This window comes from Gracilinanus agilis, chromosome 2, assembly GCF_016433145.1.
Source record: "Gracilinanus agilis isolate LMUSP501 chromosome 2, AgileGrace, whole genome shotgun sequence".
NCBI classification, from domain to species: Eukaryota; Metazoa; Chordata; class Mammalia; order Didelphimorphia; family Didelphidae; genus Gracilinanus; species Gracilinanus agilis.
Genome location: NC_058131.1, coordinates 406,079,821 through 406,151,909, shown reverse-complemented (window position 1 = coordinate 406,151,909; position 72,089 = coordinate 406,079,821). Strand labels below are relative to the sequence as shown.

At 37.0% G+C, this 72,089-nt stretch overlaps 2 protein-coding genes across 2 annotated transcripts; both read left to right on the top strand.

The window, feature by feature from the left end:
• The first annotated feature begins 24,009 nt into the window (after window positions 1-24,009).
• On the top strand, window positions 24,010-34,127 carry LOC123235664 (thyroxine-binding globulin-like). Its single transcript, XM_044661865.1, has 5 exons — window positions 24,010-24,088; window positions 25,052-25,702; window positions 29,231-29,504; window positions 31,797-31,944; window positions 33,859-34,127. The coding sequence occupies exons 1-5, from the start codon at window positions 24,010-24,012 to the stop codon at window positions 34,060-34,062; spliced, it is 1,356 nt and encodes a 451-aa protein (XP_044517800.1). The 3' UTR covers window positions 34,063-34,127.
• Window positions 34,128-47,713: 13,586 nt separating this feature from the next.
• Window positions 47,714-56,704, top strand: LOC123235663 (alpha-1-antiproteinase 2-like). Its single transcript, XM_044661863.1, has 3 exons — window positions 47,714-47,761; window positions 52,403-53,026; window positions 56,406-56,704. Exons 2-3 carry the CDS (start codon window positions 52,405-52,407, stop codon window positions 56,702-56,704), a joined length of 921 nt encoding a protein of 306 aa, XP_044517798.1. The 5' UTR covers window positions 47,714-47,761; window positions 52,403-52,404.
• The last annotated feature ends 15,385 nt before the right edge of the window (window positions 56,705-72,089 follow it).

The window sequence follows — 72,089 nt, the reverse complement described above, 5'->3', positions numbered from 1 at the left end:
ACCAATCTCTGATTTTACAGGTAAGGAAACTGAGACCTTGTAAAGATATAAGTAAGGGTTGATCCCTCTCAAATATTTACTGTCCAATGTAAAAGAAGTATTGGAGTAGCTGTGAGAGTATAATGCTTTGTCGTGGTCCAGCCGTTCTGAGAAGTAATTTGAAACAATACCATTGAAGTTACAAAACTGTACATTCCTTTTGATCTAGTGATACTGATACTACTAGGCCTATGACCCAAAGAAATTATATATATATATATATATATATATAAAATTATAGTAACTCGTCATAATATAAAATTTGAAACTAAGGAAGTGTCTGTCCATGGTTGAAGAAATTGTGGCACATGAGTGTAATAGAACACTATCACACATTAAAAACGTTTTGAAAGAGATAGATTCATTGAAACATGAGAGGCTTTGTATGGACTGAGTGAAACAAATAGTACCAGGAATAGTTTACCAGTCAGTGATGGGCAAACTATGGCCTGCCAGCCAGATGCAGCCCCCTGAAATGTTCTCTCTGGCCACTCAACATTATTCCTAATCTGATGAATACAATGAGTAGGATACAATACAACGAAATTCAAAAGAGTTGCCTTAGAAACAGACTGACATGAGTATTTCCTTTCCTTTGGCCCCCTCTTTAAAAAGTTTGCCCATCACTGGTTTACACAATTCCAGAGAATTAAAAACTCTGATCAGTCCTATTTCCAGAAGACTGATAATGCATCATGCTTCTATCTCTAGGCATAAAGAAGATGAACCAGAGATGAAGATTGAGAGGTACATTTTCTGACACCACAAAAATGTGCATTTTTAGTGTGATTATACTTTTTTTGTTACAAAAGAAGACTTTTATTCATTTGGGGATAGGTGAGTTAGAGGGTTGGTAGAGCAGTGATAGTGATGCTAAAAGAAAAAAAGGAAGAAAATCGGTCTGGAAATTATTTAAAATAAACAGAACAGATCAAAATGAAGTTAAAAAGGGAGCATAGACTTTCAGGACAGTGTTGCATCTGCCATGTTAATGCAGAACGAAACCCCCAAAACTGTGCATAGTGGTGACTCATGGCTTCATAGGCATTTCTGTTTCTGTTTTCACTGTATAGTGTGAGGGGGTGAAGGGAGGAAGGTAGGAGGATTGGAGGAATGAGAGAAAGGAGAGGGGAAGGTAGAGGAAGGGAAAAGAAGGTAGTGATCCCCAGCCCCAGCAGGGGAAAACTGACCAGAGCCCTTCAGGGCCTCAAATAAAAGATCTGAGAGCAACTTTAGGGTTAGAATAGCTAGGTTTTATTTAAATTAGAAAGGGAAAGGTCTAGGAAAAACTAGGAGGTGGATAGAAAGGGGAAAAGGGGCAGAAAGAGTGCTCAGGATCCCAGAGCCTCCAGGCTGGAAAGCAGACCCTCCAGGGTAGAGAGAGAGAGAGAGAGAGAGAGAGAGAGAGAGAGAGAGAGAGAAAAAGTGCCAAACTTTCTCTTTTATACTTTCTCCAACACCTCCCACAAAGGAAGTGGGAGGTGTCAGGGGAAGTGGTAGCAGGAATCCCTGGGAGACATAGTCTTCCAGGACTTAGAATAATTATAAATTGCACGACAGGAAAGTGTTCATGCTTGTTAATGTTTATCAAGCTAATAATAATAAAAAAGAGAAAAATATTAAAGCAAGAGACTCTGAGAACACATTCATCTGATAATTAAGAGGTAGATGCTATTGTTATTTTATAGATCAGGAACCTGAGATACAGAGAAGCTAATTGACTTGCCCTGGATCACATAGCTAGTTAGTATTGGAGGCAGAGTTCAAACTCACATCTCTTTAAGGACCACCAACGCTCAAGTTGCAGTGCTATAAACTAAGCCATGCAAGAGCCCAGGGCTACCACTGCACCACACAATGAGGTATCATAAGAGCACATTAATGGAGAAACACTTTAATGCTTTAAGGAATCATGATTTCCTTGGTTTCATGGTAACCCAAGCACAGATTACAAACCTACAACAGGAGAAGAGACAGCATAGTATAGTATGGCAGCTCTCAAAATGTAGCTCCGGGGCCCCTAGGGGTTCCTGAAATCCTTTCAAGGTGTCCACAAAGTCAACAGTATTTTTATAATGATACTAATATGCTTCCATTTCTAATATGCCTAATATTGGCACATGTAACTTGGGTAAATAAAAGCTCTTTGGGACCCTCAATCATTTGGAAGAATATACGTTTTTAATCCTGAGACTAAAATATTTGAGAGCAGATAGAGAACCTTATTTAAATTAGAAATACAATTAATAATAAGAATAATAACATTTATATACTGCTTTATGGTTTGCAAAGCATTTGGGGTGTATTATCTCATCTGATCCTCACAATCATCTGTAGGAGTTAGATGTTATTATTATCTCCATTTTACAAATGATGCTATTGAAGCACAAAGAGACAATGATTTTCCCATAGTCATGAAGTTAATTGATGCTTGAAACTGGATTTGAACTCAGGTCTTTTTGACTCTGAGACAAATGCTCTATCCATGGTGCTACCCAGCTGTCAGTTGGACCTGGGATTAAGACCTAGCTTTGATGTGTGCTAGCAACATGACCCTGGACAAGTCACTTAACTGCTGAGTGTCCTAGTCATATCTCTAACAGAAAAGGTGCCAGTGTGCATTTTCAGAGGGAGTTTCCTCACCTGAGAGTTCCCTAAACCAGTGAAATTACAAATCCAATCTGTTTCCCTACAACTGTCCATAAATGGTCTTTGAACATCGCTTTGGCTTTAAAAAAAAAGTCTCTTTAATCCATTTCTCCATTGCCAACTTAATGATAAATAACGGAAATTAGCGAGCTTGCTCTTTAGAACCAGAAAAACAGACTATCTCCATGTGTATTTGCAAAGCTTTCATAATTTGATAGAGCCATTGAGAACCCAGGTTCACTTCTATGGCTGACTTTAGAGCAATAACAACAATTCTAGTGCTATCTTATTTATGTCTGCTGTGTGTTTTTGACTCATCTTGGTTCTGCTGCCTTGGATCATGGGATGATATCTAGAGCCAGAGGGAGCTTCAGAGGCCATTTAATCCAAAGTTCTCATTGTAAACTGAGTCCCACAGAGCTTATGTGATTTGTCTAAGGTAATACTGGTGGAAAATGGAAGGGCTGAGACTTAAAACCAGATTCTCTAGATTGAAATCCAATAGTCTTTCCCCTCCACTATACTTTGTTCTTCAGTTTTCCTTATTTGCAAAATAAGGAAGCTAGAATAGAGCATTTCTAAGGTCCCCAATTAGCTCTAAATTATAGAATTCTATTCTAAAATTGTATTTGATCTACTCTACAAAAGGACTTAATAAACATTTATTGAATCTAAACGAAGTTACCCAAATCAAATTGAATTGGTCTGGAAAATTCTCATGCAATGTAACTGATTATTTGATTTTCTGGTAAATGCCTCTGTGGGGCATGAGATCAATGATACAGTCTCTGTTTGTTGATTACTGTGATGTCTGTCTGGATGTATGTCCAAAGGTCAGAGGGAAGAAATACTTTGCTGATATACTTAGTCCTATCTAGAATTCCACAAAATTCATCTAAGGTTTCTTTTCAGAATCTATTCCAGACAATCTTTTCACAAAACTGCGTTTAATAACTTATTTACTTTCAGCAATACAATGATCCAAAATAATTTCAGAGGACTCATGGTGAAAAATGCCATCCAACTTCAGATAAAGAACAGATGGTGTTTGAATGCAGATGGAAGCATATTATTCTTCGCTTTATTTTCATTATACATTTTTATGTTTTTGTTTTATATGTCTTTTTCCACAACATAACAATTAACAAAAATATATTTTGCATGATCACACATGTGCAACCTAGATCAAATTGCTTACTCATTCAAGGAGAGAGGAAGGGAAGGAGGGAGGGAGAGAAAGAATTGAAAACTCAAAGTGTTGAAACAAACATGAAAATTTGTTATTCCATGTCATTTGAAAAAAAATTACACTAAAGTTTCAAAAAAGCTGCATTCAGTACCTTTAAGAAGTTGAAGGGAATGGAGATATTTTGCCTAGAGAAAAATAAGATTTATAAGGTAATAAGAAAGCTGACTTTGGATAGCTGCAGGACTGTCATGTAGAGGAGAGATCACAATTGTTCTGTGAGACACCAGGAAAACCAAGTGAAAGTGAGAAAATTAGACTTGATGTCAGGAAAAACTAAGGAACAATTTGAGCTATACAGGTGTAGAATGGGTTGGGCTGAGTGGCAGGTTCCTTCTCCTTTCAGATCTTCAAGCAAAGGCTAGATTGAAAATTTCTTTCCTTTATGAGATGGACCAAATGGCCACTGAGGTCTTTTCTAACTCCTTCTGAGATCCTGTGAATCCAAAAGTTATTCACCCATCAACAATCAACAACAAACAACCAAGAAAAGCCAATGACTACAAAATATTTTATTGATAATCAAATTGTTTTGAATCTTCCTCAACAAAAGGTTTAGTTTTTAAAAATCTATTACATTTGCACACAAATTGATTACAATAATTATTCATTAAGCACTAACTTATGTCACTAGCAGATATCAGGACCACAATGAAAATATTTTGCTAAAAGAATTGTCTATTTTGACATAATATTATTAGGTTCTTTGACATATGAGAAAATATTTTGTAAATCATAATCCTCACAACAGCTCTGTGAAACAGATACAACAGGAATCATGTGCTCTCATCTTGTCAATGAGTATACTGAGACAAATATAAGATAAATAACTTGCCCAAGATCATATGCAGATGAGACAGAGCCAAGTTAAATCTTCTAGATTACAGGTATGATACCAGATCCAAAGCTTTCCTTAACATCATTAGATGTTCAAAAGATAGATTAAGGAGAGCACATTTTGATCATTCAGCTGTCTTAATATTTTTTCAGTATTTAAAGGGATCTGTTGTTTGATCAGAACCAATATTTCCTCCACTAATTATCCTCTATTCTAATTGATTTTTTTCATTTTTAAATAAATAGTTATTCTCAGTAAAAGGATTGCATTCCAACTTGTTTTTAATACTGATAGAGTTCAAAAATCAAGAATTCTGAAGGCTTAATTTTATGCAGCAGTTCAAATGTGATTTTCAAATTGCTCCTGCAGTCAGTCAGTGTTGGCTATAATTTAGATCCTTCAATTTTTGACAAGCTCTATGAATTATCTCTCTTCTGGTGCTTTGAGTCATCTTCTTCAATGGGGTGTCTAGAAGAGACATCTCCATATAGAGTTGCTCTATCCCCTGGAAATTTCCCAGGAATGCCTCCTGGAAATGCCCTTTTGTGGTGGCGAATAATACAGGTGGACATAAAGTCAAGATAAAATCTATCAGGAAAATAAAAAGTTTACATTGAGAGAGAATATCTTCTTTGATCTTGAATAAGATAAATGGAATTGTTGAAGTTTACCTTGGGAAAGGTTTTACAAATTCTGTGGTCATGGTACCAATTAACTTTAATGACTCTCATAGTCCAGCCAATGATGATACATTGAGCAATGATCACTGGTCTCAGTGTTCTCTATACCATCAGTAAGTCAACTGCTGCTGCTGTTGTTATTGCTTATAGTTTGGGCAAAAAGGTTGGTGTCAAAAGAAATGTGCTGATCATTGATGTTGGAGATATCATTTTCATTGTCTTCAGTCACATCATTTTTGAAATCAAGTTTGCAGCTGAGGACACCCATTTGGGTGGAGAGGACTTTGACAAGTACATGGACAACCACTTCATTGGTGAATTCAAGGGCAAGCATATTAAAAATATCAGTAAGAATAATAAAGCTGTCATCTTTTGCACTGCATAGGAACACCACAAAAGGCAATTCTTCATAACAGAAACAACAAATCTGGGAACTATCAAATGCTTGACATCAAAACTATTGGTGGAGTTCCTTGCAACTTGATTATCTTGCAGCATTACTAATCAAATGTTTGCTCTGATGAAGGTGATGTAGCTTGGCATGACCCTTTTCCTTTATCATTAACAATTATCTCCACTTTCTCATATGGGGAAGACTCCTACTCAGAAATAATTTGTGCCAAGATCAGAGCCAACTGTGAGACTCTGACATGATTGCATCAGAATCATGCTGCCTAATTAGGTGTCCCAAGAACTGTGGATATACTGAGTGAGAGCCACTGGATATTCTTCATGACTTGCTGTGACTCCCCCAAATCACCAGCAGGTAGTCAGTCTTTTTTAGTGATGAGTTTTTCCAACTCTGTCAAAGGTAGTCTTCATACAAGAGGAATATCATCCATCCTCTGGCAAGTATTTGATGATTTTCCATCTTGGGAGACCTTGCTAGAGCTTGTGCCATGCTGCCATTGCCCTAAAGAGCCCAGTTATCTCTGCATCATAATTAAGCATCAGCAAAATTTTTAGGGAAAAAATTAATAATTAACAGAGGTTAAACTTAATGATAATGTCAAAGCCTACTCCAAACCAAATACAAAATGCCATTTCTAATACTAAAAGATCACTGAATTTGTAATCAAAAGAACTAGATTATAGTCTTGAGACTGCTGCTTACCAAAAGTGACCCTTGAACAAATTCCTTTCTCTCTCTGGACTTCTGTGTCTTCATCCAACAAAAAATGAGGAGGTAGGTAACAATAAATGAGTTCTAACATCCTGAGTCAGTATCAGAATGAATCATTCCTAGTTATTTATCATGTTTCACTGGGCCTTGTTTTGAAAGTTTCTTGGTAATAGTAATGAGAGTTTCTTTTGCAAGCAGATGATGTGTCTCTGAATTTCTCCTTTTCTTATCTCATAATCCTGTGTTTCACATGACCCAGGGCACTCTAAGATTCTGTGTTCATATAGACTAGATCTAACGCTAGAGCTTTGCCCCAAAAGGGCAGTTTCTCTTTGTTCTTTGTCCCAGTCTCAGAGTTTTATTACTGAGAAATCCCCTGATTAAAGTTGTGTGGTTATTGCCTCAGTTTCTTCCAAAGTGAGTAAAGAATCCTCAATTTCCATTTCTATGATCAATGCATAATATGAGGATTGGTTATGGAACAGCCCTTGATTCATTTGCCATTTTAAAAAACAGAAGGCAAAGAACTCATAGGAGTACAGGAACAAATACAGAAATATTAAATTCTCAAATAGGCCATTCAAACACTAAACTAAAATTTTTTTGTGGGATTGATGGATAAGTAATATGTCAGGCTTATTTTGTTTAAGAAATTCAAAACAATTGCAGGGTTTCCACGGTCCAGATCTCTTTACTCCACAATCCCCTGGCCTCATTTCAGTACTTCAGCTCCAGAAAGCTTCTTGATTAGTGATCCTATCTTCTTCAAATAGCAGGATGTTGAGAAAATATCCTTCTTTGAGGCCAGTGACCACATAATTGAATTCAACAACTGAATCTCTTGAGAACTCTCAAACTCACTAAATATGCCCCAAAGCTAACCTACTCTCTGTATCTCTGGTCTCTATACATTTTCAAAAAGAGGAAACAGAAAGGCAGAAGAAGGATGCCAGGAACTCCTGGTCCAGGAACTCTTTTCACCATCTTCTCAAGCTTCCAATGTGCTTCTTTTTTTTTTTTTAATTACATTTTTTTCCAGATTACATGTAGCTACAATTTTTGATAATAATTTTATGATATCTTGGGATCCATGTTATTTCTCTCACTTAATCCCCTCCCACCTTCCCGAGAGAGCAGATAATATGACATAGGTTATACATGTGTATTATGTAATACATATCTCCATGTTTGTCATGTTGTAAAAGAAGACACATATTGCTTATATAAGAAAAAAACCATGATGTAATTAAAGTGAAAAATTGTATGATTCAACTTAATTCAGACTCCATTAGTCCCTGTCAGGTTTTGCTCAATGAATTATTCGTGGATCATTGAATCAGGATAAGAAAAATGATTTGAGGGATTACAGGAGGGCTGAACTGCCAGACTGACAGACAAGACATGCAGACATCCTCTTGCTGGGTGGTGACAAAATTTATTGATTTGGGGTGCACAATTTATAGGGGAAATGATGTAGGCTGAGGGATTAGGTAAGCCTTTTGCAGGAACAATGGTTAGTAAGGATTTACAAGATGGAAACAATGGATGTAGACTGGCTTAGTGGCTCTAAGTAGTGTTTTCTATAGGATAATAAATCACAGGTGGTTCAACATGTCAGCATATCAATGTATGACACAATTTTGCATAGAATATTGTATGTTCTTCTCTCAGAACTCCTGAATCAGTAATTTTCTTGTCAGGACATCTAATATTTGTGAAGGGGTTGAATTAAGTTCTCATGTTGCGGGGGAGGGAAGCTACATGTTTGGCTCTAGCTAGCTGATAGCTCTGATTTATTGGGGCTACTCTCACTACTAGGGGCTACATCTGCTCCTTTTTCATTTAAATTAAACAAATGAAGACAAGGTAATTGAGTGTATGATTTATATGGGTTGTATAAGGCTAGAAAGTTAAATTCTAATTCTATTTGCTTGGAAATGGAGCTTTTGAAATTTCATTTTTTACTAGGGACTTTTTTCAGAGTGTGTCTCAGAATATGCTGTGTGTGCTGACTAGTGTTTTGTCATAGGCAGACATTTCTCCATGGCTTTAGCGTAGGTGCTAAAATGACTTTTGCTCAGGAGTCTTTCTTGGCCTCAAATTAGGTGGTCTAATCCTAGGGTTACTAAGACTTCCTCCCCGACAAGGCATTTCCTCTGAGCTTTTTTTTTTTAAACCCTTGTACTTCGGTGTATTGTCTCATAGGTGGAAGAGTGGTAAGGGCTGGGCAATGGGGGTCAAGTGACCTGCCCAGGGTCACACAGCTGGGAAGTGGCTGAGGCCGGGTTTGAACCTAGGACCTCCTGTCTCTAGGCCTGGCTCTCACTCCACTGAGCTACCCAGCTGCCCCCTCCTCTGAGCTTTTTGCATAGCCTTAGTTGGATTGTTAGGCTTGCTATGGTTTTCGTTGAGACTCAAGGTCCTTTTGCCTTTATGACGAGCATCACCTATTACAGCTTAAGGGAGCTACTCTTATTAGACCTGACTCTGTTAGCATCCAATTCTTGTTTCATAAGCCAAGCAAATATTGAGTTCTTCTTTACTTATAAGTCAAATTTGTTTAATTTCGGAGTGTCTATGCTATTATTCTGTTAAAGAATATATTCTGTTATACTAGGGTTTGGTAGGTATCTTTTCATCTTAATCAAATCTGCAATGTGTTTGGTATAAGATGTTTATGCTGAGTCTTCTAAGTGTGGATCTATTATGCTGTGCTATCTTCTGATGGAATGAGGGTGAGGAATTAGATTGTGCTAATAGAAGGGGAAATGCACTTTGAAAACTTATATTTGATACAGAAATAATTATACCTAATATCAGAATACAAGGATGTACATCATTATAAGTTACATTTTTCAAGATAGCTGAACCACAATAAGAGTAATAATTGGGCTTGGGTTAATAGTTAAGATTGATCACTCTTAGGGAGGCTTGCCACCTCCAGGGATTGTTCTGCCATATGAGCTGTTCTGGCTTGTCTCCAAATTATGGGCTTTGAAGATTCACAGATCTTCAGAATGGTCATATGGGTTTTTGCATATTTGACTGTTCCTGAGAGATTCTCTGCTTTGTTGTTATTTTTTGTTTGTGTTTATAAATAGGTTACTCCAATTATTGTTCAGTTATTATACAAATGAATTAACTTGCAAGAGATTCATTGTAACTCCAACCGAAACAAAAACTTGAGGTGGGGAACAACCTCTTAAGTAAGTAGTGGAATATATTTGATTGCTGTACACATTCAAATTTCTGGGGCTTCAATTATTATTTCACTTTGCTTTGATTATAACAATTTGCTTTGAAAGGAAAAAGCAAGGAAAGGATTAAACATGGTTTGACCAGGTAAGAGTCAGGGTTATTAATCAGTCATGTCTTTCCTTTTGAATAATGGATACAGTTCAATGATCTATCAGACAACAATACCTGAATTCAAAACTCAAAATTAATATTAGTTGCAATTCCTAAAGCTTTTACCTAAACAGCAAATCTCAACAATTCATCTTGGAGCTGAAAAGTTTCCAAAATTTACATATACATATACATATACAAAAATAAAAAGTTTTGATTTTATAAGTCATGATAACCAATTTTTCTTTCTAATAATTTTCCAATTTTTTCTAAGTTTCAGTACTCACTAACAATGCTTAAACTATCTGGCAGTTCTTCCCAATTTCATACGGAAAAAGAATTAAGGTAAAAGTTATTGGAATTGCAACTAATTAATTTAATTAATTTAGATGTAGTCTCTAGTAATGAGAGTAGGCCCCAATAAAATTAGAGTCATTAACTAGCTAGAGCTAGACATATAGCTTCCCCACTACCACAGCATGAGAACTTAATCCAACCCCCTCACAAATATTAGATGTCCTGACAAGAAAATTACTGATGCAGGAATTCTGAAAGAACATACAATATTCTATGCAAAACTGTGTCATACATTGATATGCTGACATGTTGAACCACCTGTGATTTATTATCCTATAGAAAACACTACTTAGAGCCACTAAGCCAGTCTACATCCATTGTTTCCACCTTGTAAATCCTTACTAAACATTGTTCCTGCAAAAGGCATACCTAATCCCTCAGCCTACATCATTTTCCCTATAAATTGTGCACCTCAAATCAATAAACTTTGTCACCACCCAGCAAGAGGATGTCTGCATGTCTGGTCTTTCAATCTGGTGGGAAGAAAGAAAGGGAGGGAAAGAGTGGAAAATAGAAAGGAGGGAAGGTTAATTTTTATCTAATGTTGTGATCATATCTTTATTCTTTTTGTCCTCTGAGGAAATGAATATACCATTGAGTGACAAGTTACATCATTTTGGAAGAAGTTCTTCCTGATTCATTCCCTAGAAGAGAAGGCTCAGGAGAAGACAGATGGCTATTTCTAGTCTTGGAAGGGATATCATGTGGAATACAGATTTGATGTGCTCTGTTTGGATCCAGAAGACAGACCAAGGGGCAAAGGGTGAGTTACAAAAAGACAAATCTTGAGGGAAGTTTGAGATCAATGTGACACATAGTAGGAACTTAGAGACTTTCCTAGTTAAACTCTTGTTTTTCAGATGAGAAAACAGGCCCAAAGTGATGTATGTTCCCAGGGGGACACAACTAGATAGGGGAAGAACTGGAAAAAGAATATTTTTATCACACTCATATTCTTTGAAGGTCTTTCAGAAAAGCCCAGATGATCATTTGGTAATGTCTTAGAACGCATTAGTTTTTTGAGGGTACAGATTGCCTAGATTACTGTCAAAATTCCTTCCAACTGTAAAAAGATAGAGGGTTTGGGGAATGGATTAAACTGGGCCAATATGATTAGGTTAACTGTGGGATAACAGACTCAGTCCAGGTAAAGCCTGTCCTGAGTTAACAAATATAGACCAGTATATATCAAGGATGGATGTTGGATTTATTAAGAAGGTAAGGTGAAAAGGGAAGTTTGAATAATCCTAATCTAATGCCAACTACCTAAAAACCACAAATCTAAATATCTCTTCATAGAGATTTCTTCAGAGTGATTTTTCTACTTTACTCCTCTCCTCACTATCTAAAATCCCAATTACTGTTCTTGTCTAAACTAACACAAAACTCCCCTTTGCTGATTTTAAGGAAAGGGTCTGTGTAAGCCTGATAGGGCCCAAATAAGGTCCAAGATCCAAAAGGATGATTCAGGATCACCAGGAATTCAGCAGATATCAATCAGACAGCAGGGAAAGCAGGATAACAGAGCAGCAGGTAGGTTGGGAAGATAATGTAGAAAACAACCAAGGGAAAATAGCTAGTTACTGCAGGTCAAAACCAGAGAAAAGACATAGCTAAAGCCCAACTGTCTCTTAGTACCAACTTAGCTTTCCCCTGCAGAACTCCAGAATCTTTTATTCTGCTGCCCATGCCTCTGCCCTCTGCAAACTTACACACTTTCCACCTTAACTTAACTTTTCCTTATAACACGATCCAAAAATAATGTGATTCTATAAGAAAAATAAGGGAAGGAACCATTTTGGCCATCCAAAGTTCAGTATGAATTGTTAGATTTCTCTTTCATTTGGGACTTGAGTTTCATTTTTGGGGGGAAAATATAAGAGTTGAGTGGTGGATACTACCTTGGGAATTCAGAGAGCTGAGTTCCAGTCCAGACTCTTCCTTATGTGAGCTTGGGCTTTAGTGTCTTCACTATCAAGTGATCCATTTTATCTAAATAACTCCTAAATTCCAGTCAGTCTCTATCATTCAGTGATTTTAAGCTTCATTTGAACTCTAAAGTGATATGTGTAGCAGATAGAGTGGTGGATTGGAGTTAGGAAGACAAGTTCAAATCTTGCCTTGGAAACTTAATTGTGTGGCCCTGGCAAGTTACTCAACATCTCATTATTAGTTTTCTTCTCTGCAAGTTGAATATAACCATAACACCTGGGGAGGAGAAGGCTCAGGAGGAGATAGATGGCTGCCTCCCAAGGCTGTTGTGAGGATCAAATGAGATAACAATTGTGAAGAGCTTTACAAAACTAAAAATGCTATAAAAATGTTAGCTATCATCATTCTTGTAATTATCATGAACAGAAGTTGCAGCTAAGGGGACTAGCCAAAGTTCCATCACTTATCATTTCAGTGCTCTTTGCTTTGATATATTTGAATCATCTCTTAAAAGGGAGATCTGTGTTGCTCATGTTAATGTATAACCAGGACAACTCTTGTTTCACAATATATCTCCTGGTATAAGTGAGGAAAGAACACATTTTCCTGGGGACTTGAGGAGGCTGCTTGGAGAGGTGCTGTAAGTACCTATTTTTCTTCAGATGTGTTGTAGTCCTTAGATAGGGTTCCATGGAATTCTTCTCCTGTCCTTTCGCTCTAAGATTTCATAGCATTTCAGCCCCACCAGTTCACCAAAGGCTTGTCTCTGGCAGGAAACCAAGTTTGTTCAGTGACCAGTTGGTCTCTGCCAGTCTTGGAGGTATGTCTTACTCTAGGATGGCAGTTTCTGAACATTACCTTGGTGGCACTGGGGAACTACCTTTATAAAAGAAGGACCCCAAACTTCAAAAAGGAGGGAAAGAGAGAGGAGTACTATGAGAGAGACCCTTGTCTCCTGGGGCATACAGCCTTTCATTTACATCATCATTGGCAGTGGATGTTGCCAAAGAAAACACAACTGTCTGACTGATGGATGATCCCTCTGTATGTCAGGTGCCCAGTGCCCAAATGTGTAACTATGCAAAGGGGTCATTTTTGGAGAAAAAAAAAAGAAATGCAAATGTTTTTCTTGGTACCTCCATCCCACTCATAGGGTTAGAGCCTAAGAAAGAATGTCAGAGCCATAAAGGACCTTGGGACATAGAATATTAGCACTGGAAAAAAAACCTAGAATGGTAGAATTCAGAAAATACACTGTTAAAAACAAGAAGGGAATTTAAAATACCAATGTTTGTCTAGAAATAGTCTTAAAACTAGAAGGACTTGAAGCATAAAATTTAATGATATAGATTTAGACAAATACTTCTTAAGTATGTAATATGTTCAAAGCAATGTGCTGAGGATAGAAGGGGCAGGGGGAAGAGTCTGCTCTCAGAGTGATAAAGTCATAAGGGACTAAACATACTAAGCATAGGCTATTAGACTCTAAAACAGACTGTGACTGCTGGAAATGATTTTCTATGTCAACCAAAACCCAGAAAGGGAAATTGCTTGCCCCTATTCAATGACAGGGCTAAGTATGGAGCCTGGACATAGATTTTTGTCAATGGAACAGCCTTCTCTTCAGTCAGGATAAGAAGTGGTCCAAAGTTGCATCAGGAGATATTCAAGTTAAGCATTAGGAAAGCATTTTACAATGCAAGGACCAGTGAGACTTTGGAGAACATTCTCAATACATGTTGTATAATTTCCTTCAATGGAGATGCCTGAGGAATAAGAGGTGATGATGGCTTTATGGGAGGATTTATTCATTCAATACTGAGCCATTACTCAATCAATGCATAGCCCCTGCCTCTGTGTGGAGAGGGAGGACATAAACTTAGATAAAATCTTTCAAGCACTGTAGTTTAAAATCTTCAGAGAGAGAACAGACAGATAGCAGTTACTAAGCAGCTCTGTACAACACATGTTCAAGTGCTAAATTGAATACAATTGCAGAAATAATAAGTCCTTTTACCTGAGAGGGGAAAGATCATATTATCCCAAAAATGTTCATGGAAGAAGTGGGATTTGGGATCAGACACTACTTGTCTGGTTTGTAGAGTGACAAATTCCTTAAGAAATATTCCAGTTCCCATTAAGCAGGGATAAAAAAACAGATAATTGATTGGCAGAAAATCCCTTCATCTAACCCTATGGATACATAGTTATTGCATATGTTGTTGTATGGAGTAAGCCAGAACCAGTGCTTAACCTCTGAGAATCTTAGTCTAAGGCTGTCTAAAGACAAACCTGCCCACAGAGAGGGAGAAGAAAAGTGTGAGGAAAGATTCCCCACAGCTGAATCAATAGGTAAAGAGGACACAAACCCAAAATACATTAAAAATATGCAACAATAATTAGATGGCTATACTTGGTGAGATACTGATGAAAACCATGATAGATGCATTAAAAAAAATCATAGGATTACAAATTTTATATTTGGAAGCAACTATCACTATTATGATGCTAATGATAATAATTGACATTGATATTGTGTCTTAAGGTTTCTACAGCTTTTTCTCACAACAATCATATAAGATAGTTTTTGTATTATATTACTGATAAGGAAAAAATGATTAGTCTCTTGGACTTAGTGACTTCTTAGTCCACCCCATCGTTTTCCAGATAAGGAAACTGAGGCTAAAGTATACACAACTGCTTAGTAGAAGAACTGGAAATAAAATACCTCATGTCACACTTAACCTTTTTTATGTTTTGGATCCCTTTAATAGATGGGGTAAATCTCTGGATCCCTTCTCAGCATTTTATTTTTAAATGAATGCATAAAAGAAAAAACAAGATTACAAAAAAATCAATTATACTGAAATGTAAAGTCACATATCAAGTCAATGTCGCACTGAATTTTCAATATAGCTTCCTTTTAAAATGATACTTTATTGATGTATTTTGTTTGATTGTATTGTATTAATACACTTATCAACAACAACAACAAAAAACAACAGAATAAAACCTCTTAATGAAATACATTCCATGAAAAACAATTTATTGATTGCTTATAAAAAGGAGATTTGAAACACAGAGGAAAAGCAACTGCTTGAACACATGGGCTGATAGGGATATTATTGGGGATGAAGGCACTAAACGATACCTCTAGTCCAACTATCAATAATAGGGAATTAGGTCTTAATCAATGATACATGTAAAACCCAGTGGAATTGTGCATCGGCTAAGGGGGTTAGGGGGTTTGGGGGAGAGGGAAAGAACATGAAACATGTAACTACGGGAAAATATTCAAAATAAAAATGAAAATATAAAAAAAAGAAAGGAGATTTGTCCTCAACCTTTAGTACTACAGGAATATAATGCTGTCATATTTGTCCGAGCTGTTGCCTCTTCATTTTTATTGCATTTACTGTGAAATTTTCCCCTTTCATTCTTCTTTTTTCTCTGTATTAATTTGTTTACATTTCTCTTAGTTCATATTTGTCATTCTTTATGCACCAACTTATGCCATAATTTGTTGATTCATCCCACATTAATGGCCTCATATTTTGATTCCAAAATCTTGTTATAATAAATAATCCATGTATGAACATTCTTACATGTCTGATTTTGTTGTAATCCTCCTTGGGATGTAGTTCCAATAGTGGAATCTCAGACTCAAACAATTTAGCAACTTTTCTTGTACAACTCCAAATGTTGTTTTTTTTTTAAGTGGCTGAACTAATTCACAGCTTCACCAACAATGAATTAGTATCTCTTTCTTCCCAAAACTTTTCAAAAATTAGTTTTGCCAGTTCTTACTATCTTTGCTAACACAATGGATTAGAGGTGATGCCTCTGGATTGTTTTAATGCATTTCTCAAATTATTAGTAATTTTGAATGATTTTCAAGTGGTTTATTTCTTCTTTTGAAAATTATTCATTCATATCCTTTGATTACTTGTTTATTGTATTATGTAAGTGTTAGGAATTATAATTACTAAAGAATGTTATTAATCTCATCAACGTGTCATTTCCCTACAAACTTGAGTTATCTGACTTTTATGCTTAGCACAAAGATTTTTTTCCTAGTCCTTATCATTTCTTATTCTGTCTCTTATGAGACAACAGGGTGGCATAGAGGATAGGACACTGGGCTTGAAGTCAAAAAAAACTGATTTCAAATCTTACCTTAGACATTTAATATATGTATGACTCTGGGCAAGTGATCAAGAACTCTAAATTCAATCCCTTCCTATATGTCACTCTTTGCAGACCAATTCTTTGTTCTCACAATGACCTACAATCTTTCCAACCCTCATTATTTGCTAGGCTTTGTCCCTGCTTTGATTTATTTATTCTCCTTCTTTCCCTATCTCATCCCTGTAGTGAGTCTATTGAATTCTACATTCTACTCTTAATTCCCTTTATACTTTCTTCTATCACTGCATGCACTTAACCAACACCACCAATGCTGGACTTTTCCACCATCTACCTCCTACTTTCCAACTCATACCCTACTGAACAGAGATGAAAGAAGTCTCACAACTATATTGATTGTATCCATGATGGCATAGAATATAACTATCTTAAGTGGACTTTCACTATTAAAAGGAAATTCTTTACCTCCTCTATGAGTCATTTTCTATCCAACTCTCTAAAATGACTGAACCAAATCTGTTTTCTTCTCAAATCTCCAAAAGTAATCTTTACCCTCACTCCTTCACTTGAAGCCCTAGTCTCATAATTTTTTTTTTAAAAAAGAAAAATATATACCAAGAAGTCTCTTTCCCCTCCTCCTGAAGTCTTTGACTTCATGTGTCAACATGGAATCTAGAAGCCCCCAAACTTGTAGCTGAACATTAGCCTCTTTTTGCTTCCAGAAGCCTCTCCCATTGTATCGCAGCCCCCCTTTCGAAGTTCAAACTCAGGACCTTCAGCTTATAAGACAGATATACTGCCTACTGAACTAAGAAGGAACTCAGCACCTGATGGGATTAGTCCTTCCCACTTAAACTACTTTAAGGTCTATTGTCAGTCTGAGACTAGTGAAGCTGGACTTTCCCTCAGGGAGGAACTCTCCTGTGACAAGGTCAAAACTGGGGCTTTCACCTGTAAGCTAAGTAAACTGGGGGTCATTAAATCTTTCCAGGCAACAAGTTTGGGGACTTCTAGATTCCATGTTGACACTTCATATTTTACCATCTCTAGTCTAATCTCAGATAAGGAAGTGGCTTTATCTTCAACTAGGCTAACCACTTTATGTGCCTAATTGATCTCAACCTCTCCAGTTTTCTCCTGCAGAATAACCCCATCCTTATCCCCATTCCTTTTCTAATTTTCAGTCTCTCTTAATAAACTTCTCTTCTCAGTGGCTTATGGATATATCTAAATCTTTTACATTAAAAAAAAAAAAACCCTTACTAGATCCTACCATCCCAGCTCACTATCATTCTTTGTCTCTCCTTTTCTCAGGCAAAATCCTCATAAAAGCCTTTCTTATACTTTTGTAAAAGTATAAAAATACCTGGTGTCTCTACTCATTTTGTTCTCTTCTAAATCCCTTGAAACCTGAATCCCTACCTCATCATTCAACTGAAACTGCTCTCTCCATTTTGCCTCTAATCTCTCCAACTTTGTCTTCTCAAGCCTCATCCTCCTTGACTGCTATTACATTTGATACTGCTGACTGTGTATTCCTAAAGATTCTCCTGGATGAGTTTCTATAGCACTGTTCTCTCTACTTTCTCCTACTTTTCCACTGACTTAGTCTCTATAATTGACTACTACTCCATGGCACTCATCTCTTTTCTATCTACACTCACTTGGAACCACACTCGCTTCCATAAATCAAGTTATGATTTCTATGCAGATAATTTCCAGATATATTTTCCCAGCCTTAATCTCTTTCCTGAGCTCCACTTTCTCATCATGTTGGACAATTTGAGATGGATATCATAGACCTCTAAAGCTCAATATACCCAAAACGAAGCTCATTCTCCCCCCCAACACATTCCTCTTCTAAATGTTCCTATTTTTATCAAGAGTATCATCATCTTTCCAGTCACCAGGTTTACACCTTCATTGTAATATTTAACTCCTCTTTCTCCCTCACCCTACACAGTTAATCAGATGCCAAATCAATTCATTGATTTCTCTATATCTCTTTCATAATTTCTTTCATTCACATAGTTCATACCCTAGTTCAGGCCCTCAGGCCCTCTTCCCTGAATTACTTCAAAAACCTCTTATTTGGTCTTTCTCCTTCAAGCTTCTTCTTTCCCTAACTGATTCTCTGCTCATTAACCCAAATGATCTTTCTAAGATATATGTTTTATTATGTCACCATCACCATGACTACCACTTTTATTCAATGAGTGGCTCCATATTGCCTCTAGGATAAAAAATAGTTAAATAAGCTGGCTTGGCATTTAAATCTCTTCACAATCTGGCTTCTTAGCACCTTTCTAATTCTTAGGCATTTTATTCTCCTCCTTTCTCTGTGATGCAGATACACTGGTCTACTAGTACCCACCCTACTACATTTCCTGTCACTTTTCCTTTGCACTAGCTACCTTGTATACCCAAAATAGGTTTCTTCCTTTCCTCTACCTCTTGGAAATCTCTAGTTTCCTTCAAGTCTCATGAAGCCTTTCCTCATCTCCTGGATAATGGAGATAATGGAGAGAGCTCCATTACCACCAATCAAAACCCCCTCCCAAAACAACCTTGCATTTACTTTGTATGTATTCTCTGTGTGTGTGAATTTGTGGATATGTGGTTATGTAATACATATGGGCATGTTCCACAACATCACCTCCCATTAGAAAGCAAATTCCCTGGGACCAGAACTTTTCTTTGTATCCTCTGCACATAGCATAGTGTCTGACACAGTAGTCTCTAGATAAACCTAATCCAACCCAATAAACAATTATTACGTTCCTACAATGTGCCAGGAACTGTGCTAAGTACTAAGGATACAATTAATAAAAAATAAAGGCAGACCCTGCCTTTAAGAAGCTTACAATCTAATGTGGGGAGACAACACACAAAAGGAGTCAGGAAAGGGCAGGAGAGACCAGGAGAATACCCAACTCAGGAACATCTTGTTCCATGGAATTGAAACCAAGCAGAGCAGCAGATTTCAATGTGAAGTGAACCAAAAAGTTGAGTTTATACCTCTATAAAAGAAGGCACTGGGAGGATTTTAGCACTCCACCCTCCAGCCTTCCAACCAGACAGAAGAGAATAGAAACCTATAGGTACAACCCATTGCAGAGTGTATCTTATTTGGGAGAGAGGGAATAGAGAGAAGGAAGTAACTTGTAACTTATTACAATTATTTTTTTAAGGTTTATGTTATTCATATACTTTCCACTCATCCAGGACTCAGGAAGAATTTGCACTGACAGTAATGGCAGAACAATTACTCCATTTGATGTGTAAAAACAAAATTATATTTGAGTCAGCATTGGCCAAATTTTGACATAGAAATTTTCTGCCACAATCAATCTGCATAGATGGCATGTGTTCATAACCTATTTGCTTCATTTAAGCATGAAGTATTAAATATGAAGTCAAACCATTTGGAGTAGAAGTTACAATCCTCAAAATGTTATATTTCTCTACAGCATTCATTTTGGCAATAAATTGATTTCACAAAAAATACAATTTTTTTAAAAATTGAAATACTCAAATGGCTATGGATAGTTGTTTCAAATGTTCAATAATTAAATTTGAATTTATTTTAAATTTTATATTTTCTCTAATTTAAGTTAAATAATATTTCTTCATGATAACTACATAACTAGTTTGAAGAGAACATTTGTTGAAGCAATAAAAACTAATATAAACAAATATGAGATAGTTTAAGTAAAAGATACACAGATACCTAAAGTTTAAAAAATATAAAAACGCAAGTCCTAAAAATATTATTTATTACTTTATTAAGAGTCACAAGGGCTGTTATTGATGGAAAGATAGCACCACTGGTTTTTACTTTGTTCACACATGCATTAGCTTCAATGATCAGGAAGCCTAATTCACTGAAAAACCCTCTTTTTTTTTTTTTTTTTTTTTTTTTAATTAAAACCCTTATCTTCTGTCTTGGAGTCAACACTGTGTTTGGCCTCCAAGGCAGAAGAGTGGTAAGGGTAGGCAATGGGGGTCCAGTGACTTGCCCAGCATCACACAGCTGAGAAGTGTCTGAGGCCAGATTTGGACCTGGGACCTCCCATCTCTAGGCCTAGCTCTCAATCCACTGAGCTACCCAGCTACCCCCAAAAAGTCCTCTTTTAAAAGTCTGTGTAAAATATATTGGTGAGAAAAGATTTTTCCAGAGAAAAATAGATGCTTTAATTGATAAATGTTTTCAAATGTCATGTCTATGACATGAAGTAGATAATTTTCATCCTATGAAATTAATTCAGAAGTGTTAATTATAAAAATATTCATTCAGTAAAATAAACATTGGTATTATTCACAATTATTGGTATAACCAAGATGATAACTGGCAAATTATACATAAGACTTTTATTAATTCTTCTAGAAAACAATGCAGTACAAAGGAAAATTGTCCTTAAGAATTAGTTTTGAGACATTTTAATCTATTGATTTTAAAAACTAAAAATTTCCTATTTTGCCTTGTCAGTGGATATAGCAAGATATTTAGTCAAAGCTGCACATCTGATTACATATTTCTGTTATGTTGTCCAAAGTAATGTTAAGGAAGATGTGTTTCTCAGTAAACCCTTGAAAAATAATGTCACATCAAGAGAAATTAACAATATAATTGATATAGTCCAGCAATGAAAATGACATAATATGGTGGAGTTGTATTGGACTCTTCACAGATCTTAACTGATGTCAGAAATAACACAGGTAAAAGAACATGATTACTCATGCAATTTGGACATCTTATATGTTTCATGGATAATCATTTATATTAAAAAATGAGTGAGAATCTTCATAGATTTTTCAAATTTTCACAAGAGTAAACAACTTTATTTTTTAATATTTTAAAACAGTACACTAAAGAGAAGGTTCTTAGGAAACTGCAACATAGCAACAGGGCTTAGAGGGAGACTATGTTGTTACAAAACATGCTGTCTTTCATGTACTTTAGAGGGTGTTTGAGATAAAAGAAATGTCCATTTTAAAGTAATAATAATAAAGATGAAGCAATTCACTTCATTATAAAAAGTTTCCTCTTGAAACTTTGAAGGATAATTTCTTAGGAACAAAAGCAAATACCAAGTCATCACAAGGAAATCCAAAGAACCTAAAAAGCACCATACTCAGCAAATACTTGATTTGCATACAAAGCAGAGTGAGATGTTGGCCAAAGATAACTCTAGTTGAGTATTCCAATTCATTTGTAAGACCTTACTGCACAGGAAGACAATATTGCTTTGTAAAACTAAAAAGAAGCATTGGGGGTTAAAACCAATTTAAAGAAAGTTAGGCAAGAGGACCAGTTGAGCAACATTATTTGAGGATATTTCAGAGGGAAAATGAAGGGATGACAATTAAAAAAATACAAAATGATGAAATTTTTATGCTATCAAAAACAATAGAATCTCCTCCCTTGGGCTTCTTAGCAGAGTCCTATATGTGGATACAGAGGATGGTATGAAAGAGAAGAAAAATTGAAAAAGTAAATGGATTAGATCAAGTGTTCACCAAGGTTATTCTTCATGGAGGTGACAAAATTGCACTGAGCATCTGATTAACTAGGAACCTAATTAAGGGGAAGATAACAAAAGTGTAGAAAAAATATCAATATTAATACCAAAACAGGCAACAGGGTTAACCCACATTTACTATGTATGCCTACTTTCTCAGCTATATAAATTATCTTTTAAATTGTCTACCTCTACACTGAAAGCATCCTTCATGAGGATATCAGGAGGGAATGGAAAAGTTTTCCAAGAGATATCCCATGGAAGACATTTTACCATTACACTTTACCATTACACAACTGACTAAAACATGTGAAGAATACAAGATCCCATTGTATTTATAATTTACTGATTACTAAAAAGCATTTGGTTCAAGAGACACAATGTGTCTTTTAAAGGTTTTCTTCCAACAAAGAATGCCCATCAGTATTCTCAAATCAATTTAGATTCCATGAAGGATGTAGCAACAAAGATAACCTTTTTCAGCAACCCTCTAATGACAAGCACCACATGAGCTATAAAAAAGGGAAAATAATACTAACTAATAGAGGAGTGGAATTGAGGAATTCTTTGTGTGTGCAAAGGTTGTCCAGTTATTCCTGTTTGCAGATGACATCATCAAGTACCAAAACATCACATAACCTCCTGAAAGAAATCAGTAATCACTTAAAAGAGTTTGCCCTGACTATCCACACAAGAAAAACCAACTGGATACAGAATGTCTATTACCCAAATTACAGCATGCAAATAGATGGGCAACCTAAAGAACTTATTTATCAGTTAATATATTTATCAAGGGCAGACAATACAGATGGGCAATGAGGTGGGTTTGCAGTTAAACAGGAAGAGTCAATGTTTATTGACAAACTATATAAAGAAGGTTCTCTGTTATTAAACAAAGCAATATAAACTTTACTAAAATTTGAAGCATTTTATTTGTACGAATCCAGGTTTTCTGCTATATAAATCACAAAGACAAAATATCAATCTTAATTAATGGTGAAAAGAATTAAGTAACAATATCACTGACACAATGTTTTCTCAAAATTTGTGCAAACTCAAGTCTACCTATCACATTAATAATATCATTATGAGTATTAGTTTTATAAGTTACAAATGCAAAGATTGTTAAGGATCTTAACATTACTTATATGCTTATCAATTAATTGTATGTTTGAATAATTTCTGTTAAAATTGTAATACATTTCATTATTCTTTAATAAAATACAAGCTAAGAAAACTATTTATGTAGATGGTCTCAAATTGTAAGGAGCACAATAAATCTTTGGAGAAAAGAGGGCTGAAACATCACTATGTCTTGTTTGGAAACTACTGATTTAGGGTGAGAGGACAAGCTTTCTAGAAAACCCGAAGGAGTGAAGGAAGAATAATTCTTTAATGGCTTCTCTGAGCTCGATGACTGACCCAGAAAACATAATGTAACAAAGCTTCTCCAATCTGGCACTAGAAACAGCTTGCTGAATCCATGAGGACTTGAGTTCCTGGCTTTCCTTCTTCTCAGTTCTCTGGAATCTGGTAAATGTGATGGCCCTAATTTCTCAATTTGTCACCAAATGATTCTTGTCAGTTCTCAATTCATAAGACCTAAGGAATACCTTTCCTTGCAAAGTCTCAGGAACGTAGCAGGCCTACTTAATTCCTGCATAGTGTCATTTCAAATGTCTGCCATTTCTTTTCTATCACTGAGACTGATGATGAAGTCCTTTGTGCCCAAGCAAACATTTCAGTCATGGGATTCAGGCCTGAGAATTCTAATTAGGTATCAAGGAAAATACATTCTAATGGGTCCCTCTTACATGAAGAAAGCAATGAATTGAAAATGGATCAACGTAGATTCTAGACCTCACTCATCCACTACTTAGTGTTGTGACATTGGGCATGTCTTTAGGCCTCAGTTTCCATAGCTGTAAAATGTAGGTAGTACAACGAATCACCTCTTGAGTCCTTTTACCACTGTTGCATTCTGTATTCTAAGATCCCTACTAGCTCTGGCATTCTATTTAGTTCTGTTCCTGCATGAATGTCTTCCTGAGATCTCCCATTTTATTCTGAGAGTAAATCTGAGCTCTCTGGTGCTAAAAGAAACATGAGCTCTGGCAGATACAATAAAGATGGAATGGTTTCTAGGAGAAGTCCAGCAACAGAATGTGTGTCTGCAGAGACACTCATTACCAGAGGGCTGGCCACCAGGTAAGGGTAATTTGGGATGACAACACCTAAAAGAAGACCATCTAGCGAGGCACAGAGGGATTTTGATTTGTATCTATGGGAGGAAGACTCAATAAACCTAGAATTATTGACAAATGAATCAGAACTTACATTAAGTTAACAGGTGAAATGAGGTGTTTTTTTTTTCAAAATATCCCTCCTGATTTCTTTCATCTACAGACTTCTTTCTCCTTTCAAAATCTTCTGCTCTCATTCCCTTCCGATACCCAGCATTTCCTCCTTGTTTTATCCTGGCTGGAAGGAAGAAAATTACAGTCATGTTGGGGATCTCTAGACTCAGTTCTAGGATTGACTCTGCCATGTTTATGATCTTCAGCAAATTTCTCAATGTAGATCTCAGTTTCTTCCTCAAGAAAATAAGGGGCTTTAACTAGATGATCTGTAAGTTTCCTCTTGCTCTAAAATTCTATGAAATGTGACCCTGTCATTCATATGGTTGTCAGAGACTGAGATATTTTTATTTAGGGAAACCAATGCTTTACCCAAGTGAATGCATTAGCAATAGTGGAATTTCAGTAACTAACCACTGGACAGCTTTCCTTCTTCCTTTCTGTCTTTCTTTTTTAGAGGGAAGAGGGAGGACCATATAACCAGATCAGACTATGTATAGGTGACCTCCCAGCTGCACATAAGAACAACATCACTTCTCCTTTTTGTCATCTGAATCTTTATTCTTCACTATAGACTGTGAATCTATTAAGAGGAAACCACAAGGCCAGATAATAAAGTCCTGCCCTTCCATTACATTGTCAGCTCCTTATGGAATAAGAACTGTATTTTTTCTCGTCTTTTTTTCCCCCAGCACAAGAGCAAAACTTTGGACATAATGACCACTTACTAAGGGCTTATTGGGTTGCACTGAATCAATGATTTACTTCTAATGACAATCAGATAATCTCTCTTCTATTCTTTCATCCCCTGCAGATACATTTTCTTCCAAAATGCCATCCTTCTTCTACATATTTTTCTTGGCTGTTGGGCTTTATACTACTGTTCATTGTTTTCCTGATCCTCAGCATGAAGGTAAAGGTAATGAGATCAACCATTCTCCCCCAAGAAACTCAACCTTCTATAAGATATCTACCAATAATGCTGACTTTGCATTCAACTTATATAGAAAGCTGGCTTCAGAGAACCCTAGGAGGAACATTTTCTTCTCTCCAGTGAGTATTTCCTCAGCTTTGGCAATGATGTCCCTTGGGGCCCGATCAGACACAAAGACTCAGATCCTAGAGTCCTTGGGTTTCAATCTCACAGAGATGCAAGAGAAGGACATCCACCAAGGTTTCCATCACCTTATCCACACCTTGAATCTCCCTAATAAGGAACTTGAATTAAAGACAGGAAATGCTCTCTTCATTCGAAAGCAGGGGAAAATTCTTTCCCATTTCACAACTGATGTCCAGAAGCTATATGAATCAGAGACTTTCTCTATTGACTTCTCAAATGTTTCAGCAGTTGAACAGAAGATCAATAGCTATGTGAAGAAGAAGACCAAAGGGAAAATTGTAGATCTGATTAAAGATCTTCTACCAAATACTTACATGATTCTAGTGAACTATATTTTCTTTAAAGGTAAGGACTTTACATTGATACTTGTGGATTTCAAGTTTCATTTCCTGCTTTTTTAAAAGTGATATCATAGTACAGTGGAAAGAGTACTGATCTTGGCTGTGTGAAATTAGAAAGTTACAAGCCCTCTATGCCTCAGTTTCTCAGCTGTAAAATGTAGGAGTTGAACTAGGTTTTTTAAAATGTCCACTCCTTAAGTATTGTGGTGGTGATTTATTGTTGGAAAGGAAGTGTAGCATAGTAGAGAGCCAATAGACAACTGGCCTTAGAATCAGAAACTGTTCTGTGCAAGCACCACCTCTGACACGTATGTATTATGTGGTTTAAAACAAATCAGTTCCTGGAGCCCAGTGTTTCACATATGCTTCAGGCCTGAAAATGGATACTAGTCCTGAAAAATTGGCTGAGAAGGATTAATCAGGAATATCTGAAATAGATTAGAGAGTATTTTAGAATAGAGAGTATCACAAAAATCTAAGGAGGTAAGAGTATCTAAAGAAGGGGGTTGTCAATGGTCAGATTCTGCAAACAGGTCCAAAAAGATGAGGACTGGGAAGAAGCAATTGGATTATCAGTACAAAGAACAAGAGTGTCCTTGAAAGCGAGATTTCTTTTTTTAGCCCTCATCTTTTATCTTGGAATCAATACTAAGTATCAGTGCCAAACCAGAAGAAGGGTAAAGTTTAGGTCATCGGGGTTCTAGACAAGTGACTTGCCCAGGGTTACATAACTTGGAAGTGTCAGATTGAACCCAGGACCTCCCATCTTCAAGTATTCACTGAGCCACATCATTACCTCAAAAGAATAATTTCAATCAAAAAGTGATGAAAGAAAACAGATCAAAAGAATTTAATAAAGACTGGGAAATGAAAGATTGCAGTCAATGTGTAGAAACAGCTATTTCTAAGCATTTGTGTTATGAAAGGAAAGAGATATAGGAAACGAGTTGGAGAGGTTATAGGATTAAGTGAAGGGTTTCAGCTTATTTTTTAAGGATGGAGGAAATCAAGTTATGTTTGTAGGTGACTGGAAAAAGACCAATAAATAAGGAAAGGCTGAAGATTATAGAAATAGAGAGGGGTATGATAGTCAAGCCGCTAAAGGAAACAAGAAGGAAAAGAACCAAAGATATGGGGAGTGGAGGTAAGACTGGCAAAGGGAAGGTTAATCTAATTTACCGAGATGAGAGCAAAGAAAGAGAGAATAGAAAAAGAGGTAAATGTCATAATGGAGGGCTTCAATTTTTTCAATGAAGTATAAAGCAAAATCCATGTTGAGGGGAGAAGATGGTGGTGGAACAGGTGTTCTGAGGAGAGGAGAGGAACAATTGCTGTTAATAATGCTAATAAGGGACAAATAAATGACTTTATATAAACCAATGAAAGTCTAGCTAATATTTGATAACATATTGTATAGCTATGAGGATGATAGATGAGAGTAGGGAGAGAGTTGGGGCAGAAAGACCAACTGAGAGGCAGTAGTCTAGGTGAAGTAAAGTGAGGACTTGAATTAATGTAGAGTGGTGGACAGGTGAGTAGAGAGAGAGATAAAAGACATGGTATAGAGTTAGAAGTTATGAAATTTGGCAACTGATTAGTTATGCTGCATAAGGAAGAGTAAAAGGTAGTACTCAGGTTTTGAATCCAAGTAACCAGAAGTATATTGGAGCCTTTAACATAAATGGAAAAGTTCTGAAGAGGAGTGAGATTAAGGGAAAATATGTTGAGTTCAATTTTGGGCATGTTGAGTCTAGCACATCTATGGGACATCCAGTATGAAATACCCAATAGGCAGTTGGACATGTTTGATTAGAGTTCATGAGTGTTGTTCATGAGAACAAGCCACAAAATCTGAGATCATTTTAAAAAGAAATTCATTAGGTCATTTGGTAGAGGAGACTGAGTCAGAAAGGAACTGCAGCTCCTTCTCATCCAGGCTTTGGAAAGTTTATGTTATATAGGATTTAGACAAGGGTACCAGTAGTTTAGAAATTTTGAAGAGAAGGCAATGTGAAAGCAAAGTAGATTAAATTGGATATGCAAAAATGTAAACACTCCATAAAATTTTAGGGATCATAGGGAAACTCAAAAGAAGACATGGATATGGAAACCCAAAACAAGAATGCTTTGGATGGATCCAAGACTTCAAATTCCTTTTTCCCATTTCCAGCATTCCTAGGGAGTTACTGGGGATAGGTGACATTTTCAGTACAGACATTCACATAAGGTTGGCCTTAAAAACAGTATAATAATTTTTCTGAACAATATAATAAGTCATTCACACAAACACACACACAGGAAAAAAACTAAGACTTGAGATAACAGTTTCTTCACTAGCTTCCTTATATTAATTTGCTACATACATATGTATCAAATATAGTCTCATATTTATGTGTATATACATTCTCTACATAACTATTTATATATTAGCTTCCCTCAATACAAGCTTCTTGGGATATCAATAATTTTCTTTTTAGTACTTGTAGTCCCAACATCTAGAACAGTGCCTGATGCAAAGTTAGATACTTAATAAATGCTTGCTGATTGATTGGATATATAGATTCAGGAGTCATCTGCAAAGAGGAGGTAAACTAATCCCTGACAATTGATAAGGTTACCAAGCCAGAGAGTATGTTTATAGAGGGAGGACCGCCCAAAACATAGCCTTGGAGCACATTCACTGTAAGAGGGCATGTTATGTATGGATAAAGATCTTGCAAAAGAAACCAAGAAGAGCAATCAGAGGAGAAGGAAGAAAATCAAGATGTCATAAAAATCCAGAGAACACCCAGGAGGAGGGATTCAATACTGTCAGTAATATAGAGAGATCAAGAAAGCTGAAGACCAAGAAAAGACTCTCAGATTAAGTAGTTAAAAAGACTATTGGTAAATTTGTAGGGAGTAGTTTAATTTGAGGTCAGAAATCAGATTGCAAAAGGTTGAAGACTGAGAAAGAGAAGTGATGACAAAGATGCAGACAGATTTTTTCAGGAGTTTGGCTGCTGTGATGATAAGTATGGATGTAGAATGATAGAAAAGTGAAGTGCAGAGATATGTATTGAACTTCATGAGAAAAAAAGGAAAATGACCTGACCGATGGTAAATAATTGCTACTAGTACTTTGACTTGGTGATAAGTATGAACAAGTTGAATTTCACAGGATATATTGCTAAATAATGGTAGTGGGGGACACGGAATGTTCTAATTTCTCCTCTAAGACCAGGACTATAAGATTATCATTAAATTCTCTTCCAGTTTTAATGTCCTATAGTTCAATTAATCTGACTTCTTTCATTTTCTAGCTATGGATCAGTTTTCTAGTATAATAATATATGTCCTATCCCCTCAGAGTCCTTGTAAATAAAGTACTTTGAAATCTTTAAAAGTTATATGAGTAGTTATAATATATGAGTAGTTATAATTTGATTATCTAACATCTCTTCTCGGCTCTAATTTTCCCTGATTGGGTTATTACTGAGCTATAACTCTCCTTCCCCAGAAATATAATGATCTCTTTTCTTGGTTCTTTAAGCCAAATGGGAGAAACCTTTTGATCCTCTGGAAACCAAAGAAAATGGTGATTTTTATGCCAGCCAGTCAGATGTGGTGAAAGTTTCCTACATGCATCAAAATGAAGAACACTTTTACTTCGTGGACAGGATGCTGAACTGTACCGTACTTCAGATGGACTACAGTCAAAATGCACTGGCTATTTTTGTCCTTCCTGATGAAGGTCAGATGAAGCGACTTGAGGACAGTCTAATGTCAACAACTCTGAGGAGATGGAACCACTTGCTCCAGAAAGGGTAACCTCCTAAGGATAAAGCAGTTCCCATTAGGGTTTAGACTCTGATACTAGATGAGACACACTCTGGGAAGTGAAAACTAAGTGCCTGAGGGCTCATGCTTTCTACTCTGGTCAGACCAGTCTAGAATCACACTGGTTGATTTAACCACATAAATCAACCCCAGCTTTCATTCCTAAGACAGTGCTTAGCATATCCAGGGAGACCTGGGTTCCAATTCTGCCCTTGGCATTTACTAGCTAGGTGACCCTGGAAAAATGTTACATGGACTCAGTTTCCTCATCTGTGAAATGAGAGGGCATTGTGTCATCTTGGATCCCTTTGAACTCTAGATATATGTTACTTTTTTCCTAGGAGGAAGGGACATAATAATTTACTATATAACCCTAAGAGAAGTATCAGATTCTCTGATTCAGCTGGATTTAGAACCAAGGACTTGAGTTCAAACCGCATTCTGCCCCCTTCTATTTGATCTGTTCTTCATTTTTTTCATTCTAAATTTAGTTTTAGTTATCTATTTATTTATCATCTCCCTATTAGATTGTCATTTCATTTTTTAAACTTTACTTTCCATCTTAGAATCAATAGTGTGTATTGGTTCCAAGGCAGCAGAGTAGTAAGAGCTAATAAATTGTGTTCAAGTAACTTGACTAGGGTCACAGAGGTAGAAAGTGTCTGAGGTCAGATTTGGACCTACAACCTCCCATCTCTATTGGCTCTCAATCCACTGAGATGCCAATTGTCCCCTAGACCAGTGGTTCCCAAACTTTTTTGGCCTACCGCCCCCTTTCCAGAAAAAAATATTACTTAGCCCCCTGGAAATTAACTTTCTTTTAAAATTTTAATAGCAATTAATAAGAAAGATAAATGTGCACCCCTGGATCATTGCAGCACCCACCAGGGGAGTGGTAGCTCCCACTTTGGGAATCACTGCCCCAGACTGTCATTTTTTTAAGTCAAGGAATATGCAATTTCTTTCATCTTTCTATCCCCAAATGCCTACGATAGATGCCCAAGTAGGCACTCTTACTCAATGTTTGCAATTATGCATGACTTCCACACTGAAAGAGTATGATACTATGGCAAGTGTATATAGACACTGGGAGAGAGTCAAAGAGTGACTAAAACACAATGTGTCTTTAAGCACCCCTACTAGTCACCATTCCCCAAATGTGTTGTCTTCTATTGGAATATAAGCTCTTTGAGGACAAGAATTATATCATTTTTGTATTTGTATCCCTAGTACTCAGTACAGCTTTGGCCACATAGTGTTTAATAAACATACTTTTTATTAACTTGTTCTCAAGGAGCATATAGTCAAATAGGAGTCTATGAAATATGAAAGAGACAAAATAACACAGAAAATATCAATAAAGAACTTTGTGAGGTCTGAGTCAGGAGAAGTATTTCCTGTTGGAGAAAATATGGAAGATCTCATGAAGGAAGTAGCATTTGAGCTGGAACTTCAGGAATAAATAGGAATTCCACAAAGTGAGGTCGCTTTATCAAATGGAGACAATTATCTCTTCCCTTCCTGACTCTTAGGAATATTATGAGGATCAAATGAAGTCATGGATGGGAAGATGCTTTGTAAACCAGAAAGCATTCTGTAAAGTGTTATTATCAATGTTAAATATTTAAAGAATAAGGTTGGGAAGAGTGAGATGAGTTTGTGGAAACACATGTCAGAGCCTTCAAAAACTCACTGGAACAATTAGGACTTTGACATAAAGAAGTTCATATACCTCATCAAGAGCAAGAATGAGTTTATGGGCTTTTCGTTAAATTTTCTTTTTAAATTAATAGTTTTGTTTGTTAAAAAACAGTATAGATAGTCAAGTTAACAAATTCACATATTGGTCATTTCCAAAATCCATCATTATGTATATTTAGCCTATCATAAAAGCCAGAGAACAAAGTATCCTTCACTTTGCATGTTACCTACTACACCTAGCTTGTTCCCTGCTGCTTCTTTGCTATGGAGTGATAAAGAGTAGAGAGACCATTGGTTATTTAATGTATCCCTTCCCTCTCCATTCTGCCCCATGCAACACTGTCCTTTCCCAAGTTTCCCATCTTTGGCATCTCTAAATTAAAAGGGAATCTTCCCCAAATAGGCTATGTTATTTCTCTGAACAAGGTGATCTGCTTAGCACCTGTGCACCACATCTATCATTCCCAATAGTAGAAGTCTTACTTCTTCTAGTAGGAGTCCCAACATCAAGAGTCTGGGTAAGGATAGCAGATCCTATGAGATTGGAGGGTTGATCTCTGTTTCTCTCTCTTCTATAGGCGAGTGAATCTCTATGTTCCAAAATTTTTCATTTCTGCCTCATACAAACTGGACACCATCCTTCCAAGAATGGGAATTCAAGATGCTTTCACTGACAAGGCAGATTTTTCTGGTGTCTCAGAGCATTACAAACTAAAGATTTCAAAGGTGAGTTGACTAATCTATATTTTCATAGGAATAACAAAGTTTTCAATATAAAAATCAATTCTATTCACCTAAGATGGGCAAGGTATGGACAGACTGTTAATAGTTCCTATAGCAAAGACCTTGAAGGTTTTATTGAGTGGATATGCTGTCAGCTTGAACCAGCCCAGAAGACAACTTAAATTTTCAGTTGGAGTATTTATATCTTGGAAATTTACCAACACTAAAAATCACATCTTGTTTTATTAGTTTATTGATTTCTCAACTTAAGAAAGTTATAAGGAAAATGTTGATGATGCAGATTAAACCTAAATATATGTCATTTGTACATTTAGGTTTTTATGGAGAGCTGGTTTTTAACATTTACCAGCACAAAACTGGCTGCAAACCAACAAGTACTAGTAGTATGACAAGATGATAAGAAAGCTAACTCAATCCAGAATAGAGAGATTAGAGTCCTATTGGTCTCTTACCTCAAAAGAATACCAATGGACCATTTTGTTCAATTTTAGAGACTTGAAAGATTGACAGACTGGAGGCTATTCAGAAAAGGGTGCTTCTCAGTGTTTCAGTCTTTATATATATATATATGGGGGTGGGGTTCTGGGTGTATTAGAAAGAAAATTGCATTTGGAATCAGAGAATTTGAATTTGAATCCTGACTGCTACTTATTACTTGTACTGTAACTTTAGATCAATCACTTACATAAGTCTTGGTTTAACAGAATCAGAGAATTTGAGAGTTGGAAAGGACCTCAGTGGCCATCTAGTACCAATAATACTCACATAAGAAATCCTTAAGCCAACATAACCAACAAATAATATTTCCTAGTATCCTCAAAGGGTCATTCTTCAGTATCTTTCATCTCTCCTAAGCTTACTTACCATGAAGTATCTTTTTGTCCATAGGCTCCTACTCCTTTATTCTCTTTGAAATTTGTTTTCTCATATCAGACAATACTTAGATTTAGTCTCTCTTCTAGCAGAGAATCTAGGATAATAAACAAATCACTTCTCCCCAGATTTCCCATCATTTCCACCCCAGCAACCAATTTCTCCCTCTTAGTGAGAAACAGATGCAAAACAGAATTTTCTCCCTACATTTGGTTTCTCTACCTTGACAAGATGTTATTAGCATCTCTGCTTTTGATTGAGAGACTTCTGGCAAATGTCTGGACAATTTATCAAGCTTCTAAACAGGGCTTCTATCCAGATGATCTATAGCATGAGAAAATCTCTTTTTTTCTCCATTTACTCTAATTTTATTATTTGTTTTCTCATTTATAAAATGAAAAAGACTACAATAAATGTCCACTAAATTCCCACCTTATTCTAAACTTTGTGATCTATTCAAAATTCACCCACTCTTAGCCATTCCCTTTGTTCTATTTTCAGGATTTTTCTTAGGATCCAGAGTTAGGTGGGGCTGTAGAGATCACCTAGCCCATCACCTCATTTACATGATGAGATGACTAAGTCCCATAGAAGGGAAGTTGCTCACTACAGTTCACACAGGTGATCAAAATAGAGATGTGAACTGAAGCAAAATTGGGCAGATGGGGATAGAACAGTCAACTTGCAGGCAGGAAGAGCTGAGTCTAAATCGAGGTTGATATACTTACTAAATCCTAGTTCTGTGACCTTGAGCAAGTCATTTAACTTTTCTGTGCCTCGTTTTATATATAAAATGAGAAAATTGAACTTAATGACCTCTATGGCCCTTCTAGTTCTAAACTACCCAAATCCTCTGATTCAAATTCCAGTGTTCTCTTTATATCCTTACTTTATTCCTATGTTTAGCTTTTTGGTAAGACTGAGGAACCTTCTCATTGGATATTGCTGTTGGGTGGGGACAGAGGGAGGTGGGAGGGAGGCTATAATAAAACTGACATTGTAATATTTGCCTTTCCTTGATAGGTGTTTCACAAAGCTGTGTTAGAAGTTGGAGAAAAGGGAACTGAGGCTGCAGCCACCACAGAGATAAGGATAGAACTTCGGGCAGCTTTAGTTGATGAAGGTGCTTTGATTGTCTTCAACAGGCCCTTTATGGTGCTAATTTTGGATAAAATGACCCGAAGCATTCTCTTTCTGGGAAAAGTGATGAAGCCAATGGATGCATAGCTGTATAACTACTTCTGGTGAACTACCTATCATTATTGAAGTGGAAAATAAAAATATACAATGACCTAAAGGGACTGATGTGTATAGAGGCAAGAAAGTCTAGATGAAAAAGCATCATCTCACACAAAGATAGCATTTTGGTGCTGTGTCATTTCATTCATGCCTGACTCTTAATAACCCCATTTGGGGTTTTCTTGGTTGAGATACTTGAGTGGTTTCCCATTTCCTTTTCCAGCTTATTTTACAAGTGAAGAAACTGAGAAAAAGAGTTAAGTGATTCACCCAGGGTCACACAGCTAGTACATGTCTGAGACCAGATTTGAACTCACAACGATGAGTGTTCTGACTCCACTGCACCACCTAGCTGCACTAAGGTAGCATCAACAAATTATATTACTTCTCTCAAGAGAAACATGAGAATAAACTGTTAAGAGAGATAATCATGTTACACAATTTCTAAGCCTGAAAATGGGCATCTCATTGTGGAGAGTGTCCCTACTCCAGTTCAAAGCCTGAGACATTCAGGGTTTTACTTTATATATCATTTGAGAGAAACAGCCAGTATAATACCGGTAGGAAAGAATCCTATTATCTACAGAACCAGTAAAATGAAAGTATTTATACAGAGCAGTGAAATAAGAATGTAAAATAGAGAAGTAACTAATATCAAGAGACTGAAATAAGGCACTGAGGATGTACCTATAAAAACCATTTTTCAACAGTTCACAATCAGGAGCCATTTCTAGCACTAGATTATCCAGATTAAAGGTCTCTTGTATGATATCTATATAGATATATGGCAGGCAGTAAAGGACATAGTGAGTTGGTTTTTTAATGCATTAGAGCACACAGCTAAGCATGATCATGATTATTTCTCTGTCCATCTTTCAGAGAGGCAGGATTTGGAAGGCACTTCAGATACTCACATCAGGTGTGTTTTAGAAGCAAGGTGTCATCTATCTATGCTGAAGCTAACTGCTGCTGCTCTTTATGGAGTCGGGTTATTGTTCATCTTTCCTTTAGAAGAGGATCAGTGGCACAATGGGATGATGTCTTGACTTCAATTGTATTTAAGTGAGGCAGGGCTACACAAAGTCATCAGCCTCACTCTTCCAAAGTCATCAGAAGTCCATTGGTGAAGCAAAAGTCAGGACCACTGGTGATGGCCTAGGATGCAATGGATGACCTTGGCATCCTCAATATCTGAATATGCTCTAAATGCTCCACCAACCCTGCTTCAGCTACCTTTAAGGCCGTCAAAACAATTTGTTCTCATCTGTCCATTCTTCTCCGGAAGTCTTCACATGCTTGGGGTAAACATATCCCTAACTGATGATGGGTTTGAGGTCCATTGGTTACTCTCAACTGGCTTAGAATGCCCTTTGAGGCAGGGTGTGACTGATTTGCATGATACAGTTTCTTAGAGCCTAGGTGAGAGCTGGGTGAAAGCTAGATGAGAATAAGGTCAACGATGGACACTGAAAATGGATAAGCTGCCTTGAAAAGGACTTAGCAAGACCTCACATAAAAAGGTATTAGTCCTCCCTAGATCCCTTGTATATCCCAATGAATCAGATGCCAGAAGAAGTTCAGTATTGTTGGCTTCCCAATGCTATATCTGAGAAAACAGAAAACCAAGAGAATCCTGCAAAAAGTAGGACCACTTCTTCCATGTTGCTGCCTAGATCTAGTTCCTTTCATTGTATGACCAAAATTGAAAGTCAAGTAGAAAATCAAACAGTTAAACAGGAAAAGAATAAATAGTCAGAGCACCTCAGCTAGTTCCCATCAAGTGTCCAATGTTACCTGTAGAAATAATGCCAAAAAGGTTACAGGTCAGAGTCTAGGGTTCTCCTCACCAGCCCACATTCTCCCTTCTAATTCTAGACACTTTCTTTCCTATCAGTCAATGGGAAGGATTCACAGTGTTTCCTCAGTCCCCTGACCTAACAATACAGCAAGAACTCTTTTATTAACACCTATTAGTTTCCCCAAGATTGCTCCTTCCACCTCACTACTTCTGTGATCACTGTTCCGGCTAATTATATGTTCCATATAGCTGCCTTAAGCTGTAGGTTGTTTCTTCCAGGGAAAGCAAGTGGGGACTTGGGCAGAGTCAATGTAAGAGATGGCTGGAATGTTAGCTGGACTATCAGGACATGATACTAGCAGGGATCAATTTATTCAAGTTGGTATCAGCTCCATCCTGACTGGTGAAGTCTAATGTATAAATTATCCAACATCCAGCTGGATGTGACCTAGGCAGAAAAAAAGGAGATTGAGTTTGGGTGTCTAGCCATTAGGTTATTATGTACTACTAAGTCAGCTAACATCCAAGATAATAGAGGTTCATTTATGTAGGGAATGGAGGTGTTCAAAGAGTAGAATTATAGCCACATGGGCTCTCCAACTAGACAGGGACTGCCTGCTAACACTGGAGCACAGGATGTGTTTCAAAGTATCTGTTTAATCAATCCACAATGTTTGCTGCATGGAGATCAGATGGGGTATAGGAAACACATCTTATCCTCTGATTTCAGGCCTATGATTAAGTCATTAAGTCTGGGCTGCAGAAAATGTCCTTCTCTTGTCACTGAATAATATAATCATGATAGCCAAGGCAAAAGTGGATATATATTTTTTAAAAGACTGAGATTGTAGCCTTTGCCTCAGTGTTCAACAGGTATCACCACTGAATACTCTGTAAAAGTATCTACTATTATCAAGATATAATGTGGAATAGGGCCTAAATAATTCACTTGCTAAGATCTAGCCAGCCTTATCTCCCAGAGGATTTTCCCTAGGGGTCCTCTTTCAACATGGTGGTAGGGTAGTAAGGAAGTACAACTAACTCTTACTTCTTTCAAAACTTCTTGGATACCAAGAAAATAGGGTGGAGTACCCTCTGGTGAGCCCAATCCTATAGAGTATATTAATTCCTATGGTCAGTTTATGAATGGATCCTTTGTGCTACTCAAGCAATTTGTGGGCCATAGGATTGTTCGACCACGACATTTCATTTGGATTCCTTGGAGAAGGGTCACCTTCAGTGGGCAGATACCCAAATGACATATAACTGTCCTTTTTTCATTTAGTTGTTATGCAAACCCACAGGAATGATCTCAATATTGAGAGAAATTGAGAAATACTGAGAAAATCAATATTGATTTTCCAGTTCTTTTCCTGCCATTGACCAAACCAGATTACAAGGCCATTGAACATGGACTATAAGTCAAAATAAATGAATATCTTCTTTTCTTTGTTCAGTTTGAAGGAAAGAAGCATTGCTCGTAGCTTGTCAATTGAACTGACTGAATATTACCATGAATAGTGCCAATTTCATCTTGAGACATATTTATTAATGCTGAGCTTCCCTAAACTTGGCCACCTTTAATTCAAGAGGACCCATCAGTAAACCAGACCTTTGCATCTGCTAGACGGTTGGACAATGAAGCTCCTCAAGTCCATTTGGGCATGAGCAATGGGTTAGCTTCAGGTGTCTCTTCTCTAGTGGGTTGGCCTAATCATATAGCTTATTCACTTTCTAGACCTGGCCTTTACTCAGCTTTGAATGTACTTGTTCCATTTTATAGTCAACGCTTTCTGTGTTCATTCCACACTGGGAGCAGTGTATAGGGTGTTTGGGGAAGACTAGTACCACTTGTATGAGGACTTGCTGAGACATTTTCAGGATTGCTTTCCTCCTTTAAACTCTATCTGCTATACAGCTCTCAAGTGTGGCTCCAAGAAGCTGTAGAATGTGCAGCAGCTACACCTCAGTAAACTGTCTTGATAGGCAGGTTAAACCAGGTTGAAAGTAATCAACAGGCCTCAGTCCCATCAGTGAGTAAGAGGGATGTCTACCTCAAGCATGTAAAGGCTTCCTTCAGTGGAAGTAATCAATGAGAACAGTTTGTTCCAATGGTCATGAGGGTGGCAGAAGTAGGTACAATGCAGAGCTGAGAACTTGGATAGACATCAAAGAAGCCAAGGTCATCCACTAAATCCCAAGTCATCACCAGTTATTTTGACTTTTGTTTTGCCACTGGATTTTGGTAACTTTGGAAAATACAACTTTGTACAGCTCTGCTTCACTTCAATCTAATTTATACATGAGTCAAAAGACTTCACAAAGATTTTAGTATTAAGGGGAGGAGGGAAGGCCTCAATTTGCTAAAGTAGCTCTATATACATGTAAAGTTCCCTAGCAACCATTATTAAAGCATTTATTCTTATGGAGAAAGTTGGCATTCGCACTTACAAAAATCCTAAATAAGCAAACATATATCTATATAAATATTAACAGGGATTAGAATTACAGCGATCAAACATCATGGAAAGCATTTTTTGGTTGATCTTGCTCCAAATCTCGGTGTTTAATTCCACTGTGACTTTCCTACAAGAAAGGATTTGGAGGACTCCAGAAACCTGTCATGCTCTCTGTCATGATAAACCTCTCTTAGAATCACCCTGCATTAAACAGCTCCCACATTTGGATAGGCCCAATAATCATTAAGGATAGACATGTATCTACATTTAAGAAATAATGCTGGCTTCTACATCCAACTGATATATTATAGTCAGAGTCAGAGGGCCAAAGGAGGGAAAGTTCTAAGCTTGCCTGAGTCAAAGACAGTTTAGCCTGAGGTTTATCTTGGACATTCATATATATATATATATATATATATATTATGGCTTCATTAGTCCTAATGGATTCAATTATTAAGTTTACATTGATAACTCCTAGATTTATACATCTAGGCTTAGTCTTTCTCCTGAACTCCATCCCTGCATCAGAAAATGCCTATTAAACCTTTTAAACTGGATATCCCAAAGGCATTTTTTAAAGCAAAATGTCCAAAACAGACCTCATTATCTTCCCCCCAAAACTCAGCCCTCCTCTGTAGTGCCATTTCTGATGAGAGCACCATCGTCATTCTAGTCACCCATGTTTACAACATACAAGTCATTCCCAATTCCTCAATCTATCTCACCCATATATCCACTCAGTCACCAAATCTTGTCAATCTTACCTTTATAACATCTTTTGCCTATACTCACATGACCTAATTCAGGCTCTCATCACTTCTAACCTGGAATATCACAAAGTCCTTCCTCTATATTCCAAGCTATCAAAGTGATATTCTTAAAAGGAATGTTTTACTATGTCATTCCCTTGTTCAGTAAACCCCAAAGACTCCCTATTGATCAAATATAAACTATTTCTTTGACATTTAAATTGAATGGTCTTTCACATCCTGTTTACCACCTCTCTTTCTAGACTTATTAATATATCATTCCCCTTTGAGCTCTCTATAGTCCAGTCAACTTGGCCTTCTTGATGTTCTTTACATACTACATTCCATCTTATCTCCACACCTTTGCAACAGCTGATCCATTTAAATACAAGATATATAGAGTGTAAATAGAAAATGATTGCTTCTTAAAGGAGGTATCATTGGTCATTGCCCTTATAAATGAATAAATCCAAAACTATAGAGGCCTCTGGATTGCAGTTGCATTACTCTGCCATAAATTCTAGTCTATTTGGGTAGAGTGGTTGATAGCTAGAGTCCCGTAGCATTGATGGATGATGAGTCCAAGTGGATGGGCCTTTTTTTATAGCCTGTTGGGCACCCTCCTATACAGCTTGTTGCTATTCACACTCAAAACACACAATTCATCAAGTCACAGTTTAGAGGGGATTCTCAAATGTGGAATAATCTTCTGCCAGTAGCTGAGAATACAATCCAATCCCAAGGCTCTTTCTTGGCTGTTGGAAACTTCCAGATTAGACCTCATCAAATAAAGGATGTCCTTCTAGATCTATTCCCATTTCATCACCAGGTACTTGACTTGTTGGAAGTCTTAATATCATATCTGAATTAACAGCCCACCTACCTTGTTCCAAAATGGTACCCACTTTTGTCTCAGTTGTTCCCACTATAATAATATCATCAATATAGTGAAGGATGGTAATGTTAAAATGAAGCTGGAGTTTAGCCACTGCCTATCCCATCCTTTGGTAGCAAATGACTGAGATATTAAGCTATCCTTGAGTCAGGACTGTAAAGGTATACTATATTTTTTGCCAAGTCAAAACAAAATGGACTTGTCTTCCCTCCCCTAGAGCAACAGAAAAAAATTGAAATTGGGCCAGTCTACAGTGGAACACTATTCATCAGGTGTGGCCACTATAGTATCAGGAATAGTTACTATGTCTAACAACAATGTTCACAACAATGTTTAACAACAATGTTCACAATTAGTCTCTGATTATTTAAAGTTGTCAAATACTTACCCATTGAACTCATAGGCAGTAATGGGCAAACTATGGCCTGAGGGTCAGATGCAGCCCCCTGAAATGTTCTATCCGCCTGCTGGACATTATTCCTAATCTGACGAATACAGTGAGTAGGATACAATACAATGAAACTTCAAAAGAGTTGCCTTAGAAACAGACTTACAGATGAGCATTTCCTTTCCTTTGGCCCCCTCTTTAAAAAGTTTGCCCACTGCTCTAGAGTGTGTTACAGCATCCAGCAGTTCTTGGATGAAGTCAATGATCTCTCCCCTCCACCTAGAATAATTGTATATTGTTTTGGCTATACCTCCTTGGTAGGAGAGAGCACCTGAAGGGAATTATAAACCGATACTTGCCCCACAGTTATTGGAAGGAGACTAGCAATCGTGGTGAATTATGGCTAGCCAACATGACAGAACTATTCCTATAAGACAACTCAGAAAGTCTACATCATTACACATTCTAGAATAGTAGCTGCTACTACAGGTCTTCTCATAGGTTAGACTGTTCTTATAATTGTAGCAGGTGCTTGGACACCCCACAGGACAAGACTTGGACCAAAGCAACTGAAAGGATTTTTCTTGGACACCTTGGCACTACGTCACTTGGGCTCCATTGTCTCAGAGTTTCAGAAACTATCTAATTTCCCTAACTGGCCATTCGTGCTTGATCTATGTATATGATCTATGATGCCCTGAGGAAACAGCTAGCCTGAGGAATATGCCCCATAGTAGTTTTGTTTGCCCATTTTGAAGGCTATGAGGTCAAAACAGAAGGCAGATATCCAGGCAGGTGTCCCCTATCCCTGTTTCCTCACTTTCTACTACTAAGGTTATTCCTATAAAGGAGACCCACTCCTTACTTCAATCTTTCTTTTGTCTATTACAAAACTTTTCTATGTATCTTTCCTCCTCTGATCACTGAAAGATGAAGTGCCCTTCCAGACAATGATTCCTGGATGTAAAAGGAGCATTGAGCAAAGTGGCCCATTTAAATGACCCTGAAGTTATTAATGCATCAACCATGTTCCAGGCTATAATCACATCATTGGGGAAGTCCATTAAAGCCATGGACTGACTGGTTCTTGCATCAAGACAGTAATTGCTTCCTTGAGAGGGGAACACACCCTATCTGGATCAACTGGGGAAATCACCCCAGTGTTCCATGTTTGTCTGATAGCTGCATAAAGCTGATCTAATAGGGCAGTCTGTCCCTGTGCTAGACCCTGAATAGTTATTGTATTATCAGCAGTGTCAGTAGATAACCCCCCTAAGATAATCCATTCACTTTCCACAATGGGGAATAGTTCAGGCACTTCTCAATCTATAATCCTAACTATCCAGGTTTTTAAAGATTCTCCAAGATTCCACGGGTGCCCATCTCTAATGCTAGCCAGCTCTCTTTCACTATACATCCACACCTTTATCAGGAACTTGCCTCTTTGAAAATGAAGAACAAACAACATTTTGCAACTTCAAGGTCATAGTTACTGTGCTGTTATGAGTTTGCCCCTGCTGCTCCCTTCCTCTCCTAGGTAAAAGCTTCTATCACTACAAGGAGGAGCCAAGGGATAGAATCAATGGAATTAATTTCTTTCTCCTGATCAATCTATCTTTCAAGAAACTGGGGTAGGAGGGGCAGTGTGAAGGTCAAATTCTTTCAACCATTGGATGCCTAATCTCCTAGGTGCTGACCACTAGACTCCATGGGAAATATTCTCATCCACCCAGAACTCCCTGCTTTCTTTCTCCAAAAAAAAGTTAATTTCTTAAATGTGCTTTTCATCTTCCACTCCTGACACCAATTTGTAGTATAGAAGAGTCCATATGAAAAGTGTCATCCCACTCTGAAATAGTTTTAACACACTTTACTGCTACTCACAAGGAAAGGGGGAAAACAGTTGCTAGCAGGGACAGTCTCCCTGTTTGTCTTCCATGCCCAAAGCAGGCAGCATACAGAAAGCAGTATTCACATTCTAGGTGCAAATGCTGAGATCCTTAGGGTTTGACCTTATATATCACTTGAGACAAAATGCCAGTATGGTACCAGTAAGAGGCTGCTGCCAGTAAAATGAAGGCACCTACTATGTTACCTAATAAGGAAAAAGATGTGGGAATATAAAATAAGGTGGTAAGGAAATTAACTTTAACAGTACCATTCCAGCAAAAGGCTATAATGGGATTAGGGGAAGGCTTAGGGCAATACCAACAAAACCATTTTGTAACCGGTAAACATCAAAACAATTTTTTTCTGGATGAGGATTAGGAGGTTTGATCAATGGGATAAATTAGGTATATAATATATAGAAGCAAATGTTCCCAGTAATTTAGTATTTGATAAGCCCAAAGTTCTCAGTTATGGGGTTATTTTTTCCTTTATTCTTTTATTATTCAATTTTCTTTTCAGTTCTAAATTCCTCCCTTACACTGAGAAGGCAAGAAACAAAACCCAATACAAATAGGTATATACATGTAAAACAAATTTTCAAATTAGTCCAGAAAAAAATCTCACGAGTAAGATTCAAATGTGACTCTATTAGTTTCCCTCTGCTCCTTCCATAGAGTGACATAACCTAGCAATCCTATGTCCCGATACCAGCATATGATAACACCATGCTGGGGTTGGGATGGGGGGAAAGAAAAGAGGAAAATAGGGAAAGTTACCAATTTTTATCATTGTGAGCAATAATTCAAATAAGTTGGAATTCTCCAAAAGTATACACAGCCTTAGGAGTACTGTGTGAGCCTTCAACAGAAGAATTGCTTTTTTATTCCTATGGGGTTTCCAATTCTATGATTCATTCTTGATGGTATATCCTAAGCTATAAACACTTTTAAGAACCACTAGGGATACAGCTAGAGGGCTCAGTGGATTGAGAGCCAGACCTAGAGAAAGGAGGTCCTAGGTTCAAATCTTGCCTCAGATACTTCCTAGTTATGAGATCCTGAGCAAATCACTTAACTCCCATTGCCTAGACTTTACCACTCATCTGCCTTGAAACAAGTACACAAAAAAATAAAAAGAAAGAAAAAATAAAAAGAACCACTAGGTATTCAAAAAGTCTTTGTTCTTTAGCACCCTTGTGTGATGACAAGTTGCAGAACACTGTGGGTTAAGGATCAAATTCCAACTAATGTTCATCACTAAGAACTCTCCAGATAATCTGATAAAGACAGCTTAGTTGATAAGGAAGTAATGGGACACTGGAGATCTTTCTGTTAGCTCATAGCTGCTTCTCTGCTCTCTCTTGGAGCATGGAGTTTATTATATATACTTCAAGACTCATTTCACACAAAAGAATCTCCCTGAAACTTCGTGTTTGTGCAGAAACACAAATTATGTCACATCAAAGCACAATAAAGTTATAGTTTTACAAAGAATTTTCTTATGAAGATAATGCCGGATGTGAAAAAGTCTCAAGGTTAAAGATGAGCTTCACTTTATCTAAAAGTTATTTTGCCTGAGCCTGCCACTCCGTGACCTTGGGATGCCTGGAGAAGTTAGAGAGATATACCCACAGCTACAGCTTTACTCTGCTGAGTGAAAAAAGGCAGTTAACTCATTAAGTGCTGGTTTACTAAGAACTTAAAGTTTTCCTAGAAGGTTATAATGTTTTTCAGTAAGAAAAGGTGTGGATCATAAAAGGGGTCAAAAGAGGAGTCTCAGATTTTCATCTATTTAAAACTGTTTCTCTTATTGGCCTCCCACAAAGAACAATGAGTAAAATCATGAATTCAACTCTTGTTTATATTCTAGAGCAGGGGTCAGCAACATATGGCTCTTTCTGCAGGAGCCATAAAGTCAATTTTTTTTTCAGGCACTGTTATAGGAGCGTGCACTGTGAGCACTGTACGGCTCTCACGAAATTACATTTTTTAAAATGTGGCGTTTATGGCTCTCACGGCCAAAAAGGTTGCCGACCCCTGTTCTAAAGGAAAAGATTAACCATCTTTTTCAGTACTTTGCTCAGTCTTGATCAAAAGCCATTAGAGATCATGAGAGAAAACATGTATTTGAATTTGCACATCTTGAATATCATAGCAAGAATCATCCTTTCTTCTGTGGCTTAATATCAAGCTAAAAACATGGGGTTTTAACCATTTTTTGTATCATGGTCCCTTTTGTCAACCTGGTAAAGCTTATAGAGCCCTTCTCAGAAGAATGCTTTTTAGTGCATCACCTAAGATTACAAAGGAAACCAATTATATTGAAATAGAGTTATGAAAACATTTTTAACAAATTCATAGATCTCAGGTTGCCTTGAAGTCTTATTTAACTTTATAGAGCAGTGTAGTACAGTGAAACATGTAGACACTGGAATCATCAGAGGATTTGTGTTGGGATCTTGGCTCTGCTACTTACTCTTTCTGTGACCTTAGGAATATAATCCAAACTTCTCTGTGACTCAGCTTCCCCATCTAATGTCCTTTCCACCTCTAAATCCTCTGACCTGTCATTTCACTAGATGATTATTCCTCATAATACAATGCATGAATTAGTGAATTCCTGTTCCCTTCTGTAGATTTTAATCCACATTTATCTTTACAGTTGATGTACACATGAATAAGAAAAGGCTTAGGGTTTGCTTTTGTCCACTACTGTGTCATACTGTACTGCTCAAGTTAATATTAACTAGGGTTTCTCTGTCACATAATATTATTTCAGAGTGTAAATAAGGGACTTGCAGATATAACACTAGTGAGAATAGAAAGCTCCTTTGGACTCTACTCTAAGTCATTCTTTTTTACATTTTTTAACTTGCTAATATTCAATTTGTGACTTTTATAACTTGTGACTTTTCTAATTGCCAAGGATGTGGATGATTTCAATGACCTCTGATCTCTTAGTGTCTATCTAACACATGAGTAACTTCATTTTCAGAAGGGGGTGACAGAGGCCTTTGCAATCCTATATTACTTGAACTTTCTTATAAGAGTGGTATGAAAGAATAAGCTATTCTATTTCTGCCAAAAAATATTAAGGCAAAGAGTAGGTCAATTAAAGGAAAACTTAATTGATAAACAAAATGGTTTAGTAGATGTTCAACAAAACAAACATAAAACAATTATCTTTGGAATGGATTTGAATTTCATTTCATTAGCAAAGATAATACATTATAGAAGTATAATTTGGTATAGGAGCCATATTTTACTTGACAAGTAACTTCTAGAATTCAGTTAGAGGAAACCTCAGAATTAAAATTATATGGTCCTTTTCAACTGCAGCAAAGACTTAGAAAAGAAAGGGGAAAAGTTGTAGGTTGGTGGGGGGAAGGAAAGGGGTAAAATATTACCAAAAACTAGACAAGGAAGTGACCCAAAGTACAGATTCCAGGTAAAAGGCTCCATGAGGACTATAAAAATAAATCTCCAAATAAAAATACTAACAATAGATCTGTTGTTTTTTCCCTGCTTTGTGATTTACATACATCATCTCTTTTGATTTCCTGATCTTTAAAGAAAGTTGACCAATTTAGGATAAGAAATGAAAAAGGGTCAAAAAAGAAAGAAAAAGTGTGTAGAGTTAAATGGTCCTGTGGATAGCATGCTGGACTTAGAGTTAGGAAGATCTGAATTCAAATCTAGCCTCCTACACTTATTAGCTTTGTGACCCTGGGCAAATCATTTAACCTTTATCCACTTCGGTTTCCTCAACTGCAAAATGGAAAGCATAATTATTGTGAGACTAACATGAGAGAGTATTTGTAAAGTACTTTGGGAGCACTAAAACATGCCAAACAATGCTGAGTCCATTTAGAACCTTTTTTGGTTTTTAATCTCATCAAGACAAGAAGTCCCCTTTCTCTTATTATTAGCTGGAATCTTAGTGATACAAAAAAAGTGTTCAGAGTCTTGGGCAGTACTATGGAATCAAATTCAATGAACCACTCTGAGCTAGCATATTCCTTGAAGTAAACCCAGATTACTTCTCTTCATGAAAGATAGTAACAGGACAAAATAGGGTATTAGACTGGTAGGTCAGCACCTGAAGTCAGAGCACCAGAAAGAGCCAAATAAGCCAAGATATGTGTGTGTGTGTGTGTTATGTATTGTGTAAATAGAATTGTGTACCCCGGGACTACGTTCCCCAGAATTCCTTTACTTTTCCCAAAATTCTATGAATTACATTCCCTAATTTGTGTCCTTACATTTTGTAAATAAGTTTGCTGCAATCCCGCCTTTTTCTTTCTCTCTTCTGCCTTTTCGTGGACCAGGCAACTCTCTCTTTGTTAAGGCTATCATTTTCCTTTTTCTTCAAGTTATTATTAATAAATTCTTATAAAAATATAATACTTTCAGTATTTGGATATTAATTTTTAATCTTACAGTATCCAATCACAAGGTGAAATGCATAAATTTTCTGATCCCTTGACTCATCTATATTAATGAAAAAAATAAGTTACTTCATCTCTCTAAAATTCTGATTTATCCTCTGAAAGATGGCAGAGCTAGACTAAAGGTATTCTAGGGACCCTAACCCCCTCAAATATTTCAGGTTACATTTAGTCAAGAAGATCACATCAAACAGTGGAAAGTTCCACTATCCCCTCCACCTCCCCCAATGGGACTTTAAGCAATAGTCTGTTTCTGACTTCCTCAGCTAACTACAATGATTCCAAAATGGTATTGGAATATCTCTACATTAATTTTGCCAAGCATTGCACAAGAAGATCTGGTACCTTTTGGCTTTTAGGGCAAATGTACATAGCTCATAGCTGTCATTCATTCTGTTAGTGGTAGTAGGGATTTTTCCCCCATGCCAAATTTGAGATCCAAGTTCTAACACAGGAAAACCATCTCTTGTTTTATTTCTATAGGTTATCACCAACTTCCTTCTTTTGCTGGTTGAATATTGGCCATGTTTTGCCTGGTGATAGAATCCTAGATTTGTGGAACTAGAAAGGAAGTTAGAGAATAGTGAGTGAAAAACTTGCTATTCCATTTTTAGTTATCTTTTTAGCTTGATCTTTCATCCAGGTTCATTGAAAATCCCCTTGAGAGCTGTGTGATGCTGGGCAAGCCATTTGACCCCCATTGCCTAGCCCTTATCACTCTTCTGCCATGGAACCAATGCACAGTATTGATTTCAGGACAGGAGGTAACGATTTTATTTTTTTTAATACTATTGGAAAGGAAGGAGGGGAGTTAAATTATTTCCAGTTATTTGAACTTCAGTTAATGAGAATCCTCTGAAAGCAGATTACAAATAAACCTGGAAGAAGAGAAAACAAACGGTCAGTGTACTCTGGATGATAAAGGACAGGATAAAAGATAGATCTTCCTTTGTAGCAATGTAACAGTTTTGCTTAAATGTTAAGCCTTATCCCTGACTTCTCTTCTCTATCCAGAGTTTTTAACTAGGAATTCTGGCACCAGGGGCAACTGAAGAACAAAGGTAAGTGAAAAATGCCCTGTCCTACAACTAACAAACTCTTCTCATTCTGAGTGGCTATGATTCATAGTTTCAGGCTTCCTAAGCAAAAGATCTTTTCCCTGTGCTACCATGCATTCCTCATCCCCATTCACCTCAGTCCCAACCTGCTCTTTCCTTCCCTGTCAAAGTACTGTCTACAAGTCCTCTTCTATGTTCCTTTATCTTATACGATGACCTCTCACAATTGGATCCAGGAGTATGTTAGTAAATGTTTAACAACCAGCTTGCTGAAAAAAATATTGTATTCAGGACACACTTTTAAGTTTAACCTGAATTATTAGCATTTTCTCCACCTCTTTCTTACAGCTAGACAATCAACAAAACAACAAACTAATCTCTGATTGGTAGCATTTGCTGATTTCTGAGGTATAAATACTCACACTGAAATTTTAACATTTGGCTCTTGACACCTTAGCCAGATCCAGTATGCCATTGCCTGACTCCCCTTGAAAGATACTGCTATCTCTGGCAGTATCCAGAATTTTATGTCCTTTCTTTCAGGTTTCCTTATACACTGGGTCAGGGGAAGGAGAAAATTAGGTACAGCTTGCTCTTCACTGTCTATTTCAAATTCTCCCTCCATTACCAGCTCTCAGCAACCTCTGTTCCTCTAGGAGCCACACTATAAATCTATATTCATAATCAAATAATATGTTCATATATGGATGTTTATTATTTGTGTATTTTCCCATACAGGGATTTATTTTATCTGAATATACATCTTTATTACAAAGGATTTATTTTTCTTTCAATTTTTTGGGAGTCAGGAGTTTTATAGGAAAGGAAGAGTAACAATAAAGTTATCAGAAGAAAACAGGAGAAAAACCTGGAAAAATTGGTCATTGAAGAATTTTCCAAAATGTACGGAAAAGTTACAGAAGTCAATAAAAACACAGACAAGTAGGAAAAGTTTAAAAACAATATGTAGAATTTGTTGTACAGTTTCACATCAACATTTATACACCCTCTTTTTTCTGTTCTGCTTTGATTCTACATTATTTGCATCCTATGCGATGATATCAACCAACTCCCTTTTCAAGGAGTTGGACACTCTCCAGTTTTCCATTCCGCCTCATTCTTTCACCTGGGACTTTATTACTTCAAATAGGCACATAGATATCTCCTCAAACACTCTGGTTTCCCCCATTTGACCTTGGGCAAGTCATCTAATCCCTAATTGCCTCAGTTCCACATTTGTAAAATGGTGACAAATTAAAGAAGGAAATGACAAACCACTCCAGAATCTTTGTCAAGAAGACCTGAAAGGAAAAGGGGTCATAAAGAGTTGGACAGGACTGAGTAACTGAATAACTTCTCTCTACCATAGGTTCTATCCTACAGGAAAGTCTGAGAATCTTGGTAGCACAAAACTCTGAGGGAAAGGAAAAGTTCCTGGCATAAGTGAAGCAGAGGCTTCTAAAGGAAGGCATGGTCTAAGATGGGGTTTCCATTCCCCAAACTTGTACTTCTTGAACTGTTTCCCCTTTCCCATCCTCCCCAATTATGGAATTTGCTTTGAGGTTGACCTTCCCCTTGCCTCCACAGCCTAATTGAGATGAGGGGATGGTCTCCAGTCTAATGCTGGCCCTTGAGCTATATTATGGGGAAAACCAGGGGAGTTGTCTTAAATATTACTTGTGGGCTCAGTGGGGTGTGAGGAAGACAGGAATGACAGAAGGCAGGACCAAACAAGGTAGGGAGACCGGGTTTAACTGCTAAGGAGATTATCTGTTAACAGAAGTGGCAGTTAGGCCCTAATTGTCACTCTGCACCACCTAGACAAGGGGCCTATGGAGACTAGCAGGCAAATGGCAAGAGTTTATAACAATTTTAATTAAGGAATCTATGGTAAAGGATGGGAATGGGGGTTTCTACACTTTCAGACTAAGGGCAAACCACAGGGTCAGGGGAGGGACTTATCTACACTCATCTGAGACCTAAGCCAGACAGAGTCCAGAGAATAGCAGGACTGAGTGGGAATCCTCACAGCAGAGTCCTGACACACTCCAGTGATGTTGCAGCTCCTCCGGGACCACTAGCTGTACTCTTTCAGGTGGGTAGATTCTGGGAGCTAATCCAGCCCAAGTTAACCTGCAACTCAGGTTGGGATTAATAGTCTCTACCAAAATCTCCCACAAGTAAATGTCAGTCTTCCTTCAGGATCTCTGGAAATCTGAGGTCTCCTGGGGTCAGTCGCAACTTGTCCCAACTACCATGGAAGTCCGCCTCAGAGAGCAAGCCACTTCCTGCTTCCCCATTCCATTTGGAATTCTCCAGCCCTTCCTGTTAGGTCTCCTACATAATAACTAAATAATCTTCCTCACAACAGTTGATATGGATGGCATCAAGTTCCAGCAAAAACAGCACTGAGTTACAAGTCAAAGGAGATACTCCCAAATCCCAGCTTTATCACTTCCTATTTACTACCTATGTGACCTTAGGTAAGTCACTTCACTTGTGTAGCCTTCAGTCTTCTGACTTATATAATGAAGTGGTTAAACTCTATGACCTGTAAGGTCCCTTCCCATGATCTCTCTGGAACATAAAGCCCCTGCTGGCCACTTGCCTCTGGTCCGCCCAACAATATTAGCAGCCTAAGCCTCTGCTTTGGGGTGTGGTATTAGAAATTTGGGAGTCCATGAACTAATTTGAGGTCCCTTCCTATGGACATTTAGGGCTTTTTCAAACTATATTTCCCATGATTCCATTTGCGTAATCACTTAGGCAGGAAGAATAATAACATAGAGAGAAGAATAAAAAGGAAGTGCCAGGATTGGCACTCCTCTCTTTCCAGCTGAAGCAGCATGGTGACAGAGTTAATGGCGGTCTTTTAAAATGACTCTTAATATGACAAGTGTCTTCATTTTTCTAATGGCTACCAACAAATCTTTTAAAACCTCAATATTTTTTAATCTATCCTTTTATATCCATTTTATTTCTTACAGGGGCAACTAGGTAGCACAATGCATAAAATGCTGCTCCTGGCATGTAGAAGATCTGAGTCCAAATTTGGCCTCAGCCACTTTCTAGCTGTGCAACACTTCAGTCACTTAACCCTGTTTTCTTCAGTCTCCTCGTTTGTAAAATGAGTTAGAGACAAAAAAGGCAAATTGCTCTAGTATCCTTGCCAAGAAAACTCCAAAAAGGGGTCATGCAGAATCAGACATGACTGCAAATCATGAGCAACAAAATTAAAAAGCCTCTGCTTGTAGAGCATTAGTTAAGTTATGTTATAAAGATAGTTAAGAAATGTCTTTCTACCTCCCCGAGAAAACCTATTCCCTGGCATCTGGAGGACACAGAAATGACCCCCATATCCATTCTCACCCTTTCCTGCCCCAACATTAATTACAAGTGATGCTAATCCCCAGGATTTTGACAGAGGTGTCTCATATAGGCTTATAAGAGCCAATTGGCAAATTTTCAGTAGGAAAATAGCAAATGCTAACCTGGAAATTTGCAAATGTTACAAATCAGAGACTGATTTGTTGTTGTGCTTATTGTTTATACTTCAGAAATTAGTGTACAAAATGCTAAAAATACTGACAATTTTTTTAACTTTTAGTTTTAGTCTTAGAAACAATACTAAGTATCAGTTCCAAAGCAGAATGATAGAGCCCCTTTTAATCCAGAGTTCCTCGAGTAAGGGTGAGGGAAAAGAGAGACAAGACAAAGTCTGGGGTCAGAAGGGCTCAATTGCTGATGACAATTGACTGACAGTTTATTAAGTGAATACACAAGTTTATAAAGACAAAAACCACAAGGAAATTTTCTCATGGAAATTCAAGCAATTTTCTCATAACAATGATAGCCTTGAGAGAAAAAAAGCCTTGACGGAGGAACTGAAGGTGTGAGTAACCTGGGACATAACAGGAACTGAGAAAAGGGGAGAAACAGGTGCTGATAAAACATGTTTTTTCTGTCTGGGAAAGGGAGAAAAGATTACTACCTCCATCAACAATTTTGTTGGTGGGAAACGTGGAAGCTGAGGAACAGACCCTGGACCTCACTTGACATCAGGGGTCAACAGAACTTTGTCTTTTCAGACCGTGAGACCTCAATCCCCAAAAGCAGAAGAGCAGTAAGGATTGGCAGTTAGACTTTAGTGACTTGGCCAAGGTCACACATCTAGGAAGTATCTAGAACCCAGGGCCTGGCTCTCTATTCACTGAGCCACTTAGCTGCCCCAGCAGATTAAATTTTAAAATGTGTCCTGCATATTTTTTACAGAGCTAATTGTTAAATATTTACTAATGCATACATTCAACTCCCTCCTGAAGTCACTCCACTCTAACTACCTAGGGGCATGAGAGGGCAAGGCATGACTCCTTACCACAGAAAGAAGGAATCAGTGCCTCCTCAGTTATTGGGTCAGAGACAAAGCCCCAGCCATTCTACTCTAAGTACATTTCTGCCTCCATTTCTTCTCTGAAGAATTAACTATTTCAGATGTTGCCATTTCTTCTTTTTTTAGCATTCAATAAATCCAAAAGACAATGTGTGTATCAATATTGTACAGAGTTCAGTCACAGACATCCATGTTTCATAAGCCAGATGTGTAAACAAACAGACTGATGTTTTAACTCTTTTATCTTATTTTAGAAATGTTCCTAAGGAAAATGCAGCTGACCCTCTTCTTGTTCCTGTTAGTGACCTGGATTCCAAAAGCTATTTTCTGCCAGGAGCAATCTGACACTGGAGAGAAGAGTCTTCTGGCACACCACAAAATAAGATCAGCAAATTCAGAATTTGCTGGAAGATTGTTAAAGCTCTTGGTTTCTGAAAATCCTCAAAAGAATGTCTTTTTCTCTCCCTTGAGCATTGCCACTTCCTTTGCCATGCTCTCCCTAGGGGCCAGAACAGCCACCCTAACTAACCTTTTGGAGGGCCTTGGTTTTGATCTCACAAAGCTGCAGGAGAGGGAGATCCATGAAGGTCTCCAAGCTCTTTTCCACCAACTCAACACTACTGAAGGCAAAGTTCAGCTGGAAAGTGGCAATGGCCTCTTTATTGATGATCATATACAACCTCTTCAGAGGTTCTTAGATGAAATCAGAAACTTATATGGAGCTGAAGTGTTTGCTGCAAACTTCACAGATACAGAAGATGCTAAGAAACAGATTAATGATTATGTAGATAAGAAAACACATGGGAAAATTCCAGAATTATTCAAGGTTCTAGACTCTAACACAGTGATGGTTCTCATAAACTACATTTTCTTTAACGGTAAGACTCCATATATGCTTAAGCATTACCCTCATGTTCCCATTTAATTTTTGTTGGGTTTTTTAAACCCTTATCTTCTGTCTTAGAATCAATACTATACATTGGTTCTAAGGTAGAAGAGCAATAAGTGCTAATGAATGGGGGTTAAGTGATGTGCCCAGAGTCACACCACTGGGAAATGTCTGAGGCCCTATTTTGACTATGCCTATATCTCAATTTATGCAATTATAGCTTTGCTTTGAAATTTTCCTGTTAATCTATATTATCTTTGAAAGTTGTGTTTATTTTAATTTCAGATAAACTATTTTAATTATTTTTAACTTTAATTTTTTTCCAGACTGACTCTAAGGAGCCAAGATACTTTAACTTAATATACTTTAACTTAATACACTTTAACTTGAGTTTCTCCCTGCCTTATAATCTTTCCTTTCTTAAGTAACTACAGTATGCGATAAATCCTGACAGTTATATATACTACCTGGAATGACTATGGACAAATCATTTCACCTTTAAGGAATTCAGTTTTCTTCTCTGTAAAATAAGCCCACCTTTTCAAGGTCCTTTCCAATTCTGAATCCTGTAATACTAGTTTCTGATGGGTATATCCATGTTTACATGGGCAAAGCTCATTATCTAAAAGTAACAGAATGAATATCTTTGTAAATCAGAAAAGCCTCACTTCAAAATAAATAGACACTAATCTTTCTGATTTGTTGGGGCTTGGAAATATTTTGTTCTTAAATCTAACAAAGACTTGGCAGCCAACATGTAACACAGATACATAAAGACAGATATAGAAATTCCCCATTCCACAATTCCAGGGACATTGGAATTCTACCTTTGAAGGGAGGAGGAGGATAGTCATAGCTGCACTCTCTCAACATTCTATTTTTAAGAGGGACATTGGATATGGAATTATATCTATTTGTGTCAGCTATTTGAAAAATTGCATATAGGGAAATTATTATTTGAGGAGTTCAGGAGCACTTTCTCTGGTCAAAATGAAATTCCTTTCTCGTATGCCTACCTCAGCTAGGTAGTATAACCAGGATTGAGGGATGACAGGTAAGAAGAAAGACAGAGATGGAGAGACAGAGAAGCTCCATTCCACATCTGGAGGGTAATGCTTAATATCATCTGGGTAAGTCACATTATTATATACTTATTACACAAAAAAAAACCAGTCCTGAGTATCAAGCAAATATATTTATCAAAGTGAGTAGGTAAAATAGTCATCAGGGGAGCACATAGCTTCATTTAGGCAGTAGAATACAAAAGAGTTAGGAGACTTTACTACCCATGAGTTAGATGAAATCTTAGCTGGGTAAGAACAATCTCACCCAGTGAGTCCACTCTTAGCAGTCTCTGGAGCAAAAGCTCTAGGAATCAAGAAAAACATTAAGGTGTTGGCTTTCCTCCATATGAATATGGCCCCTGAGGGTCTAGTGTGTGCCATTCTAAGTCTACACTTGGCATCATCTCCCTTTTCTGTTCTCTCTCAAAAGATGTCTAGCCAACCAAGAGTCATAGGACTGTCTTTTATGAAGGTGCTAAACCTACATAAGTAGTAGGGCTACATAAATATTGTTATTTATCAGAGAAAACCCTACCAGAATGTAATTCTGTTGTCATTTAGTCTTTAATTTAACCCAGTGAACATTTATTAAGTATTACTATGTGCAGGACTTAGTATTAATTGTTAAAAATATAAAGAAAATTTTTTGAAAAATAGACCTTGTCTTCAAGGTACTTATATTCTGATAGGAGATAGGACATGTAAGCAAATTTTAAATGAGCTATTTGAGGGAGAATACATTAAAGAATGAGGAAATTTCCCATCAGAGGAATTCCATGAATTACAAAGTAAAGGTGATAAAGGAATGAATTTTAGGCATAGACATGAAATCAAAAGATAAAATACTTTCTTTTGAATAATATCTAGGAGTTCAATTTGGTTAGCATAGACTATCTGAAGAGGAATAATATTAAGTAATATCAGAAAGAAAAGCCTTAAATTCTAAGGTAAAGAAAATATTTTATTCTAGAGGTGGCACTAATAGCAATTCACTGGTGCAGTGATGGGGAACCTTTTAAAGACCAAATGCCCAAACCATGTACCTCCCCACCCTGCCTTACCCCAGATAGGAGAGGGAAGAAGTACTCCCATTGGGCTACTGGGCAGAGGGGTGGGTGAGGTCCTCAGGCTCCAGTGGAGAGGGGGAGAGGAGCAGCCCAGTTCTGCCTGCCTCTGACTTTCTAGTAACAAATTCTGGTGAACTCTGTGCTGTGCTGATAGGTATGCCCGCAGAGAGGGCTCTGAGTGCTGCCTATGGCATGCATGCCATATGTTCTCCAAGATGGCACTGGTGAAGCTCATTCCCATCCTAGTAGTTTTGTGCTTTTCCAAGTAGGACAGAGGTCCTAAGTCAGTGCTGTGTTCACTATGATTACCAGAGTCTATCCCTCAGCTTTGCCTTTCTCTATGGGCAAGTATACCACTTGTGTTCTTAGCCATGTTCATTAGTTAAGCTGTTTTGAGACATGATATTTCACTACTTGAGCAAAATGGACTTTGGTTCTTCCACAACCTCCTCAAATGCCACAGTTTAAATGTTCATTCTTATAGCATAAGGAACTTTCTCTTTTATTTGTCCCTACTTAGAAACTTCAAATAAAATTTATTTCTTTGGGCCAGCATGGTTTTATGGAAATTACTGAGATCTAAACTCAAAGTACAGAACAGAACAGACAAGCTACAACAAGCTAACCAGAAAGGGGGGGGGGCAATTTGGCAAGAAAGTAGGAGTTGTGCCTAATCGATCCCATTGCTCAAAACCACCATCTCTTCATTTTGCTGCTCCAAACTCCCTTTACAGCCTCATTTCCTTCTCCTTTCCTCTGTTTCCTTGAGGCTTTCACAAAATGGACAATTTATACATTTGATGCTTTCCTTTGCTCATTCCATCTTCTTAGTTTAGAAGACTTCCCCTGAAATCTTTGCCCATGAAAATTCTACACATTCTTTAAGACACAGACCTTAAGGCCATTTCTAAGGAGCTCTCTTTGATCCCCACAGTGTAAAATAGGAAACTCAAGTAGTTCTGATGGCACTTCTTTGTCTTATTGAGACATATTTTGCATACAGTTATTTGTATGGATAGGAATGTTCTGGCTTCTTCTTTTAGATTGTAATCCCCATGAAGTGTTTTATCTCCCCCAGTACCCAGCACAGGATTCTCTTAAGATTGGCATTCTAGTCAATGGTGGGCATTTGATAAAAATGTTTCCTTTGAACTCAATTCAACACTAACTGGATGCTCAGACATTCAGCATTCCCAATTCACAAGGTTACACAATGATTTCTTCCTTGTTTCTACAGGCATTTGGGAGACCTCTTTTGATCCCAACCACACTGAGCTTCAGGACTTTTATGTGGATAAAAACACAACAGTTCAAGTGCCAATGATGATTAAAACAGAAGAACTGTACTACCACCGTGAGGACGAACTGTTTTCTTCAATGGTCGTGCTGCCCTATGAGGGGAATGCCTGGTTAATTTTAGTTCTGCCAGATGAAGACAAATTAGAGCAGGCACTGGATGCTATAATCTCTAAGGGAGGAATAAAATGCTCTAAATTTATGGAAAAAAGGTATGATCATAGGATGACTAATAGCTAACAACTCTATTCAAGGAAATAAGCTACAAGCATTTCTTAAGTAAGTGGCTATTTCATGCCAAGGAAAACATAGCCTCTGCCCTACATTTTAATGGTGCAGACAAGATGAAAACATATAAGATATACCCAGTGTATACAGGAAGTAATCCAAGAGGGAAACACCAGTAGTTGGGAGGGCAAAGAGGACCAGAAAAGCACTCTTTTTTTTTAAACCTCATTTTCTATCTTAGAATCAGTACTAAAAGTATCAGTTCCAAGGCAGAAGAATGGTAAGGGCTAGACAATTGGGGTTAAGTGACTTGCTCAAGGAAAAGTATCTGAGGCCAGATTTGAAACCAGATCCTCTCAACTTCATGCCCATCTCTTGGTCCACTGTGTNAAGAAAGAAAGAAAGAAAGAAAGAAAGAAAGAAAGAAAGAAAGAAAGAAAGAAAGAAAGAAAGAAAGAAAGAAAGAAAGAAAGAAAGAAAGAAAGAAAGAAAGAAAGAAAGAAAGAAAGAAAGAAAGAAAGAAAGAAAGAAAGAAAGAAAGAAAGAAAGAAAGAAAGAAAGAAAGAAAGAAAGAAAGAAAGAAAGAAAGAAAGAAAGAAAGAAAGAAAGAAAGAAAGAAAGAAAGAAAGAAAGAAAGAAAGAAAGAAAGAAAGAAAGAAAGAAAGAAAGAAAGAAAGAAAGAAAGAAAGAAAGAAAGAAAGAAAGAAAGAAAGAAAGAAAGAAAGAAAGAAAGAAAGAAAGAAAGAAAGAAAGAAAGAAAGAAAGAAAGAAAGAAAGAAAGAAAGAAAGAAAGAAAGAAAGAAAGAAAGAAAGAAAGAAAGAAAGAAAGAAAGAAAGAAAGAAAGAAAGAAAGAAAGAAAGAAAGAAAGAAAGAAAGAAAGAAAGAAAGAAAGAAAGAAAATAGAATTAGATAACCTCTAAACTTCATTAGATTCTCTTTCACTATAATTCTACTCATTCTATTCTATTCTGTTCTATTCTGTCCTAAAATGCAACCCCCTTTTCCTCTCATTTTTTTACTGCTTGTTTCTTAGAAATGATCTTTGGGATAGACTTCTCTATATGATAAAACAGAAAAAAATGGTCTTTTGTGGCCCTAGCTGTCCCATTCTGGACTTATTTTCCTTCTTTGTGACTCCTCCAGCACCCTTCAAATATCCAGGCTTCCAATATTCTCTCTCCTCAATGCTATCCTTAGTCATTGCTTAAATAAATATGAAATTAATTCCAAGAAAATCCACATTTTTAAACCTCATCTTCAATTATGGAAAAAAGTCTTGTTATTGTCCACTTTCATGCCCAAATCTTTGTGGTCTCATTTTGGGTTTTCTAGACAAAGATACTGGAGTCGTTTGCAATTTTCTTCTCTAGCTCATTTAATGAAGAAAAAAACTGAAGCAAACGTGATTAAGTGACTTGCCCAAGGTCACATGGCTAGTAAGTGTCTGAGGCCAGATTTGACTTCAGGCCTGTCACTCTATCTGCTGCAGTACCTCCTCACTGCCCTTCCCCATCCCTAGTCATTACTTTAATTCACCTATAATTAATCCCAAGAAGATTTACATATTTAAACTTCCAAATTTGCACACCAAGAGAATGAGTCCAGATGTTCTCTTGGATTCCTTCTAGTTACACCTTCTGTGAATTTTAAGTCTATGAAAGCTAGCTGATGAGGACTTACCCCATGTTCTGGAAATCCCACATAGTCTCACCCCCTCCTATTCTGCCCTTGCATAAGGCTAATCCTGGTATTCTGTTATGGACTTGCTTTCAGCTACAACAGGTTCCTCATTACCCAGAGTGACAATATGTTTCCTTCCTCTACTAGGTGTTACACAAGGCAACACTTGAAGTGAGTGAAAATGGTACTGTAGCAGCTGCTGCCACAAGTCCAAGAATTATGACCCTTAGTTCTGAGCCCGTCATTCCTGTGCATTTCAACAGGCCCTTCATTTTGAGCATTATAATGAAAGACACTCAGCAGCAAGTATTTATCGGGAAAATTGTTACCCCGTAGCCGAATATTGATGGACTGCAGTTATCTGTGACTCAGAAGCTACTGTTGCAATAAAAAAAATTAATTAAAACTATAAACCAAGGTGAATGGTCTAAGTTTAGTTTTTGGAACAATTACCACAAAGTTTCAGGGAAGAAGCATTTATTCAGTATCCAATGTGCGTCAGACACTGGGGAAGGGAAGAAGGAAAGAGTATCTTCTTTTTAGTTTATATTCTTTTCTTTTCTTCTTTTTAGTTCCAAATTCTCTCCCACTCTCCAACCTCTTCCTCTTCCATTATGAAGTCAAACAATACAATATCCATTAAATTTATGAAGTCATGCAAAACATTTCCACATTAGCCATTGCAAAAAAAAATTAAAGCAAGAAAAATAATAAAAGTAAAAATATATGTGCTCAGATCTGTCTTCAGAGTTTACCAGTTCTTTCTATGAAGATTGGAGATAATTGTATTGATCAAAGTAGCTGGGCCTTTCATACTTTCAAATCAAAAAGCATTGATTAAGTGCCTACTATGTGCTAGGCACTGTACCAGGAGCTTTACAAATATTTTATTTATATCTGAGGCTACAGGCACACATACACAATCCCTTCCCTCAAAGGTAAAAGCATATACAACACTTAAGTATATGTAATATAGGTATATAAAAATATGCACAAACTAAATACAAGGCATTGAAGGGGGGATATACTATTATTCAAGGGGTTCAAGAAAATCCACGTTAGGAAATGGCATTTGAGAAGCACTTTGTATGATGCTGGGCAAGTCACACAACCCTTTTGCCTTAGTTTCCTCATCTGTAAAAAGAGTTATAGCAAATGGCCAACCATTGCAGTATCTTTGGTTAAAAAAAATCCCAAATGGGGTCACAAAGAGTAAGCCACAACTGAAAGAACTGAACAACAATATAGCAAAAAGTAGAGGCAAGGAAGGAGTGCATTCTAGCAATGGAGAGCATTCTAGGGAGGGGAGGGAGACAGGGAGAAAAAAGATAAATTGTTCATATAGAAAAAATAATGGATGGGTATGAGATAGTATTCCATAGGTATCTATTCAATGTCAAAAGATGAATATGAATGCTGGGTACATCCTCCAATCTAGTCCCCATGGCAGATTTATAGTGCATATGGAAGAGAGACACCCAGGAAGCTGGTATGGATTGGCATCTGTATCACTGGGGTAGATGTTCACATTATGAAGATCATATCTAAATAATGAAATAGCTAAATAACGCACACTATAGTAGAAAAAGTTCTGAACTTGAAAAACAGCAACAACATAGGTTTAAGCCTGAGGCTCTGACCCTTACTGCTCATTTGCTGTGGATTTTGACAACTGAAAGAAAGTGAGGCTAAAGATTTTGTGCAACTCTCCTCACTTAAATCCAATTCAAGCATGAGTCAAGACATCACCCTGTGGTGTCACTGGTAATCTCCAAAACAAAGGACAAACAACAATAATATCATGGCTACCTATTTTGCAGAGAAGTTATAAAATAGGTATTACAGAAATGAAAACTATTTTTTATCATTATTGATTAAAAAAACCCACTGGGCCACTGTGAGCATCCATTGCAAGGAGACACAAACTCAAAGGACTCTAGAGATCTGAAAAACGAGTTAATATAAAGTTCTGGAAAGACAGTGAAGCAGAAGATTCTTACCCAATCCCAGCTCTGAAAGTGTCCCATTGGCCCTTTGAGAATTTGAGATAGACTGAATCCACATAAGAAAAGGCTAGAAATGCTACTAATGAGTTAACAGAGAAAATATTCATGCCCTCTGGACTTGCATGTGCCTTCTCTTCAACTCACTAATCTATGAGACTTGTAACTTAAAAAATCAAGAATCCAAATCCCAAAGTTTCTTTGTATTTTGAGTCAAAGAACTACTATTTAGTATATATGCCCAGCTTCAGGGATTAAAAAGTGGGAGTCATAAAAAAATGCTTTCCATAAAACAGGAAGACTCATGCTCTCAACCAGGAATAAGCATCCATATAAAATTCTATGCCAAAAGGATCAGTTTGATGGGGAAGAAATGGCCTCTTTGTTTTAAGAAGCTTAATACCTGGTGACTAAGAATCTACTTGGGAAATAACAGGCCTAAGTATCTGGAACACTGAGAGAACAAAGCAAAAGAACCCTAAGAGAAAGGTTTTTGCTTGGGCCTTCACATTTTTTCTAAAAGAACCAAAACAAAACAAAATTCTATTAGCTTACAGAAGAGAAAATATAGTCACACCAGCTCTTTCCTGAAGAAGAGACGGTCATTTAATTTTAAGCTGATCCAGAAGGTAGAGATGGTGAAAACTATAGTCCAGCAGCATCCAACCAAGGCCCCACCAGAGCTATATTCAAAAAGTATTTTCTAGAAGAGCCATGTCCCCCAAAACTATAAAAGAACATCATTTAGACTTTGAGACTAGTAAGGAGTGAGCCTGTAGGAAGTAGCACAGAGACATTACTAGAAGAGATCAATGATCCTGTAGCTTTGTAGGCATGGATTGGGTCTCAGCCCATATACCCTGGGCCACATGTATTCAGAAAATGTTTTGTTGCTACTGCTCTTACTATGACATTTTATTAAGTGTATTTATTTTGAGCTAACTATGTTCTTGGAGGCAGCAAGATAGATAGAGTAGATAGAGTATGGGACCTGGAGCAAGGAAGATTTAACTTCCTAAGTTCAAATCTCGCCTCTGGTACTTACTAGCTGTGTGACCTTGGGCTAGTCACTTAACCCTGTTTGCCTCAATTTCCTCATCTATAAATGAACTGGAGAAGGAAATAGCAAACAATTCCAGGATCTTTGCCAAGAAAATCCCAAATGGAGTCAGAGTCAGACATGACTGAAATGACTCAACAGCAACACAAATGTCACCCTTCTCACAGGATATGTTAATACTCTACTTCTCTGGGTTTGACTCACTCATTCTAATCTGTTCTCACTCTATAAGGTCTAAGTTGCCAGAATTAGTCTATCATAATATGGTTACAGGCAATTAGATGGCACAGTGGATAGAGCACTAGTCTTAGACTAAGAAAGGCTCATCTTCCTGAATTCATATCTGGCCTCCAACACTTACTAGCTGTGTGACCTTGGGCAAGTAACTTAACCCTCTTTGCCTTGGTTCCTCATCTAAAAAATGAGTTGGAGAAGGAAAGAGCAAACAATTCGAGTATCTTTAACAAGAAAAATCCAAATTGGATTATAAAGAATCAGACATGACTGAAAATGACTGAACAACAACAAACATGGTTACATTCCAACTCTCTCAAGAGTCTTAAGGGTAAAGGGTAACCCTGCTGAGGGAGAATCCACTTTTCCTACTAACCATTCCAGTTCTTGAGCTCCCATCCAATGTAGTTTTCATATACATAATTAGCTACTCACAAGAGAATATTTACACCAAGCACATGATATCAGCGATTAAAAATAGTGGGATTTTTTTGGTCTCATATATAACCATTTACTTAACTATAAAGAAAAAGAAATAATATTATAAATATGTATATATATATATACTAATATGGTAAAGTAAATGCATAGATAATATTTTATAATGCTATAAATAATATCGATTTAAACTCAGATCACACTCTTCTTACCCTTGCATTCACCATCCATAGTAAAGCGTGGACACACTCTTAAAGAAACTTGGCAGGAAAACACATGAGGGATTAAAAAAACTCATTGCTTAGAATAACTCACAACTCTGAGATACAAATTTTATTATTACTGGTCCATTCAGGAATATCTATCATATGCAAAATTGTTTCTCTCCTCATTGATTCTCATAATTTTTCAGGTGAGAAAATTCTCTTCTTTTTGCCACTCAAACATAGCATTTACAAGTTCATTCAATTAGCCATCATCCTTAAAAGCTCATTTGTGAGGGCAAAGCCAAGATGGTGGTGTAGTAGCAAGGAATTCTAAAGCTGCTCTGAATTTCTTTCTAAACAGATCATTAAAATAGCACCTCCAAATGACAGAAGTCAAAGCAGGACTAGCAAAGGGGTTCTTCCACTGGACACAGCTTGAAAGGTAGGCAGTAAGAGGGGATTTCCACATTATAAGGGGGCTAAACTGTAAAAGCACAGGTTGACATCCCCCCCCCCAAACTACCATGCAGAGCCAGGACCTGGACAACCTCCAAAGTCTAGGAAGCAGGCCACACTAAAGAAAAGGCACCACAGACCTACTCCTGGAGGCTCAAATCCCTGCACTGAGATTTGAAACTTAATAGCACTAGACTCACTTGGGGACAGCATGGGTAGCAGCAGGGACAGAGAAGATAGCCTCAGGGAAAAACACTGGGAAGCCAGCTATACCAACAAAAAAGAAAAAAAGCAGCAGACCTACCCCTGGAAATCCCAGGCCCAGAGGTGAGGTTCAGAGCTCTACAGTACTGGACTTGCTTAGCCTCTGACAGAGAAGGGAAGATAGCCCCAAGGCAAAGCCCTGTGAAACAGAAACCAAGTTAGAAATGGCCAGCAACATGTAAGCCTCCTAGCCCTAGAGTAGAAAAATGAATAAACAAACAAACAAAAAGCTCTTGGCTCTGGAAATTTTCTACAGAGAAAAAGAGCAAAAAACAGAAGTGACAGAAGAGCATGAGAAACAAGCAAACACATGCGAACTCCAAAAAAATGGAAATTTGTCACAAGCTCTGGAGAAACTCAAAAAGGAATTCAAGAACCAAGTAAGACTGATAGAAGAAAAAATGGGAAGAAAAGTAGGGGAAAAAATGAAAGTAATGCAAAAAGAAAATAACAGTTTAAAAGGCAAAACTAGATAAATGGAAAGAGAGACACAGAAATCAAATGAAATAATGAGTAGATTAAAAATCAGAATTGACCTACTGGAAAAACAAGCAAAGAAGTCCAGTGATGAAAAGAGTGCCATGAAAAGCAGAATAGACCAAATGAAAAGGAGAATCAAAAGATCATGGATGAAAATTAGTCTTTAACGACTAGAATTTGGCAAGTAGAAGCTATTGATTTTACAAGATATCAAGAAATAATAAAACAAGATCAAAAGAATGAAAAAAATAGAAGAAAACATGAAATTTGTCATTGAAAAAACAACTGACCTTGAAAATAGATCCAGAAGAGATCATTCAAGAATTATTGAACTACCTAAAAGCCATGACAAAACAAAAAACCTAGACATTATATTACAAGAAATTATCCAAGAAAACTGATATTCTTGAACAAGAGGGCAAAAAAGATATTGAAAGAATTCATCTATTAGCCCCTACATTAAATCCCCAAATGACAACTCCCAGGAATGGTATAGCCAAGTTCAAGAGCTTCCAGGTCAAGGAGAAAATACTGAAAACAGTCAGAAAGAAACAATTCAGATACCATGGAGCCCCAGTCAGGATCTGGCAGCCTCCACACTTAAGGACCACAAAGCTTGGAATATGATATACTGGAAGGCAAGAGAACTGGGTCTATAATCATGAATCACCTACCCATCAAAACTGACTATATATTTGAGTGGTAAGTATAGGCATTTAATGAAATAGAAGATTTCCAAGCATTTTTGAAGAAAAGACCAGACTCAAACAGAAAATTTGATGTCCAAATACAAAATTCAAGAGAACCATAAAAAGGTAAATAGGAAAGAGAAAAAAATTAAGGACTTCATTAAGGTCAAATAGATTGTATTCCTTTGTGGGAAAATGATATCTATAACTCTTAAAAATTGTTTTCAATTAACATCTCACACCCTACACCAAGATAAACTCAGAATGAGTGAATGACTTAAATATAAAAAAAGAAACCATAAGCAAATTAATTGAATACAAAATAGTATACCTGTCAGATCTTTGGGAAATGAAATATTTCAAGATCAAGTAAGAGCTAGAAAAAGTTACAAAATATAAAATAAATAATTTTGATTACACTAAATTTAAAAGGTTTTGTACAAACAAATCCAATGTGATCAAAAGTAGAAAGGAAGCAACAAATTGGGGGAAAAAATCTTTATAACATCTGAGAAAGGTCTAATTACTCAAATTTATAAGGAACTAAATCAATTATACAAAAAAATCAAGCTATTCCCCAAGTGATAAATGGGCAAGGGACAAGAATAGACAATATAAGCATATGAAAAAGTGTTCTAAATCTCTTATAATTAGAGAAATGCAAAACAAAACAATCTTGTGCTACCACTTCATATCTAGCAGATTGGCTAACATGACAGCAAAGGAAAGTAATAAATGTGGGAGGGGATGTGGCAAAATAGGGACATTAATGCATTGCTGGTGGAGTTGTAAATTGATGTGACCATTCTGGATGGCAATTTGGAACTATGCCCAAAGGGCTTTAAAAGAATCCCTCCACTTTGATCCATCCATACCACTGTTGGGTTTATACTCCAAATAAATAATAAGGAAAAATATTTGTACAAAAATATTTATAGGGGCACTCTTTGTGTTGACAAAAGATTGGAAAATGAGGGAATGCCCTTCAATTAGGGAATGGCTAAACAAATTGTGGTATCTACTGGTGAAGAAATACTATTGTGCTAAAAGGAATAATGAACTGGAGGAATTCCATGTGAACTGGAATGACCTCCAGGAATTGATGCAGAGTGAAAGGAGAAGAACCAGAAGAATAATATACACAGAAATGGATATGCTATGGCACAATTGAATGTAATGGACTTCTCTACTAGCAACAATGCAATGATCAAAGACATTTCTGAGGAACTTATGAGAAAGAACACCATCCACATCCAGAGAAAGAACTGTGGGAGCAAAAACAGAAGAAAAACAACTGCTTGATCACATGGGTCAATGAGGATATGATTGGGTGTATAGACTCTAAACAATCACCCTACTACAAATATCAATAATATGGAAATAGGTCTTTATCAATGACACATGTAAAACCCAGTGGAATTGCGCATTGGCTATGGGAAGGGGGTGGAAGGAGGGGAGGGAAAGAACATGAATCATGTAACCATGGAAAAATTTTCTTAATTAATCGATAATTTTTTTTAAAGATTAATATGGAAAAGTTCCACATGATTACAAGGTAAAATCTATATCAGATTGCTTACTTTCTCAGCAGGAGGAGTAAAGAAAAGGAGAAAAAAAATTCAAGACTCCAAAATGTTTTTAAAAAGACAAATGATAAAAATTGTTTTTACACATAATTGTGGGGAAAAATAAAATGTCAAAAAAAGGAAAAAATTGTTTTCATTATCATAGTAGATAGAAGAAATATACATAGGTAGAGGGTGTTGTAAAAGTGAAATTTAGGAGATGCCATCTAAAAGTATATATACTTTCTATGGACACGTGGGAACTATCAAACTACATTTCCCATGGTCCAACAGGTTTCTGGTTCCTGTTCTTTGGGCGTGGGGACATCTGCGTCACCACGCAGAGAACAGTTTAAAATGAGAGGAAATCAGAAAGCAAAGCCTCTTTTTCTTTTTAGCTCTTTAGCTCTCCTCTTTAGCTACTGGCCACAGGAGGAGAGAGGAGGTAATTATGGCTAGGCAGCAGTTTTGAATTCTTACAAGCATGTGCTCTAATGACTTTATCTATCAGCATGGCTTTAATTAAAATACTAATTTATATTATTATATCAGCCTTTATCATTTTTTATCGTAATAGTGTGGTATTAAGCTATTTGGGATCTTTTTTTTAAAATAGCAGAAAAAAAAGAGGATTGTACTATGAAATGCAAAGGAAGAGGTAAAATGAGGTAAATTATACCACATAAAGAGAAGCAGGGTCAGGGGAAAAGACTGTTACAAGAAGGGGAGGATTAGGGTGGTGACAGGTAATACTTAAACCTTACTCTCATTGAAATCAGTTCAGAGAGGGAAGAACAGCTAGATTTATTGGGGTATAAAATCCTATCTTACCCTATAGAGAAGCAGAAAGGGCATCAATAAGGGAAGAATGGGGAGGGGAGTAATATAAGGGAGGGAAAAGTTGGGGGGTGATTAAAAGAGCATAAGAAGAAGGAGGAGGGGAATAAGAAGGGAGGGGACAAGAAGAGGAGTAAAATAAGGGTGGGGGAAGGAGGACTGATTAAAAGAAAAACATTGCTATGGAAAAAAGAATGAAAGAAGAAAAGATACTAATACAATACTAGTGGGGGACCTCAACCTACCCCTATCAAATAAAACCAAAAAATTGTAAAAATGGAGGTAGCAGATAGTTGGGGTGGGTTCTGGTAACCCTCTGAGTGAATGATTATGGGCCAAAGCTACTCACACCACCCCTCCTTACTAAGGAGACACTAGGGGTTGCTACATTAGTGAAGGTTCCCCAATATGGATGTTAGGAATGAGAAGTTAGAGGGAGATGTTATCTGTTGAATGAGAACCAAGGGACCCCCAACAAGTGCTCAGAGCCAGGGTAAATTAACTCAAGCCTCCCCTATCCCCTATTGCTAAAAGCAGTTGAAAATGAGAGCTGTCCACTTTCCACCCACAACCCACAAGGATTGGTGTTCTACCTCCCAAATTAGCTGCTGTCCAGATCTGACTTAATCTCTCCACAAGGGGTTATTCAGGAATAAAGTAATTTAGGGAGGGTAAAGGAAAGGATATCAGGGAAAGGCCAGTAAGGTGATTTCCTAAATCTGATTATCAGTCTTTCCCAGGGTAGGGTAGTAACAGATATTTCTTCAATGATCTCTGATGCCCAGTTTATCTGACCCAGGCCCCCAGTAAAACTCCTATCCTTAAAATTGTCACTAACTAAAGAGGGAATGTTGAAATCAAGGTTCAAAGCAAGGTTGGTTAGTCCTCAGGGGTCCAGACTCCCCCAGAAGTCCAGGCCCCCTGGCCCAAATGGAGGAAATAGTTGTTCAAGTTCTCCACTGGGTAAAGGAATAGAAGCAGATCAAATGGCTGGTTTGGTCTTCACAAAAATCTCAAGGAAACTCTCTGGATTAGCTTGAAAGGTCTGCAAAGGTCAAATTTTCACTCCAACATTTACTAAGCATCTTTTGTATACCAGGCTTTGTGAAGTAAACAGTCAGCCTAAGAGCCAGGAAGATCTAAATTCAAATTCCACCTCTGAACACAAACCAGTTATGGGACCCTGAGTATGTCAATTTTTTTCATTTAATTTTTTCCCCAATATCAAGCATTTTTTCTCCCTCTTCCCACTCTCCATTGAAATTTTAAAAAGAAAGAAAAATAAAACTTCAGTAGCAAGTAAGCATAGCTAGGCAAAACAGATTCACATATTGATCATGGCCAAAAAAAAAAAAAATTTCATTCCTTACCATGGCTCCATTAAAACTTCTGTGTCTGAAGAAGGGGAGCATGCTTGATTCTCTATCCTCTGGAATTATGGTTGGTCATCATGTTAACCAGAGTTCACAAGTTTTTCAAAGTTTTTTGTCTACAATGCTGCTATTGCATTCAAAAAGTTATCTTGGTTTGTGGGAGGCCAATAAGAGAAACAGAGTCTTAAACAGATGAACATCTGAGACTCCTCTTTTGACTCCTTTTCAGATCCACACCTTTTCTTAATAATATTATATGTCCCATTGGAAAGCTTTAAACAAACCAGTAGTTACTGGGTTAACAATTTCTCTACAAGAAAATTAAGATCCCTAAACTCTAAGAATATTCCTAAGTCAGCCAAGGTCAGAGCTAGACAAAACTTTATCCAATCAGGTGCAGTCCTCCCGATAAAAAATACAAGACTCAATTCATTTATGATATCTATAGAATATAGTTACGATTCTCAGAAGTTGCTTGCTGATATCCAGGCGGCTAGAATTCAGCCTTGGACCCTGTTCTGCCTTTACTTTGAAGCCTCCAAGGATTTTCTTTTGTGTGATTTGTAACCATGAGCTGTAAGTTTTTCTTTGTGTGAAAATATATATAATAAACTCCATGCTCCTGGAGTCAGAGCTGGAAGCATGAGGTAAAAGACAACTCCCTTGTCCTGCCCATATTTCCTTATCAACTAAACTGTCCTTATCAGATTATCAGAGATGATAAAGAGATCTCCACATTTGGCACCTGAACAGAGACCTTGGATAGCCGGATTCAGGTAAATATTTGCCCTCCCCCTCAGACAACTCCCAAATTACGACAGTTTAGTTTCTGCCCAAAGAAGGGCAAGAAATCCAGAGTTTTCAGAACTCTCCCCTTAAAGGAAAACACTAGAAGTAAAAGAATAGATTAACAGGATGGGACACAGTGAATCAAAGGAAAGAACTCTTTTTATTGATATAACTAAGCACATCCTCAGAAAATGGGGAGTAAAAGTTAGTAAAGAACAGCTCACTAAATATTTCTTGATCTTATTCAAAATTGTACCCCGTCGATTCCCTTAGAATTCTGGCAAAAGGTGGTAATAATTTGAAAAATTATTATACTGAGCTCGGATCAGAACAATTGCCAGAAAAATTTTCATTGGCTGCTGAAAAAACAACTTTGTTATCTGGTCAGAATGCAGAGAATGAAATCTTTAAGGTTTCAGTGTTAGAACCAGAGGAGGAGGAAAAAGCTCATAGTAAATCAAAACGGAGCTTTAAAATTTGAATGAAAAAGTCACTAGCAGCAGACCTTCCCCCACTTAAAAACCTCTCTTCAAAAGAGGAAAGAGAGATAAAAGCAGAGTGGCCTCTGCCACTTGAAGCTCCAGCTCCGCAGCCACAGCCCCCAAATATAGGGTTTAAAGGAGCCATAAAATATGCTCAGAAGGACGGAGACACGTCATTCTGTTTCCCAGTTATTTTTAGAGCAGATAAATTGGATGATGATGAAGAAGTAGCTCTTACATGGGAGCCTCTTCCCTACAAAGTGTTAAAAGAAATTAAGACAGCTTGTGCTTCATATGGTCCTGCTTCTCCATACACTTTAACTTTGGTTAAAAGTTTAGAAGGGTTTTGGATCACCCCATTTGATTGGAATCAGATAGCAAGATATTCCCTTGCTGCAGGGGACTACCTCTTTTGGAAATCAGAAATTGATGAATTGGCAAAATGGAAGGCAGCCATTAATAAGAAACAGGGTATCAGAGTTACTAAAGAAATGTTACTTGGAATAGATGAATGGAAATTACATGCTGATCAGATTAATTTACCTAGAGAAGCTCTAATTCAATGTACGAAGTGTGCCTTAGAGGCTTGGAAAAGGATCCCAGTAACTAAGAAACTGTCCACAGGTTTGGCCGAGATTAGACAAGGCCCAGAGGAAATATATACAGAATTTATAAAAAGATTAAATCAAGAAGTAAAAAAATACACAAATGATGAATATTCAACTCAGATAATAGTCAGAAAGTTTGCCTATGACAATGCCAATAATGTATGTCAGAGCATGCTTCAAAATGTTAAAGAATCTGGGACTATTAATGACTACTTGAAAGCTTATGAGAATTTTACTCCAGCATATATGCAGGGTAGAGCCATCGCAGCAGCCCTGAAAGGAAAAACATATTCTGAAATGATTAAGGGCTCAAAGGCTGTAAAAAGCTCTTGTTCCAATTCCCCTAACTCTTTGTGTCCCAGATGTGAGTTACCACTGGAAGAAAAATTGTAATTCCAAATTCCATCAAAATGGTTACAGATTACCTGATAAGAGATTTCAGGGAAGATGGAAAGGAGGCCAACCACCGGACCTACCAATGACTAAATTTAATCCAAGAATTCATCCTAGTTTAGCCAGTTCCTTGCTAGAGTTAACCAATTTTCTGAATAATAAACTTTCTTTTTTCTCCAGATTTCTTTAGCCACGTAAGATGGGATTTATTGATCTTTGATAGGATGTCATATATTTGTTAGAGTATGCATGAAATGCCCGGGAAATGTCTTTGATCAGTCTGTGTGTCTATATGTTGTGTCTATGTGTCTCTGATCAATTTGAATCTTTAAGTTTTATTGTTGTGTTTGTCTGTGATCACAATGGAATTTTGAAGAAAATAAATCTCTCTCTTTCTCATTCATTCCGAAGGAATGGGAAAGACAGAGAGAGGAGTTTGAAAAATTCAGAAAAATAACATCTCCAATGGATTTCTGAGTGTTTTAAACTCTAAAAGAATTTAATTGATTAAAAGAAATCATATTCTCTGCTCTCATTAAGGTGAGAATCAACAAGATAATTTGTCTACATTTCTTCTTCCATTTCTTACTGGCCATAAGAAAGGGAACAAAGAAATCATAAGACAATAAAAGGGGACAGATTTGATCCCACCACCAAATTCTATCAACAGGTTAAATACTGAGATATGTATTTAATCAAAATTACCAAGGATTCTAAATGCAATCTAAGAAAAATTTTTATTCAGACAGAAAAAGCAATGATTCTGAACTGTGTACTGAGGTACAGAAGTGCAATTTAAAACTTTCTTAGCTAATCAGAATCATCAATTCACCTAAATGCTTAACTGAGAACAGTAAAAACCTTTTTGGACTGCCACAAATTTAATCTACAATTAATCACACTAATGTTAGTGAAAATCTTAACTTATAAATTATTAGAACAATACCATTGGTTTATATTTCATAATTAGACCCCTTTAAACAGAGAATGGTTCATGAGAAAATTTTAAGCCAAAATTGAATCATCCATGCTGCCTCAGTTCAGCAAGAAATAATTTTTGGAAAGTCAAAAAACATAGTTCCTTTTCCTCAAAACTCACAGCCCTTTCTCTAATTCATTAGGATACATGTTTGCTACAAATTTGAATAGATACTGATGGTATAGAATAAATCTATTGACTACCAGTTAGAAAATAGAATTTCAGTTAATTTTAAATATGCACAAACTTTATATTGAAGAAGTTATCTATTAAGACTTGCAGTGTGTAAAATATGGATTAAAATAATCAGATTTGCCAAAAATGCTTATCAAACTAAATTTGAGGATTTCAAATTATATAAGGATACTAGTTCATGATTTAAAAGAAATATTTAATCAGGTATGTAAATTTGTCCTAAGGTATAGAGAGGCTTAACCTTCTTTAATCAAGATAATAGTAATGAAAACTTAATTCCAAGCAAAGCTGTTAACTCTTTTTCTGTATTATTGGAAAGAATTATCAGATAATTTATCCATTGAGAAATTGTTGAAAAAGAAAATTTGTTTATCATATTTTATAACATTATAATTTTTCATTGGGTATGTAAATCTTGGAAACCTTACAAATGCTATTGGTAATAATTACTCTTTAAGGTAAAAGTCATTGGATTTGCAACTGATATTACTCATTTATGGATTATTGATTTGGATTCACCATTCAAAAGAAAGATATTGATAAATAATCCTTGACTCTTACCTGAAGTCAAACAATATTATTCTCCCTTCCCTCCTTATCAGATTATCAGAGATGATAAAGAGATCTCCACATTGGTTCTCTTCTCTTCACTGTGATTCCTTCCA

Bases quoted from the DNA above. Each gene is read 5' to 3' on its own strand.
- LOC123235664 (XM_044661865.1), top strand. From the start codon at position 24,010: ATGGAATGGTTTCTAGGAGAAGTCCAGCAACAGAATGTGTGTCTGCAG. The intron at 24,089-25,051 runs GTAAGGGTAATT...CATCCCCTGCAG, and splicing joins ACCAGAGGGCTGGCCACCAG to ATACATTTTCTTCCAAAATG. The intron at 29,505-31,796 runs GTAACCTCCTAA...TCTCTTCTATAG, and splicing joins AACCACTTGCTCCAGAAAGG to GCGAGTGAATCTCTATGTTC.
- LOC123235663 (XM_044661863.1), top strand. From the start codon at position 52,405: ATGTTCCTAAGGAAAATGCAGCTGACCCTCTTCTTGTTCCTGTTAGTG. The intron at 53,027-56,405 runs GTAAGACTCCAT...TTGTTTCTACAG, and splicing joins AAACTACATTTTCTTTAACG to GCATTTGGGAGACCTCTTTT.